The sequence below is a fragment of the Triturus cristatus genome, chromosome 7 (genome assembly GCF_964204655.1).
Source record: "Triturus cristatus chromosome 7, aTriCri1.1, whole genome shotgun sequence".
In the NCBI taxonomy this organism is placed as follows: Eukaryota; Metazoa; Chordata; class Amphibia; order Caudata; family Salamandridae; genus Triturus; species Triturus cristatus.
The window spans coordinates 507,924,667-507,996,755 of record NC_140590.1 but is presented as its reverse complement, the minus strand read 5'-3'; the positions used below and the strand labels follow the sequence as shown (position 1 = coordinate 507,996,755).

General features: G+C 44.7%; 1 long non-coding RNA gene across 1 annotated transcript; it reads left to right on the top strand.

Annotated features, from left to right (window-relative positions):
* Positions 1-32,265: 32,265 nt before the first annotated feature.
* LOC146809990 (uncharacterized) lies at positions 32,266-58,061 on the top strand. Its single transcript, XR_014965611.1, has 4 exons — positions 32,266-32,476; positions 34,127-34,210; positions 46,125-46,509; positions 57,515-58,061. It is a non-coding gene; the product is annotated as an uncharacterized LOC146809990 (long non-coding RNA).
* The last annotated feature ends 14,028 nt before the right edge of the window (positions 58,062-72,089 follow it).

The following is a 72,089-nucleotide window of genomic DNA, read 5'->3' as shown; positions in this document are numbered from 1 at the left end:
AGAAAGCAGTGGGTCGACACCCCCACATCCCAATGGAGGAGCCGCCACTGCCTGTAACTTCTTCTAACTATGGCATATATTTGAAATCCATATACTGTTACATCCACTGGCCCCTTCTCGTTGTGAGGGTATATAGTGCTTGTAGGTTTACCAGGAGCCCGAGGAACCCAGAGCCAGTAACTGATCAGCACCTTACAATGGTTTTTCATTGTGTACGGTGTACAGCAATTCATTTGATCAAATATTAAGAGTGAAAAGTAGGTATCGAGGAAAGCTATTTATTTCCAAAATGGAAACAAGACATGGTGTTAAGAAGTAGTGGTTATTCGCACATCTCTTAATTTGTGGATATCCATATTAGCATGTGAATTAGAGGGCATTTTTCAAAATGACTTCTTTTTTACAAACTGTCTTACATTTGGAAGGCAGAAATGCATAGAGAGACACTTGGTAATAACCCTTCTTCTACTATTCTGTGTTCTTGTAAGTCTCCCAATAAAAACGGTATCTCACCTGTGTGGGTACGCCTAGTGCCCACGAAAGGAAACAGCTCAAAACATAACATGGAACATCACATTTTTCCGCTGAAAACAGACCCTTTTTTTGCAATGTGCCTAGTTGTGGATTTTGGGTCCTTTGTCAGCTGGCAACTAGGGAAATCTTATAATTTGAAGCACAGGACACGGAGTAGATTCAAACATACAGGTTTATCGAGCACATAAATAACTCCAGTTGGTTGTCCGCCTCCATCCAGTAGACAACTGACCCAAGAAGGAATCCACCTCTGTCATAATCAGCATTACCCTAGAACATGAGTGATGCAACATTCTGTATTAAAGATACACATACTTCATGTTCTCCTGATTCACAAATACAACAAGAAACCTAGCAAACCTGTGCATTTTATAAAACTAGACACCCAGGGGAATCCAAGATGGTGTGACTAATATGGCTCTCATTAGGTTTTGTTAGCAAGTATCCCTTGCAAACCTCAAAATTTGTCTAAAAAACACATTTTCCTCAAATGTCTGTGATGGAAAGCTCTGAAATCTGAGTGGAACCAGAAACATCAACCCAGCATGCCTCTAAATCTCCCGATAAAAATGGTACCTCACTTGTGTGGCTAGGTTAAGGGCCAGCGGCAGGAAAACGACCAAAATGCAACATGGACACATCACATTTTTCCACTGAAATCTGATCTTTTTTTGCAATGTGACTAACTGTGAATTTTGGGCCCCAGCTCAACCCGCATCTAGGGAAGTGTTAGACCTGGAATCCTTGGCACTGTGTCCCCTGTCTATTTGCCTCTACATCCTGTATTTAGGGTGTGTGCTGGATTTCGTTTTTGCTGGTCTAGATTCTTTGAGCATCTTTCCACTGCTGATTAGTGCTAAAGTGCAAGTGCTTCCTATGTAAATTGTGGTTATGGATTAGTGTTTCCATGATTGGCTTCTTTGATTTCCCTTTACGTCCCTAGTACAGTGCACTGTGTGTGCCTAAGGCCTATAAATCAAATGCTGCTAGGGGATCTGCAGCACTGATTATGCCACCCACACAAGCAGCCTTTCAAAGGGTTCTCTGACCTGCCACTATATTGTCTGCACACAGTTTCTAACTGCCATGTCAACCTGGCAATTGCACCCACTTGCCAGGCCCTATCCTTCCAATTTCTTACATGTGAGGCACGCTTCAGGTAGGCCAAGGGTACCCCCACGGGCAGAGCACAGTGTATGTGAACAGTAGGACATCCAGGTAGTGAAATACAGTGTATTTCATGTTTCACTAATGAAAGGCTATCTGTCCTGTAGGATTGCATGGGAGATACTGTGTAACATCTTACAAGTATGATGGTTTTAAAATTGTGGGTTGGAAAATACCACTTTTTAAAGTGACAGGGGCTGGGGATATGCATTCACTGCAGATAGCCACTGGGGGCATTAAGGTGTGTCTTTTCTTTCCAGGATGACCCAGGGCTGGGATGAATATACCTGGGCCGCATTTAGAGTAGGGGTAGGAGTTTTGCTCGCACCTGAATAACCCTGATCTGTCTTACACAATGTTTCTCCACCTCCTAACAGGAAGCTGGACCAGAGAGGACAGAATTGGTTTGGACTGAGCTAAGAGACTCACTGCCTCAGGAGAACAAAGGAAAATTGTGGTATAAATATTGGGGCCCAGACCCCAGAACTTTAGATTACTTCTGGACTGAAGAGGAACCTCTACCAAGGAGAAAAGCTGGGAAAGGTAAAGGAGAAGTAATGCCTCTTTGCTATGTGCTGTGTGGGGTTGGCCAGTAGTGGCTATTTCTACCAAGGAGAGGGCAAACACTGAACTGTGCTATTTATCCTGCTTGAAGAAGATCTCCAAGGGATTGGTGTAGAGCTTGCCTTCTGTTCTGAAGTCTCAGGGACACAAATACTTATTTCCTTTGTCCTCCTGCACCTAGAACTGCTGTTTCAGCTGCCACAGAGGGAAAAAGCAACACTGACGCTGGCGAGTGACACCGCGACCTGCAACAAAGCCATGCACACCACTCGTGAAGTGCACGACACACCATACAAATTTGCACCAGAGCCTGATGCCTGCCGATGCCACACCATAATGACTCTGACACCGTCAACAAGGCCTCTGCCTGCATTGAAGCTGAGGGCTTGTGACATTCATGATGCTCCTCCCCAACGTGCACTTCAGCTCCGACCTCAATGATACCAGTTCTTCATTATCGCGGAGCCAATACCTGACGTGGCGGAACTCTCGAATCCATCGACCCCACATCGCCACCGTGACGTCACCTATCCGGCAACAGTATGAACCAACGCCTGACCTCCCCAGCATCGCAGTAAGGAACCAATGCCTCACCTCCTCTGTGGTCATAAGGAACCAACTCCGCTCGGCCCCAACGAATCATCACCTCCCCAACACCGTGCACCATCTTTGTTTTCATCGTTTGCCAAAGTACTGTTCTTTGGGGTCCATGTTACTCCGGCTCCCATGCTGGGCACCTGGTGGTTGGCCCCGTACTTTGGGATTTTTATCTGTCACGACGTAGTAATAGCTCCAGGTGGAGCTATCTCTTGTTACAAGCCTTATTTTTGTGAATAAGCTATTTTTGGTGCTATCTTGATATATGTATTGTGGATTTTTGTCATTTTGGTCTTCTGTTTAGATAAGATTTCTTATTTTTTCTAAACTGGTGTGGTGTTCATTTGTAGTGTTTTCACTGTATTACTCTATTTGTGCACAAATGCTTTACATGCTGCCTCTGAGAAAAGCCTGTTTGCTTGTGCCAAGCTATCAAGGGGCTAAGCAGTGGTTGTCTAAGGGCATAACAAAACCAGCATCAATTGAATCTCTGGATATTGATTTTGAAGAAGATTGGGTGGAGACTTAGGGCCGATTTACAGAACTAGCTTAAGACAAAATCCTAATCTTACTACCATTTTGGTATTCACAGAAGGCACTTACTCATTTCGGTATTCACAGAAGCTAGGAGTCCTAACTTTAGGACTCCTAAATGCCTTCTGTGAATACCGAAAGTCTTAAAGTTAGGATTTTTCTCAGTTTAGGAGTAGTAAAGTTAGGACTCCTAATGTTAGGACTCCTAAATGCCTTCTGTGAATACCGAAAGTCTTAAAGTTATGTTTTTTCTCACTTTAGGAGTAGTAAAGTTAGGACTCCTAACTTTACTACTCCTAAACTTAGAAAAATCCTAATTTTAAGACTTTCGATATTCACAGAAGGCATTTAGGAGTCCTAACATTAGGAGTCCTTACTTTACTACTCCTAAACTGAGAAAAATCCTAATTTTAAGACTTTCGGTATTCACAGAAGGCATTTAGGAGTCCTAAAGTTAGGACTCCTAGCTTCTGTGAATACCGAAATGAGTAAGTGCCTTCTGTGAATACCAAAATGAGTCAGTGCCTTCTGTGAATACCAAAATGGTAGTAAGTTTAGGATTTTGTCTTAAATTAGTTCTGTGAATCGGGCCCGAACACTGTGCCACAATTGAAACCAATCTGCAAAAAAGTTAAAATCTCAGTAAGAGGCCTCACCAGAAAGGAGGAATACCAAAAGGTGCTGAAGGCCTGGTAAGAATCAAGGAATGCCTGTGAGTATGCTAAGGATCCTATGGTGGAGGTAGAGGGTTTAGATGGGCAGCAGAATGAGCTATTGGTCCTGAATGGAGAGAGGGTACTCTGCAGGGAGGGGAGCAGTGTATCTTCGAAGGGTTTGTCTTCAGAAGAGCTGGAGGACAGACAAAGGATCAGAGTGCATGAATTGGAGTTTACCAAGCTCAGGCTGGGGAAAGAGAGTGACATGGGGGAAAAGAGATTGGAACTAGAGGGACGGAAACTTGCCATGGCGGAAAAGTAGATGCTCTTAGAGCATGAGAGAGGTTTGAGGAAGCTGGACATCAACGCCAAGAGAGGGGAGTGCAGCCCCAATGGTGGCAGCTTGTCTTCAGTTCATGGGGGAAGGAAGGGTACATAGTCCTAAAGAGGTTGCCACAGATTTTGTGATAGGTGATGACATTGGTCAGTGGTTCAAAGGGTATGAGGTAGCAATGATGTCCCACAAAATCCATGAGAGAGACTGGGGAGCGGGGTTGTAGAGCTGCTTCACTGCAGAAGGGAGGGACACCTTGCTAGCTTTACCTGAGGAGTATGAAGTGGTTTATACTCCTATGAAAGAGGCCTTGATCAGAAGGTATGGGTTGACTCCAGACCTGTATAGACAGAAGTTCAGGGCCTGTAAGAAACTTGAATCACACACTTGGGTTGAGTATGTTGATTCCATTTTGCAGAGCACTGTATGGTTGAGTGAAGGGCAGGCAGGTAACTGATTTTCAGGGGTTCTATGATTTGATGGCATGGGAGCACTTGTCTGCTAATAGTTTTCCAGAGCTAACCAGGCACTTGATTGACAGAAAGCTGACTGACCCCAGGAAGCTTGCTGTGGAGGCAGACCGCTGGGTCTGCACCAGGGTCCACAAGGGGTATGTGGGAGACTCAGCCAAGGGTGCGCAGGGTCCCCAGTAAAAGACTGGGAGAGACAAGGGTAAACAGAAGGAGTTCCAGAAAGGGCCCAAATCTAGTTCCACTGGAAAGGTTCCCAGCCCTCTGGTGGTAAGAAACCATGGTTCTCTTCAGGGAAACCTGCAAATGCTTTGCTTGTGAAGAAGTGGGTCACTTCATTGGAGAACCTAAATGTCCCAAGTCTACACCTGCACCCACTGGTGCACTGCTCCATGAGTTGACTAGTGTATTGCTGGGGGAGGAGTTGGACCCGCCTGCCTGCAAACCCTAAGAAATATGGGCAGTGAGTGACAATGGCCATAGGGTGGAGGATCTGATAAACACGGGAGCCAGTGTGACAGCTGTCCGTTGTTGACTGGTGTCTGAAGAACAGTTGATCCCCAAAGTACTTCACCCAGTTGTTGTAGCCTCTGTTAAGTCACAAAACACTACAAGAAGGGGGGACAGGGAGCGTTAAGGAAAAAGGTAGGTCCAGTACCATTGCTCCCAAGAACTAGCATGTACTCACTGACTGGTAACTGTTCCTAAACGAAAGGCAATAACCTACACGGTTATGTAGAAAGAGAAGATAAATAGTAGCATCTTTGTGTGGTTCCAACCTGATGAAGGTGGGGGAATTTCTCCTTTAGAAATTAGTGCCCTCACACACTTCAGCGAGTGTCATGCTTCATCATTGGGCGTTGTTCATCGTAGGGGTGGTGCTGCTGTCCTCCGCGGGCCCCGCAAGACTGCTCTTTGTCAGAGATCTATCAGGAGATGTCACAGTTGTGTATGTGGGTGTGCGGGCCTAAAAAGGATTTGTGCAAGTGTATTAAAATAACCCCACCGGTATCCTGAAGTCAATTTTTATTTGTAGGTCTGAGAGGTAAAAGTAAAATAATTATACAAGGGAGATGGAGCACCTCTAGTAACAAATATGGTAGAGGTAAAGGTGTTACTCTGCTGCTCTCAGTACCCGTGTTTGTTTGTGAATGTGAAATATGGTCAACATGTTTTGCGCTAGGAAAAAGGTCCCTAATGGATCCTGGTGTGCTTCTTCAGGACTGTGCAGTGTAAACTTATGAATGAAAATAGGAGCAGGAAAAAGGACACCCTATAGTCCTATGATATCTCTATTAAGGTGTGAGTGCATCATAGCGCTCATGGGAACATCTCAATCGTGTTCTTGTATTTACCTGTGGAAAAAAAAAAACATCAGTAAGAGACAAACATATAGAGAATAAAAATATCCACATTTAACTTAATTTCAGCAGCTGCGTATCGATTACAACATGCATCTTGTTGTGGCAAGTGTGGGAAAACGTGCCCCTGATATTGTCATTCTGCCACATGTAAATGTTTGACAGAATATACTGTCTTTATCTATGATTTGTAGGGAAGTCTCATGCGTTGGCCTCGTGTTGACTGTGCAGGTCATGCTTTGCCAATGTGAATCACTTAAACACACTCGTTTGAATCATGGTGGCCACCAGTTCTATTTCATACAAAGCGCAATGCATAGGTGTAGCGATAAAAGGCATAGCTGCCATGGTGAAAAAAGGCAGTCCATTACCGTTACTCGATAGTGCAAAACACTCTCTGTCCATTTAACGTTACGTGATACGTTGCATCTGTAAAGAAATGCATACTTTCACTCAGAGCATTCATACCAATTACCCCTTCAAAAGAATGGAGTGCCTCCTTGGCGATTCCCCGCGGTCTTGAGAGGAGATATCTGTAGGACAATAATTCAGTCGTGAGCCCAAAGCGTAATTGGATGTACCTTTGTTTGTAGTGAAGGCAGCAGAGAAATATTCACGAGTTAGCCCCTTCGTTATGGCCCAATAGCTGCCCTGCCGCTGGTTGGATGCCGGAGAAGTGATAGGAAGCGGCCAGCCGGTTAAGAGTGTGTTTGGGCGGAAATGACGTGACTCTGCCTGGGGTCGTGATTTCTTTGGCGAAAAAGCTACGGCAGTGAGCTGGCACGTCAAACGTGCTGAAGATGTCGGCCATATTGGAGTGTGAATGTGTATATCCATGTATATACATATCTGCCATCATTTTAGTTTGGAGGCATGTATAGTGCTATTATGGCAACTGTGGTATAGCTGAACATAAAAATAAAAATAAATATAAAAAAACAGAGAGAGCTCACAATGTCGTCTTGTCTGGTTGGAAATTGCTGACTTGTGGTGCAGACCCGGATTAATGAATGCCTTTATAAAATTAATCACATTATAACGGCTATGGATCTACACATGTAGCCTGTACTTAAAGGCACATAGTGCTGTGGGGTGGTCATGTACAGGGATGTGTGGTGAATATCACATCAACCTGTTACAAAGGTATGTGTGCCACCATCTAATCTGAAAAATCAGAATATAAATACACAATGCCATATAGGGATGGGAATGTAGTGTGATATGGTAGGGGTTCTAGGTGGTTTAGTACCCCTCACTGGCCAGTGCAGTGATGTTCACTCATTTCTGGTGGTTGATTAATAACTCTCTCTAGTGCCTCAGGTGACCAGTTCTGCCCATGGTGTATTACATTTCAATCGGAACACCCAACGTTGTTCCTGGCTAAACAAGGTACTGGGGGTCCAATTGGGATTGGATTCGATGATGGTCCATTTCAGACTGTTCAGGGCATCGTTCTTCTCAAGGAAGTGACTGTGTAGCTTTGTGCTAGTCATCTTGCATCGTATAGTGCTCTTTTGTTCCCCTATGCAAATGTTTACGGATCTTGTTGTCATCCCTACGTATTGCATGTCGCACGGGCATGTGATTAAATATATGCAATTTTTCGTATTGCAGTTTGTGTGTCTTTTTTGGACCCACGGTCTAGCCAGACCCAGGTCAATTTGTTTGGATACTCCTGTTAGGGGACAAAGCTAGCACAACTTGCATGGGTGGTGACCTTCGACAGATGGCAGTGCCAACAAGGTAGGTTGGGTGGTGATAGTTGTGGTCGTGTATGGACCAAGAGATCCTTGAAGTAATGTGTTTGTTTGAATGAAAAGAGTGGGGGTGGCCCAGGTTTGAATACTCCAGTCTCCAAAATACTCCAGTGTATTTTAATCAGTTTTTGGATTTTGTTGGAGTTGGGAGTAAATGTGGTTACACACGTAAGTGCATTTGTTTGGGGTTTCTCCTTCACTTCCAACAGTGCCTCCCTGTGATTATTCCTAGCTCGTTTTTGTGCTTCTCGTATTGTCCTCTTGGGGTAGTTGCGTGCCGACAGGTTGTTCTCCATTATAGTAGATTGTTTTTCAGATTCGCAGATGGTATTACAATTGCGGCGAAGGCATAAAAACTGCCCCACTGGGAGGTTATCCCGGAGTGCTTTGGGGTGGTGGCTCTCATACATCAGGAGACTATTGCGGTCTGTGGGTTTCTTGTAATTTGTGGCTAACAAGGTCCCTTCATCTAGGGTAATCCAGAGATCCAAAAAGGCAATGCTCTCTTTTGATATTGTCCCTGTGAATTTAAAAAAAGGGTTGAGGGTGTTCCGCTATTCACAGAATGTGGTGCATCGGTCTCTATCTCCTCTCCAGAAGAGCAAAATATAATCAATATAGCGTCGCCAAGTCCTTATGTTCTCCCTGTAGGGGTTAGTCTCACCCAGGATGGACTTGTCTTCAAAATTGGCCATGTACATAAAATCTAGACTTGGCGCGAACGTGTTTCCCATGCTGGTCCCTTCTATTTGGCGATATAGTTGTTTTTGAAAAGCAAAAACGTTTTCTTTGAGGGCCAAGGATGCACACTCACAGATGAAGGAGGCTGGTATTTCGTATGGCCACGGGTGACTACCCTGTAGCATGGTCTCCATAACCTCCAGAGTGGCATCCTGGGGGATATTGGTGTAGAGCGCTTCGATGTCGAAGGTGACTAGAAGAGTGATTGTTTGTGGTTCAGAGAAATGTTCGATGAGATTGAGGACCTGAGGACCTCTGTAGTGTCCCTTAGGTAAGTGGGGGTTTTCATGACTATGGGACATAGTAAAAAAAGGCACAGAACTCACTCAGTGGCTCGAGTAATGAAGCAATGCCTGACACTATCGGGCGTCCTGGGGGAGGTTTAGTCCCTTTGTGTATTTTGGGAAGTTTGTAGTAGTAAGGAATCCTGGGTTGTTCATTGATCAGGAAAGCTGCCTCCTGGGATGTGACCCAATCTTTGCTTTCAGCTTCTGTGACCAGACTTCTGATCCACGTGGTTAGTCTCGCTGTCGGGTCTTCCTCAATGGGGAGATAAGCTGACGGCGACATTTTGCATCATATGTGCCTATGTCCTGAATCACAATGGCAGCGCCTTTATCGGCTGGTTTCAGTATAATTGATGCGTCTTTCGTTATGCCTTCCAGAAGTGTCCTCTCTTCCTTACATTAGATGTCAAAAGTGTGTTGGTATATGAAGTTTGTGACATCCTTAATAACAGCTTTCTCGAAAGGGTCACTTCACTGGGAGTCATCACCGCTGTGGGTGTAAATTTTGATTTCTTCTTCAGCCCGGTGCCAGTTGAAGGGGTCTCTGGTTTATCTTAAAAAAAGGCCTTCAATCTCACCTTCCTGAAGAACTGGTGGAGTTCTTGATGAGTTCTGAATGAGTCATCACAAGGTGTCAGGACGAAACCCAGTCCCTTCTCCAAGAGGTTGGATTCTTCCCTAGACAGCTAACTGGAGGACAAGTTGATAACTATTGTTTATGTCCTGACGTCTTGCCCCTCAGAGTCATTTGCTCCGGTTCCTGCCAGTGCACGTTCTTTGATCCGTTTATCCGTCAGCCTCTTCCTCTGCCCCTTCTTCTGTTGTGAAAAGGGGGGTTTGGAAACTGCTGGAATTGTGGTATCTGGAGGGGGTATCCTGTTGGTGCACTCCACACTGGTTGGTGGCCCATCCATTGCCCCAAGTATGGTTGTTGCTGGAATGGGAAGTTTTTTTTTTTATAACTTTTTATTAAGAAATAAGACATGATCCAGTTATAGGCAGTAGTAAACAGATTGCCAGCATTGCTCCTTCAAATAGTAGGTCCACAAAGTTTACATATCATAAAACAGGGTTGATAACATTTGACATGTGCATTTAAATCCCTGCAGTGATATCGTCTCTGACTCTTGGGGGTATGCAAATTTACCCCGTGTAAACATTCCATGGTCCCCAAATTTGCATCCATTTTTTTGGGCACCCTCTGGATTCATAAATGGATTTTTCCATTACCATGCACCAGTCCATACCATTGGCCCAATCGACAATCTTCGGCGGGCTCCAAACCCTCCACAACCTTGCAATATTCCGTTTAGCAACCATGAGACCCAGTGTAACCCATTTTCTCTCCTTGGCGTTCAAGTCTGTAGGGTCCCAAATGTTCAACAATGCCAGTTTAATGTTACACTGAATCTGTTGCCCCAATGCCTCCTCCATCCTGAGGACCACCCTTTCCCAATATTTCTAAATCGCTGCGCACTCCCAGAGAACGTGGATAAAGGTACCCTCTTGCCCACATTGTCGCACACAGCCACTATCTTGGGTGCAAGCCATACGGACCAGCAAGGGCCCTGACAAGTATGTTCTATGGAGGATCTTTAGTTGGACCAGTCGGAGCCGGGAGTAAATTTCCACTTCACGAGGGGATGCCACCGCTGCCTGCCACTCCTGGTCATCTAAGCTTGCAACATCGTGGTCCCATTTACTTCTCAAGTGGATCAGGGGATCTATCATGTTATTAATAAGCTTTTTGTAGATAAGAGATATGTCTTTTTCGGGTAATTCGCCATCTAGAATCCTATCTTCGAGTGAGGAGGACTCATGGAGGGCGGTACCCCTGGGGAGAACTGCGAGCAGGGCATGCCTGATTTGAAGATATCGGAAATACTTGGACTTGGCCATTTCATAATCCTGCTGTAGACGAGAAAAAGGAATCACTTCGCCCGATTTCCATAGATCCCCACCCTGGAGATACCAATAGGGTCCCATTTATCAAAGCCCTTAGAGCAAAACAGTTCACAGTGCCAGAGTGGCGTGGCTTGTGTGAGCTTACCCTCCCAGCCCAGGCTCCTATTCGCCTCTTTCCACACCTGCACGGCATGCCCTGTAGGGCCGGACAAGGCAGGCTTTAAAGATCGTGTATATAACGCGCCCTCGAAACAACCCCCCGGGAGGAGCCACCTGTCAATCTGAAAGGCCGGGTCATCTTGTGGTCTATAACTGCATTGGTTGATCGCTGCGAGGGCCAGTAATACCTCTTAATGTCCAGCGGCCCGATGCCCCCGTCAAACCATCCTAATGTAAGTTTGTGTGTGGCGATGCGGGGGAAGTTTGCCGTCCCACAGCAGATCTTGAACAGTGTTGTCAAGTTCTCTGAAATACGAAGTGGTGACTGGAAGTGGGGTGTTCTGCAATGCATATGAAAGTCGGGAAAGGGACATCATCTTAAATAGGGTAGTGCGTACCAGGAGAGTCAACGGAAGCGACTTCCAGTGTTGGATATCAGATTTAAGACGCATCAACGGCGGTAGGAGATTATTGTCATGAAATCTAGATTAGTCTTTCGAAACCCAGATCCCCAGGTATTTGAAGCCTTCAACTGCCTCCGTCAACTGACAACCCAGAGGAAGCAATGGCCGCTGTCCATAGAGGACGTGGAGCACAGATTTAGACCAATTGATTGTGTAACCTACGCACCTTCCAAATACTTGAAATATGTCCAGGACCCACCCTGGGGGTGGTGTGCCTCCGTCGGAGTCCCGGGTGTCACTATCCACTCTCTCACCCCGGGTGTGGTTGTTGTCCCAGCCTGCCTTGCGCCATCCGTCAAGCCAGTCCCAGGCCTCCTCAGGGGTAGTGAAAAACCAGGCTCTTCCCCCCAATTCCACCCTCAGCTTGGTGGGGAAGAGCATGGCATACTTCAGTTCCCTGTCAGGAAGCTGCGCCGTTGTCGCTGTACCCTGCGGGTGAAGTCCAGGAAGAAGATGATACGGTGGTTTTGGTATACCACCGGTGGGACCGATCTGGCTCCGGATTTCATTCTGCCACCTGACACGCGGTGTGCCCGCTCAACTGAAAAAAAATTAGAGAGTCCCTTCGGTTTAAGGTAGGTGGTAATCAATTCTTCCACAAACAGGTCCGGCGATGGCCCCTCCGCCCATTTCGGTACCCCCAAGACTTGGACGTTGTTGCGTCTGGAGCTCCCCTCATAGTCATCCAACTGTGCCTCCAGGTTCACGGTGAGCCTCCATGTCATCCATCCTGCGCTGTAGTGTAGAGGTATCCTCGACCAGAGAGTTCACATTAATATCGACGTCCTTCAAGCGCGAGTTCATCGAGCACATATCCGCCCGGATAAATGACACTTCCAAGGATACTGAGTCAATGCGTGATTCCAACGATGTGCGCATGGTCGTGATGGCTTCAAGGATGTCCTGCAGTGTCGGTTCTTTCTTTTTATCTGCAGGCTGTGACTTTTCCAGCGTAACAGATCCCCCTTTCGGGCTTGTTCCAGGGCCCCCATCCCACGCGTATTTAGTTAGCTTGGCCTGGAGTGCCGCTTTGGAACTGCGGCCCCCTGTCATGATGTAGACGGCCCTGGCCGTGGGTGCTTGAGGCCAGGAAGGGCAATGAAGTCTGGCACAGATGAGAACTTGGTGACCACAGCACTTGGGTCACACCCACCAGGTCCCGATGCGGCGATGCAGTCTAGAAAGAGCTGTTAGCTGGGCACCAGGAGCAGGCAGCGTCTCTTTATGGGGCTAGGTACCAGTCACTTCTTGTGCCAGGCCAGGTCGAATGGTGTTCCTGGTTAACCGGGAGTCTACAGGTCCTCAGGGGCAACAGGGCCCGGCACCCTCCAGCAGCGCTGCACCACAAACTTCACTGGACACAATATGGCTGCCAAGTGCCCCGCGCCCCTCCCTCATTCCTCGATGAGATGAAGGAACGTTTCGCCCCCCACTTAGACCGTAGTTCTCTGGCCGTATATCTAACAGTCACCGAAGTGATCCGGGGCCGGTGGGCACAGCGCTTTGGAGTGCCTAGAGGCCGGGGAAATCAAAGGAGGGAGGCGCCACAAGCGTACCTTGCCCGCGTGCCAAAGATGGGCATCTCTAAAACCAAGTCCGCTCACTGTGGGCTGGCCAAAACCGCCAATCAGCCATAGGCCGCAGCGGGTGGTGTCCGGGCTCCATCACCAGAAGCGCAATGCAAAGCACGACCCCTTCCTACCAGCTGCGTTGTTTCACGCCAGGGCGGTCCAGCAGTTGGAACCTGTCAAGCGGCTTAGGGCAGCTCCAGGTCCCTCTGCCACAGAGCCTCCTCACTCACAGCCCCAGCAGGGATTGTTAACTTCAGGGCGGGCCCCCGGTCTCAGTCGTGGTGTGCGCCCAACGTTGTTTACGGGCTAGCAGAGTAGCCAAAGATGGGCCGGGCCATAGGCACAGGCCGCGACGTAGGGAGGCCCGGGCACCGAGGGGGCAGTCTCGCTCCCGGCAAAGTGCGTCAGCAGTCCGATCACCTTAACCGCTGGTCGGAGTCCGCTAAAACTTGGCTCTGACAATCCCCAGTAAGTTGCTGAATGCTCCGGTATATAATTATGCCATCTGCTGGATCGCAATGGGTGCGAATAGTTGCTTGGACAAGCGCGCTTGGACTGAGCCGCCTCAAGAAGCGGCCATTACTCTCGGCGGTTGGCCAAGCCCCCGGGGTGAGAAGTTTTGCAACAGTGGTGGTGGTGGTTGTCTCCAGGACCCTCTGGATGGTGCTGTATAATTTCTCCCCTCATAGCTGGAATCGCTACTCATCGACCCCCGGTCTCCTAGAGTTATTGCTACTCATCTCATCTGATGATGTGTCATGACTTTGAAAAACATAATCCTCTTTCGTGTAAGGGTACTCCTTCTCTTGGTCAAATCGTTTGACATCTTTTTGAAGTTTCGTTATCTTTTGCTTGGTCAAGAAGTCCCTTGTTCCGTCATTTCTTCAATGATCTCTGCCAGACGTGTCTTGAAAGCTGTAATTGAGAGGCCTGCTTTTAGGCCCATTTCTGCAAAGGTAATTTGAATCAGGAGTTCATCCGATAGACGTTTGGCCTTATTGATTATAAGTACAAGCCAATCTTTTCTGCATTTCCATGCTATTTTTGACCACTCTTTCCTGAATGTTAAATCCTCAAAAAAGATTCGAGGTATAAGTGTCACTACTAGGCCATTCGGTGCAATATTAGCCCTCAGATACTCAGTCATTATCGTGCCATGTAGGGCTGTCTTTATCTGTAATTTTCTCAGTGTCTGTAAGGCTTTCCAATCATCATTCTTGATGGTCGGTCTCTGACCCTTTATAAACAAGAGGCATGTGAACTGCATAGAAGCCCCGCCCCACACACTGGCAGTGTGCAACGTCTTCCCGCCCTTTCCCCACTATGATGGACAGCTTACTCGAGGGACCCCGGCGCCCATCGGCGTGGTGGCAAAGTTACAGACACACATGGTCGCTGGAGACAACTCTTCTGGCCCTTTACGCAGCTGTAGTGTAGGAAAAGCACTATACATTTACCCAAAAAGGTAGCACTTACTGATTAGACAGTAGAAAGTACTCCAGTTGAGTAGAGGTATTGCACAAAACGGTGGCATCTTGGAAAAATATGCGGGCCGGATTCATTCTGGCACGATGCTCCCGTTACAAAAATTAAACCTCAACAGGAAGCACTTATTCTGAATTTGACCTTCAACTCGGACACCTGCTTTATTTATATCTGTAAGTCTTACAGATATAAATAAAGCAGGTGCCCGAGTTGAAGGTCAAATTCAGAATCGCATTAATCATCACAAAATCTCCGTGATCATGCGAAATTTCGCGTGATCGCGGAGATTTTTTGCCGTTTCGTGATATTTCGCGAAAGGCACTTTCACAAATTCTGCCCACCCTTAGAGACAAACATAAGTCACAGTGAATACAAATATCCACATTTAACTTAAATTCAGTAGCTGCGTATCGATTACAACATGCCTCTTGTTGTGCTAAGTGTGGTAAAACGTGCTACTGACATTGTCATACTGCCACATGTACATGTTTGACAGAATATACTGTCTTTATCTATGGTTTGTAGGGAGGTCTCTTGCGTTGGCCTCGTGATGTCTGTTCATGTTATGCTTTGCCAATGTGAATCACTCAAACACACTCGTTTGAATAATGGTGGCCACCAGTTCTATTGCATACAAAGCGCAATGCGTTGGTGTAGCGAATAAAGGCATAGCTGCCATGTTGAAAAAAGGCAGTCCATTACCGTTACTCTATAGTGCAAAACACTCTCTGTCCATTTAACATTACGTGACTCGCTGCATCTGTAAAGAAACGCATACTTACACTCAGAGCATTCATACCAATTACCCCTTCAAAAGAATGGAGTGCCTCCTCTGCGATTCCCCGCGGTCTCGAGAGGGGATATCTGTAGGCCAATAATTCAGTTGTGAGCCCAAAGCGTAACTGGACGTACCTGTGTTTTTAGTGAGAGGCAGCAGAGATATACTCACGAGTTATCCACTTCGTTATGGCCCAATACCTTCCCTGCCGTTGGTCGGATGCTGGAGAAGTGATATGAAGCGGCCAGCCGGTTAAGACTGTGTTTGGGCGGAAATGACATGGCTCCGCCTGGGGGCATGGTTTATGTGATGAAAAAGCTACGGCAGTGAGCTGGCACATAAAACGTGCTCAAGATGTCGGCCATATTGGAGTTTAAATGTGTATATCCACGTATATCCAAATCTGCCATCGTTTAAGTTTGGGGGCATGTATACTGCTATTATGGCAACAGTGGTATAGCTGAACATAAAAATAAATATAAAAAATGGAGAGAGCTCACAAGGTCGTCTTGTCTGGTTGGAAATTGCTGACTTGTGGTGCAGACCCGACTTGTGGTGCAGACCCAGTTTAATGAGTCCCTTGATACACATTATAACGGCTATGGATGTACACTTGTAGCCTGTTCTGAAAGGCACATAGTGGTGTGGGGTGGTCATGTGCAGGGGTGTGTGGTGAATATCACATCAACCTGTTACAAAGGTATGTGTGCCAAAATCTAATCCCAAAAATCGGAATATAAATACACAATCTCATATAGGGATGGTAATGGAGTGTGATATGGTAGGGGTTTGTTCTAGGAGGGTTAGTACCCCTCACTGGCCGGTGTAGTGAAGTACACTTGTTTCTGGTTGGTGATTACTAACTCTCTCTAGTGCCTCAAGTGACAAGTGCACCCACAGAACACAACTCTCCCACCAGTTCAGAACCTCTCTCCAGCAACTGGTCTCCCAACCTGTGGTCTAAACCCTGAGGTTGCACCGGGGTCAGAGGCAAGGACTCCCTCCCTCTGCACCCCCTTGCAGAGTTCTACACCCTCCTACCTGGAGTGGTACCCCTGGAATCCAAACCGTTCAGGACACTCGTGACAGATGTCCTACCTCCAGGTCAGGCAGAACCTGAACCTGGCCTCCCAACATAGGGACTAAACCCTGCGGTTGAACACTTGCTTGGCACACCAGGACTTCTACCAGACTCACATAGTATCCCCCCGAGGGTAACACATGACTAATGTGTCATGTGACAGTCTGCCTGGTGCAGATCTCCCAACCCCTTTCCATCTCACAGTGCGCGAAGATCCCCCTGGACAGAAGTGGTGTCACCATGGTCACTCCTGGGAGACTCATCCCTTCTGGCTGGTCCCTGACCCACTGGATCTCCCACTGGGGAACACAGTGTTACAATTAAATGAAAGATACATAGTCCAGGTGATGTAGTTCAGGATCGTTGTTTTATTCTTCAGATAAGATCCATATTAAGCCTCATGCTAGGCCTTCTTCAATGCCATTCAATGCCCCACCAGGAGCAGCCTCCTTGCTGCTCAGCCCATCTCCAACTGATCTTTCCTTCCACTCAAACACACCCAACATTCCGATGACATCACACAGACTGAGCAGCAAGGCAAGGACAGAAACAGAGAGTAGATGCATTATAACTTCCTAGATTACAACACACATCCCCCTCTCACCCCTCAATCTGGACTTCTGCATACTCCAAACTAGAGCAGCACCGCCAGACACCAGAACCACTGGAGCTCTGTTTACAGATGCTCCAGGTTTTGCTGACACTAGGAGATCCCCTCAAATGGCCTACTAGTACAGTCTAGGCCCACAACCTGGGGTTCCCTTAGGGAACCCTCCAGGCCCTCAGACTGGGTTTCAGGCACCTTGGGACACACAGTCCCACACTCACTCCTTCTCCACTGAGAAAGGATGTGAGCCCCTACACCCCTCCCACTACACCGGGACCTAGCTGGGCTACTCTGAACCTCTTCCACCACACAGGACCAGAAGATACCTGAGCCACTTATTTTGGGATCACTCTTCAATACCTTTTCAGACCCTCCATCACACAGCCAGAGGTCTGCCTCCCGTGCAAGTTCCCTGGGATCAGAGAACTCACACTCCAACAGGTGTTGGCGTAACCGGGAATAACAATTACTGAACATGTGCTCTCTGACAACCAGATAGAACAGCCCTTCAAAATAGTTTGCCGTGCTACTCATCACCCAACCTTTCAGTGCATCACAACATTCATCAACAAACTCCCCCTAAGACTGGTGAGACAGTTTCCTACTGCCCCTTAAACTCAAGCTATACCCTTCAGATGTGACACCCTCTTCCTGGGAACTAGGTACCACGCTCTGGGATTTAGGAGTGGGACTTCCTGCACTGGACTCCATATTGCCTCCACCACTGGCCCCACCCTCATTGGTGAATCCAGACAAATAAAACTGCACTCAGGGGATAACTACCCTCCAGAGCTAGTTTCCCTCTGGAGAAGGCCCTTTCTGCCTCCGCCATCCTCTCCTGCACTAAGACCCTGTCAATCTCTAGCTTTTTGTCCTCAAGGGCAAACTCCTTGAGTCTCAACTCCTGGGCCAACAAGGCCTTTTTCTCCTCCAAACCTAGTTGCACTATCTCCGTGGCATATTCCGATTGGAGCGTGTCCAAAGCCAGCTGATGCTCCATTTCTTCCCTCCAATCTACCCACTCCTCTGGGGATAGGGAAAGGGATGGGGCACTGCCCCCGGCATTGGACCCTGCAAGGGACTTCCTATCTATGGGGTCCTCACTATCTACTGGCATCCCTGCCCTGTCATTTTCTTCCTCTTCTTCAGACTCTTCAGGGCTACTGTCAGAACCACCACCCTCTTTGTGTGCAGCTTGGGCTCTCTCCCACTCAGAGTCCTGCAGTCTCCATGTATCCTGTTGCCAGAGTAGCAGGGCTTTCCAAAGTAATAGCTGAGTGTCTTCCCCACTTACTGCTAAGCCTCTCTCATCACAGAACCCCCTTAGTTTCAACATACTGTATTCCAACAGATCATGTACATTAAACACAAGACTCCTAGGCGTAAGATCTGAAGCAAGAGTACACAATTTGAAAATGACACTTTCAGGAGAAAAAATAATCAGATAAAATAATCCCCAAATATGTGATTCTCTAAATGCAGAGTTTGTAGTGCAACCAGTTGTCGCTGTGGTATTAGACAAACGCAAGTCCTATCCTCACCGCTGACAACCAATGTTAGAAATTGGATTTCTGGTTGGCTAAGGCTTGCGTCTAAGCCAGGCAGAAACCACCACTCTAGTCAGGGCAAGGGAGTTACACGCTGAAGATAACCCCTGCTCACCCCCTTGGTAGCTTGGCACAAGCAGTCAGGCTTATCCCAGAGGCCATGTGTAAAGCGTTTGCGCAACACACACACACCTAGCAGTAACACACTAGGCAAACTACAAAAGAAACTCCACATAAGGTTATATCAAAAATAGCCTTTGTATTATCCAAAACACATTAGAATCATAATCACACAATGTACACAGTGCCAACTGGCATTAGGCAATATTCGCAGGGGATTATATACACATGACCGGGCCAATCAGGCCACTGTCAGAACCTTTGGTGAGCACTAGTAATACATATAAAATACAACCAGTGACTACTGCTAAGATACTGTACTTAGATCACCTGCAATATAAACACATTATGTCTGCATCACATTAGGCATAAGTCACATTAGGCATAACTCACATTACGCATACATCACATTACGCATTAGGCATAGAACACATTATGCATGAACATCATAAGCATAACATTAGGCATCATAAGCATAAATAGTGCAACACAGTAACACTGGAAAGGTGCACACAGCACCTTAGAGCCTTGTGCCCTGTCACCTTCACAGATAACATGCACACAGCACCTTTAGTGTAAACCATGACCCCAAGTCAACTGAACTTTCACTGGGGTTCAAAATGCCCTCTGTCCAGAATGTCAGGGCGCACTCCTGGGCCCTCCAATTAGCCCTCTGGCTGCCAATGCAGCAAGGACCACGATGTGCAATGTACTGAGGGCGAGGGAATGTGTCTAACTCCCTTCTCATCATTAAAAAAGAAAATGCCCCCTTGATGCAGCTGCCCTCAACCGGCGGGTCAGCTGGGCCAAATTAGCCCGGGCACCACCGTGCCCTTGAAGCCCCACCTCTGGACTCCTAAATCAAAGATTGCCTCCAACAAAAATTTAGCTCCAGGGAGCTCCGTTCATGGGGCTCCTCCCGTGGCACCTCTCTGTGCACCAACTGTGCCCTGGCAGCCCTAACTCAGCTGCCTCGCTCTGCGGTCTCAGCCTCACTCACTGGGGCTTCTCAGGACTCCTCCCGTCTTCTTCTCCAGCCGGGGATGACTCTGATGACCTGCACATGGAGCCCTCGAGGCTCCAGATGGATTCCTCCTCGACAACGGTCACCTGGGATGACTCTGGTTGAGCTTCCCTCCTCACCACCTCTCTCAGACATAACACGGTGGCTGTGAGCCATCCCAAGGAGCTGCCCTTGATCCGGCAGACTGGCCTGACTTCTGGCCTGTGCCTGGTGGCATCGGGAGCGATTTCTTGTGACAAATGCGCATGCGGGCGGGACGGTGGCGGGTGGCGGGTGGCAGGCAGCTATGCTTCGCCCTGGCATGTACGTAGCGCTGCCTGCTTCGCCTACTTCGAAAACTGCGAAGCAGGCAGCGCTATGTACACTACGTGGCCGAAGCGTAGTATAACGCCCAGGGTTACTCTAAATGCAGATGTCCCATTTAGCCTAGTGCTGACTCACCCTGCCCTTCCTGGAGCCACACACCTCACCAGCCCCTGCCACTCCAAAACCAGACATGCAATACACATCAGGCAGGCAGACACATAGCACACATAAATGCCAACTTCTAAAGGGGGATTTCTAAAATATTTATAATAAATCTGCGCACACCATTGCGTAGCATTTATTATCACTATTCCAAACATACCAAACTTGACCACGCTGCTCCTCTCATATCAGGAATTACCACTGAAACACTTATCAGGGAATCCCCAATGCATTCCTATAGAAGGGCAGCCTCACAGTAGTGAGATACCAAAATGGCTGTTTGTCACTACCAGGACATGTCGCACACTTAAGGTGCATGTCTTACCTTCCACGTACAATTCACCCTGCCCATATGGCTTGCTGGGGCCTACTTTAGGGGTGACTGACAAGCAGTCAAAGAGGGGTCAACAGACATGGCACACACTTTAGGTGCCACGTCACAGCGGAAATAACACTGCGTGCACAGGCCCTGCAATGGCAGAGGCCTGAGATAGGTTTGAAAGGCTACTTTGGCGGGTGGCGCAATCAGCACCAGTAGCATTTAATTCACCAGCCCCGGCTATATGAGATACCAATTTACAAGGGACTGACAGGTAAATTAAATAGGCCAAACAGGTGTAGACCAATCTTAACATGTTTCTCACAGAGAGCACACGCATTTTACACTGGACAACAGTGCTAAAGTGCCCAGTCCCAAAGCCACCAACACCATATCAGAAGAAAGGCAAACGCTTAGGGATGACCCTGCAATAAGGGCCAAGTCCAACAGTTCATGTAATGAACCACATCCTGACACGATGGGTCGAAATGGTGGATCATTTTTGGTAGCATGTGTATGTGTGGCCAATGTGGAAATTCGGAAAACAATTCTTTTTTTGTGGTGTCATTAATTCATCCCATCGCAACCTCTCTGTTCAGCAAAGTGGATAAGACCTGCATGAACTCTTTCGTCGGGTCAGACTCCAAACGAATACAAGTATCCTCGTTGAAACCATGGTCTTCTACCTTCCATTCATAATATTCTCTGTCCATTACAACTAGCGCTCCACCTTTGTCTGCAGGCTGAAAAACAAGACTATTGTTTTACTCAGATGCCTCAAAGTCCTTTGCTCCTTGAAAGTGAGATTCATTCGTCATGAAGGTTGGTACTTCATACGTTGTAAATCTTTTCTTACCAGCATTTCAAAGGTATCCTATAATTTGTGCGAATAAGGGGCCATGAATACACTCTTTGGTTTGAATCTTTCTAAAGTAATTTCAGTAGAAGCTTGCTCAGTGGAAGACATAGTGTGAAAGAACCAGCACAGTCTCAATCTTTGCATGAACTTAAAAAACACCACTTCAGTTTCCAAAGCATTAAACACATATGTTGGGACAAATGACATCCCTTTGTTTAATACTGCCAGCTCTTGATGACCCAATAACTTGTGTGAAATGTTCACAACCACGTTTTCTTGAGATTCCTCAGAGTCCTTTATGACTCTGAGATTCTTTTTGTCCCCTCCTGATTCTCTTTCTTTTGTCAACTCCCTTTCTCCAGGAGGGTGGTTGGAAGTTTGGCCCTGGGCTAAAAATGTCTCCTTCGTAACTGTGGTCGGTGCATCTGCTTCCACTGTTCTTTTCACGCTTCCACTTGTTGATGGTACAGGAGCCCTAGATAGTGTCATCTGATCAGTAACCACACACTCCTCAGAGGGCGATGTTCCGGGTTTACGAAATGCCTTCTTCTGGGCATAAGCCTCTGCTCATGCGTAGACTTTTTGTTTTTAGAGTGGTTAATGTTCTTGTTGGAAATATATTGTATAGGGATAATAGTGTGATTGTCATTATGCAGAGCGTGTGGAAGGGGATTCTGTATGTGCATTAAGATCTTCAAGAGGACACACACGAGTGCATATTTGTTTTCTCAGATAGCCTTATGCAAACACTATGGTCGGCATACTGAATTTCACAAAGAGTAGACTCTGTGACATAGTGCCAATATCGGCAACACTCCTCAGTTCTCATACAGCAACATACATAAATAAACCACAAGACACCTTGTTAGTGGACAAAATTGCTGCAGGTTTATTTGCATAACAAATATGCCAACATGTTGGGTTATCTCACGGGCGATCCAAGGACAGGCCAGCCCCTATGCTGCCTGCCCGTCTGATGAGCCAAATTACACCGTGGCTGTCGCCATTCGGTGGTTACCAATTTTGGGAGGGTCTATCCCTCTCATCAGTGGACCGCCAGTCCACACCCTTACTCACACCCCCCAAAAGGTAGGCAAAGTGTTCCAGGCAGCCCCCAACCACCTGTAGGACTAACAGGGTGCCGTCGTTCTTCCAGGGGACAATGCTAAGACATCCCTGGGTATCCTTGGCTTAGCACCCTTGTTGTGCTGCTGCATATAGTACCCTTCCGTACCTTGCAGACTCTGGATCGCCCTGTAACTCCTCCACAGCACTGGGGGTGGCCACTGTCACAACCAGGGCCCCCCGCCAAGGTAGGCATCTTTACCTACATCCTGCTGATTACCAGGCCTCTCCAGGTCCAGCCAAAACAAGTCCAAGCCCATACAGGAACGGAGGCCAGCATGCCCCTTCTGGACAGGCGCCCCATCCTTTCTAAACTCCCTGTGGACTTTAGACTGATAAAACCCCAAACCCCTCTGTTCAGGGATGGATGCATAACTTACACCAGGGGGAATTCAATTCTGGCAGCAGGACCCTCCTACCCTGGAAAGTCAAATCATTGCCTCCCAGCTGTCAGACCCCAGTGGTGAGAGGGGAGACACCCCCTTGCTGGGCCGCTCCTTCTACATAAGCTGTTCCAGTACCTGCACAATTACACCACCCCTGCCAGGGTGGCTTACGGCTGGCTGTCCCTTTAAATGCCTTGGGTTTCCCATCGCCCCACCTGTTAGCATGTCCTGTTGAGTCTGCAACTCGGAGGTGGACCCAGTATCCATGGTACCTGCCTCACCCAGACCTTCATGTATATGCGCTCAGGATAACCTAATACAACTGGTAAGGTGTTGGCTCACTGTTAACATTACCTGGCTGAAGAGCAATACCTTTGACAAGCCACTTCTGACAAGATGTGCCAATGCGGGTGGAAGTAAGAGTTATCAAGCCCACCTTACTTTCTCTCACCCAGTTATTTATGTATAGCACTTGTCGGAGTATGTCCATCACTTTCTGCCTGTCACCACCCCAGGTGACGCCGTGCCCTCCCAAATTTCTATTAGTATACCAGGGAGCAGACAGGACAGTGTGGACCGGCGGGGAACCAAATGTATAGATACCTGCCCTTTCTTGAGTACTGGGAATGCCAAGTGTCCTTCAATACTTTGTAGCCTATTTTGTGCTGAACCCAGGGGATTTCCCAAATTTTGGGCCATAGCACACTCGTTGGATAAAAATTTCCACAGCCTGCATGGCTGCCAGCCAAGGCTAAAGGGGCAGGAGAATTTGCCCATGTTATTGTTTCTCAACTCAATGCCAGCCCCAATCCCGGGCGAAATAGAAGGAAGCTTTACTGCTATCCCTGTGACCCGCTGCTGGTGCTAATGATGGTACCAATAGCCTGTTGAAACTAAATGTAATTCCCTTACTACTGTTGTGCATGAACCCCCAACCATTGGCTCTCCCTGGTTCAGTACCTTCCTGCTAATAATGGTTTCCTTGAAGAATGTTGACAATTCTTATGTTCTGCAATGAAGGGACTGCAAGATCCGATGAATTTCTTGTAAGGTACAACCTAGTTCAACACCCCCAATATTACAACTTTATCGCCGTGCTGCCTGAGTAACGGCAACCTGTCAATGTATCCAAACGCAACTAAGTATTCGAACCTTACCCTGAAGATTAACCATCACTGGCCCTAAAGCGAGGCAAACAATGCTAGGGCAACTCAGCAGCCTCTCTCCAACTTTCATGCTGGTTATAAGCTCAAAAGACTGGCAGCTAATAGCTCGGTCCCCCGTGTGATCTCTGCTTGCCATCCTTACAAGAGGGTGGGCCTTAAGGACCACTTAGCATGCACCATTTTCACCATTGCCTTAAAAGACCTTTGTCATGCTGCAGTCGCCTAATGGTCCTGGCCCTGAACTAGAGGCTCTCACTTCGGCCCCGGATCAAAACAATTCACCAGGAACATTACTTAGCAGAGTGTGCCACCAGATTCTGCCTCCTCAGTCATCCCATCCAGTTATGTAATCAACACGCATCATTCCACCTACAGCAAGAAGGACTATGGACTCAAAGAGTCACATCAGGAGTCACAGCCACTACGCTGGAAATGGACGTGCTCACCCCAACCTACTGATGCTCAAAATGCATTTTTTTTTTTTTTTTTACTTTATTTATTGAGTTTTGCTTATATACAGCCAGAGTAATTAGTACAAAACTGAATGAAACCAGTGCAGCATATTCAGAAGTGGTACACAGCATGTCAACACTCATTAACGAGGCACATAGCAGAGTACACATAATTCTTGCTCGTTCCCACATACACCATAGTCCACGTAAAAGTCCAAAGGCTGGTAGTCTGTACCACAGACACGGATCATTCATCGAGGCACACAAGCGCAGACAGTAATTAAATTCAGAAAAGAGTTTACGGAAAGCTACCTCCATCCCCGGCAACCCCCATCCAAACAGGGTACAAGAGCAACATTATCCTTAGATGATCATAGTCACATCCCCATATCATACTCCCAGACCATGAACGAGACCAGAGGGCTCTGATTCTAAAACCCAGCCATTATCATGCAACACGCAACCCTGCATTTTATGTGGAGGTCTCAGAGGTGTGTAGCAGGAGATATTGTTTAAGTGGTCCCCATACTTCCTTGGGTCTGGAGCTACGGGGCAACGTTTCTGCATATATGGAGCTCTGGTCCTGACTGTATATCATATCTGCCAGCCATTCCTTAAATTTGGGGGCGCGTCCCCTACCCCATCTGCACGCCACTCTCCGTTTCGCCAACAAGAGCGCAAGTGCAACATACCGACGACACGCCTGCGGTAGCTGCTCAGTGTATCCCAGAAGTGCGACAAGTGGACTACATTCCACGACACCAGACGTCATCTGCTTGAGAGCTTCAGAAATTCTGTGCCAATAGTCCAAGACTCTGGGGCAGTCCCATGCAAGGTGCATGAAACCAGCCTCCGGGCTACCACAGCGGTCGCAGCTGTCGCTGTCACATAGCTTGAGTCGATATAATTTTACGGGTGTACAATAAATGAGATGGATGTACCGAAAATGGATAATCCGCAATCTACAGCTGGCTGAAATGCGCGCAACTTGCCTACAACAATAACCCCATTGCTCCGGAGACAGGTCAAATCCCAGATCAATGGACCAATGGTGCAATGCGGCATGCGCAGGTTCTGGCTGAAGAGTACGGACCGTGTGATATAACATAGAGACAATATGCCTAGGGCTATCGGCAGATACTATACGATGGAGCGGCATCAATGAGTCCGGTTCCTTGGGAAAATCCGGGAGAACACTCCGCAACCCCTGTTGGAGCCGCAAATAGAAAAAGGTGTCTAACGGTGAGGGGGTCATCTGTCGGAAAAACTGATCCCTCGATCTAAATCTGCCCTGTATAAAAAGATCCCCCCCGAGTGTCAATCTGCAGACGCGCGCACAATCTATGAAACCCTCGTTCCTGCAGCGAAGGCATCTGTGGATGATAGGAAAGTGGCATCAGTGGGGAATATATCATTGCAGCATTAAGACGCTTCCCAATGGTGAGCCAGGCAGTGATTGTGCCCGTGACAGTGGTGGGAGGTGTGCTTCTGGCCGGCGAAGGCGCATGAACCGCTCCACTCAGTGGAACTGGGTCCGACAACCAATTCTCCGCCGCCACCTGCAGCAAAAAGCTCGAGGGGCGCATCCAATAATAAGCATGCTGCGCCTGCGTGCATGCATAATACAATTCAAAGTCTGGGAGGTCAAACCCACCTTGCGCATATGGACACATGAGCACAGTCCACTTCAAACGGGGCTGTTTACCTCCCCAAAACAGTCTCAGCAATTCTGTTCTAAGAGCAGTGAAGAAATTGCGTCCCGGGGGATAGGGAATGTTCAAGAAAAGGTATAAGAACTGTGGAAGCACTACCATTTTGATCAGGGAGGCACGGCCGGCCATAGATAAAGGCAAGGCTATCCATCTTGTGACATTGCAAGCCAGGCGTTCAATCGCTACTCCATAATTAGATGCTCAAACTGCTTGCTTAACGCTCACTTTATCTAATAAATGCAAAGTGCCAATGGTCTCTCCTCACAGTTCTATCTAGCACATACTCAAGCTGAAGGTATCGAGGCTCCTTCCTTGAGCACCCGTCACGTTATCCCATGACTTTCGCCTGGCTCTGAGCAACTGCCTCCGGACTGTTTTGCATATGCAGTGCCAGGTATGACCGCGTTTCAATCAAACTGACAACACAACAACAGGCCCTTCATGTGAACAAATGCAAAGCTGGTGGCCTAGACTGTAGGGTACAATTCACCGTAAAGTACCCATAAGTACCGCTACCAGTCTTTGTTGGAATCTTGCCTTGCATTCCTTCATGCCCAGATATACCAAGCGAAAATGGCAGTACTCGGTCAATGACCCACCCACACATCAAACCCACCGAGACAAGATGCGGCCTGTTAACCTGGCCCAAACTCTGTGGAAAGAACAAGCAGGATCTGACATAAATGAGGGGATCCCCAGTTGCAGCTGCTGCTGCTATTAGATGGAAATCCCCCTGTTGCCACTTGAGCTTAAAGCTGCAGGCTACTGGGCATGTTATAAGCGCTGCTGTACCTAACTTCATGTCTCTTCACTGTGCAGCCCCGCTGCTTTTCCCTCCCCGAGAAAGTCGTGCACATCCCCGCATCTGCTAATGTGTCCCCTGGAGCAAACAAGTGGGTGGGAGCAGGGGGGGAACAATCTGTACTGATAACTGCCTTATCTTGAATAATGGAAATGACAACTGTTCTCAATACATGGTAGACTTTAGTGCTTTAACCCATTCTTTCCCCAGGATTTGGGACAGCAGCCTGCTTGTGGATAACAGCTTCCCGCCCCGCGCTGCATGGCTCTCCGGGTGGGAAATGTTATGCGTAACTCCAACCCTGTAACATGCCCTCAATTCCAGAGCACATATCCTTGTGGAATTTTAATGAGGGGGGCCTCCGATGGCAATACTGAGGGAGTACTCTGTGTTGGTATATTATGCTAGACATTGCCTGTGTCACCCCTCAACTTGCGTGATTCCTGCATATACCCTCCTGAAAGGTAACTTGGTGCTGTATAGCATGTGTTTCCTGCTACCAACATATGGGCTCAACCCTCAGAAGACCTTAGGCTCGGTGTGCTATTAGGTGCCTAACCTATCCCTTCTCCTGGAAGCGCAACACCGCTGCGGTTTTGGGAACCCAACTAAGCACCACAATGGTTGACCTACCCCTCGAGTGGGAACAACCTCTCAGCCTCAAACTCGTAACGAGCTCAGCTGGCTGAAGTCGTGGCTAAACTTCATTACAAGTGTGTGTGCTCGGGCCTGTCGAAAGTAAATTTAATTGCATAGATATCGGAGTGAGATGTTACCTCCCATGCTATCCCCTTGGCCTTGAAAAGGTTTTGATATATTTACCCGGTGCAGTATTGAGAAGGTGGTAGTGCTAGAATGTACGACAGGTGCTTGAGAGTGTGCTGTGCCACCTTGGCGAGAAACAGAAAGGACACAGAGTTATCCACAATCAAGTAAAGTGCCTGAACGCCCCAAGCCAACCACATCCCTTTTGTAAGAATGGGCCTGTGACGGTGAACATTTAACATTGACCTATCGCGATATAGTGTTTACAGCTATTTTGAAAATGCACACTGGTTACCCTAATTAACGCTGTGCCCCTTTAACTGAGCTGCGGCGACGCTAGATCCAGCCAGTGGTAATGATATTCCTTGTTGAAGCGACCAGACTGCACTGGCCACCCTGAGATGCTGCCCGCACAGAAACACTCAGCGCGCAAAGAGGACTGCACAGTGCAATCCAGGCGCAAGCCACACCTGCCCGAAAGTTGTCCTTCCTGCGCTCCACCACCAGAGCCTTACACAAGCAATTAGGCCTCTTGCCATACGGCCTGTGGGGCCGTTGCAGCTGAACTGCAAAACAACTCACGGGCATTCTCTTGTTCGCCTCGGGCCTAGTACTCCCACAACAAGGTAGCACCCGACACGGACCTTTTAACACTTTGGCTTCAACACCTTCACCCCGTGGAGGCCCTGCAGATGGACCGCAAGACAAGAAATTTTAAGACAGAAAGTAGAGTCATACCTCCACTCGGTACTACTCAATTAGAAAGTGGCCCACTGGCCAACACCTGCCTAATTATTTTGGGTTTGAACTGTCCAAAACAGCCCTGCGTGCTTACAACTTCCGGGGGCTGCCTCACATGCATACTGGCTGCAAGACACCATTAAAACGCTGGTGGTGTGATGTCAAACATGACGTGATGTCAAAGGTCTCCCTAGCGTTGCATACAATTGGCTTCACACAGGTACTAGGGTGCAGCTTCTACACCCTCCTGTTGGCCAACCTCTGGTAATACCTTCACAACGTGGAGCACAGAAGCCTCCGGGCCAGCCCCATACAACTCTGCCTTCGGATGCTCCAAGTCAAAGAAATAACATGCAACTGACATTCCCGCGCAGTCACAAGTATAGGTAAGTCACGAAGCCCAGGGAGAAAGTTACTGAGGGCCAATGCCACCCAGTGGCCCCAACTTGGCTGTACTCCGATAAGTGTCCCCAAACCTGTAACTGATCAACTTTGGTGACGGGGGCTATGGACACAGTGTTGTACTAATTTGCAACATATACTCGTTCTCTCTCTCCCACTTGTATGAAACTCTGTGACCATAACTTACTCCTGCCGCTCCTGTCTTTACTGCGCACCCTAGCATCAGCAAAGAAGCATGTACACTCCACGCCAGGGGAAGTCATTATATGGACAGTTAAGTCTTGGGGACTAAATATCGTTAAAATCATATCAAATACTCCCAAATCCTAATAGCCCGCTTTCATCGTTTGAAAGACACGTGGAGCTATATAAATCTCAAAGCAATTAGGGGGGACCATCCTAAAGAGAGCATTCATGGCATATGTAACTTAAATTAATAACTTTGTCAATTTGTCTGTATTTCATCATTGGACTGAACCACCCCAGCACTGCTAATTTGGTGTCCAACTCATGTCATAAGCTCTCCCACCCCCTCAGGGAGTCCAGCCTCACCCAATCCCCCTGACTGCTTGTCCTGGCCAAACCAAGGCTGTTCTAGTCCAGTGCGCCACACTAGGCCCCTCACCTGCTCCGCTGATCGCAACTTGTAACTGTAATAAAATAATGATTAAAACCAGCATGTTCCTCCAATGTGCAGATCAACCCTATTTGGCTGGCAAGAGGTAGGCCTAGAGGAGTAAGTAGCCTGCACAACTCACATGTGCCAATAAAAGTCCTTTGTCATGCCGCCTAGTTGCCTAATGGTTCTGGCCCTCCCCTAGAAGGTCTAGCTCCGGCAATGGACTAAAACCATTGCTGTAAAATCTTTGCTTAGCATCATGAGCTTCTTGTTCTGCCTCCCCGGTTGTTGCATGCAGCTGTAAAACACGTCAAATTCCACCTAGAGCCAGGGCTGTTGACCTTGACAAAGGAAGATAGTTGTAACGGAAAATAAGCCACTGTTATGGCTTTGATGTAAACTTTTCGGAAGTGCTTGAAATCAGAAATGATGAGGCTGGCAAGATCTATAAAGACCCGGGACCCGGCTAAGAGCATTGAAGTTGGCAGCAGGGCCTCACCTGCCTGCAACTGTCGCTATCGTTTCCTAACCCTGGCCTCGAAAAGATGCTCTACTCAAATTAACGTACTTTCTTTCAGATAACTTGTGGGCCTCATGTTCACAACACATCGGTAACTAGACTACCTACCATAGCCAAATTGAGCAGGAGTAATTTCCCGTATTTTACGTACTGGGCTGCTGTACCTAGGCATTGGAAACTCCCCCTACAGTTTATAGTGAAGTTGATTAACACACTTTACCCATTGGACCGCTGCAACCTAAACGTGTTGCTTTACATTCCATGAAAACCCAAAGCATGCAACTACCCCAGCCCAGCAGGAAGGCAAATTAAATGTACGATGTCTAGCGTGGACTGTTCCCATCTTGATTTGGGTGAGGGATTAGCTAAACTGTTGCCGGGACTAGCAACTTTACCCCCCATTCCACGGCAAAGGTCCGGTTAGATTTTTTTTTTTTAATACATCACCGCCGTATCTACAAGGCAGCAACAATGCCCCTGCACAGTGACTCCCCGTCACTTCTAACGCCTAATTAGTGATGTCGCCCGACCACAAAAGCAGCTCTGCCCAGCCTGGATTAAATTTACGCAAGCACCACCTGGCATGAGGAAATGATTTTCTCCGAACACTGCAACCTGCTTCAGCCCTGGCTTGAGGTCAAGGTTTGTGGAGATGCCGGTTCTCTATGCCCTGGAGACAGTCAGCTCCGCAAGGCAAGCCCCCCACACTGTCCTGGGAGGTATCACAGTGGCGCCGAACAGAACCTGCAGCCTCTCCTGCTCCGCATGCAAGTTGGTGTCAGGCGGGGCAACGTCTTGCCCCACCTGGAGGGCCGGGGGTCAAAACTTATGCCACTGCTAGTCGCGCTGTCTGGCTCCCTCATCCGGTAGGTCGAAGCCACACAAACAAAACTACTGCCCGGCGGGACACAAACACCGCTGTGAGGCTGGAGAAAGCACACAACCCCGACGAGGTACGGCCCGGGGCCCCCGGGATTCCAGCAACCACCCGTTTTGGACCCCCTCCGTACTGATCCCAAGGCTACCCAGGCAAAACTGGCAGACTGAGAAGGATGCCACTGCCCCTGCGTCCGGACGAGGACAACCACTACATGTGCCCTCCCTGTCCACGATGTAACCCGGGGAGGAAAAGGCCGTCCCCGCAGCTGGGCTCCTGAATTGGACCCAGTACACTGTGCCCCTTTCCCAGCCCCCTCCAGGAGCCTCTATACGTCCTCACATACAATATAAGTTCAGCAACATTGCAACTGTGCGGCTGTCGTGAATCTATGGCAGTGTAAACCTGAAAGCCCCACCACACATAAAACAATTTTGTTGCCGGCCCTGTACCTGCTCTGAGCGGGCCTTTTGTCCGAGCCAGTTTGAGGCCTGCCCACAAACTTGCAACACACTAAACACAAGCCCCCCGCTCTGCTGCAGCTTTCCTGCCCCGCTGTCCACCACAATATTGTTATAGGGCTAGCCGAACAACCGGCCCAAACTCACCCCAACCAAACACTGACGCAACCGGACACTGCTTACAGTGGTGAGCGTGGGGACCGCTCACCCGCAGCATGAAGCAAACCCCTTCTCACTCACCTCGCGAACAAAAGAGGCCGACCAGCGATGCAACGTATCCGCACCCCTACCGACGGAGGATGTACGTGGATGCAACCACCACACCGCTGACGCCAGACCAGCACTGCATGCCCAGCGGAGGCCAAAACGGCGTGAAGAAACAGCGAGACGGGCAGCGGTCAAGAGGCTGCACAGTGGGCGGGGGAAAGCATTTGTACCCTTGTCCCCCCAAATGGCCAGAAGTGATGCAGCCAGCTTACCCCCTTGGTCCATAGACCAAGGAGCCTAGTCTGCTGACTCCTGTGCCTTCCTGTGGCACTAAGGTGGCCGCCCTGTTGGAGGGTCCCCTACGAGCCCCCCCGGGCAGCCTTGGCAATACATGTGGTTAGGTGTAACAGGTGCAAATGGGTACATTAGCTATAAGGTAATACCCTAGTATGTCGAAGTGTTGAGGCATGAAATTTTAACACACATCGCCTTTTTTTAAAACATCATGCAAGGGTGTTCTTTAAATGGAGGCAGCGCCATAAAGTTTTACGTATCGCTTTTTTTTTCCTATTTTCTATTGTGGGCGTGGCTTGGCAGATCAAAAACAGGCATCCGTCTGTTTTCTGTGTTGTGTACTTTGATGACGGCATGATGTTAACGTAGAGACACAGAGGTTCGGCGGGCAAATTCCCCCCTCGACGGAGATACGTGCATACACTTAAGAATTCCTTTTGTATTGTAGTAACAAAGGCTATTTGTGTTTCATTTAGCTGGACTGAGAGTGCAGGATTGTGCAAAGTGACACACTAGGAAGTATCCGCATACCTTTGCCTAAGTGTAGCAGTGCATTGGGTAAGACTTGTAACATTCATTAATGATGTGGAGCATTTGAAGCGGTTTTTGTACACGGTGGCAACCGTAGCTTGTTTGTTTTGGTTTAGATCAACTTTGAAAGGCAAATCAGAAGTGGGGACTAAGCTGCATAACAGCTTGTAACTCGTAAGTACTGTTGTGAGCAACTAACGGACATCGTCTCAATCTCATCATAGCTTCATGAATGATGACACCATCATTTCTGTGTCTTGTAGTTTTTTCATGGATATGAATCCACAGAGATCTTGAGTGAAGGTACGCCAGGGTTTTACTTAATTGAGCAAGGGCTTTGAATGATATTTTAGGTGTAATAGATTTTGGTGGAGACATTTGGACCATCTTACCACTTTACATTTGTTGCTTTGGATCTGCTACATTCGGTCATGGTTTGATATAAATGTTAGCATGCAATGGGAATTTCATCCCACACATTTTTGTAAATGCGTGTAATCCAATTTTGTGAATACCAGGGATACTGGTATTATAATCCTGTTTTGTGTATGTGTTCCGGCAGGTGGCCAATCAATATTTGACAGTCATCATGAACATGCACCCCTGAAGAAGGGTTCATAGACCCAAAATGCATTGGGGCCATCTAAAAAATATATACGTGTTATATTGTGTATTCATGGTTACTAATTATTCAGATGTGTATAAAAAGTGCAACTTCAAGTAAAGGAGTAATCACAGCAATACATGTTTATTTTCATGCAGTTGATAAGATATTGAATTGAAAAATATATTATATACAAAAAACATATTGTTCTTGTGTTGTATATTGAGAATTTTTGTTCCATTAATTATACATTTATTACAATTGTGTTGTACCCTTCTGGGCCATTGCATAGTGCGCTTCATAAAGTGTGCTGTTTTCTGCTCACAAAGCCTAGCAAGTATTTTTCCTAGGGATAGTGCCAGATCCCATACATGAAGCAGCACACATTGATTCTTTAAGAACAGTAGAGTACACATATAATAAGTTGAGAATCAGGGTGTGCAGGTTGAACTAATCATTTTGTAAACTCCTGGACCAGCCACCTCTTACCAGGGTTGCTCTGACCCTTGCAGCAACTTGTAGTACCATGAACAAATTATGGCATTACTGTCTCTGAAAAGTCTAGACTAGCCAGGCCATGTTGTAACTTGACTACATAAACACATCTTTTATCACAATTTAGAAATTAGATTTAAAATCTCCTTTTCTCAAAGGTTAAGAAAAACACAATATGACATACAAACATGATCACCCAAAAACAACACAATGACAGGCAGATCACTTTGTCTTTCTCTTAATGGTTGGCCTTGCTGCAACTTTCTAACTCTCTCTACTGGCCCTCTGTGGGATAACGCTCTCACTATGCCTGCGCCTGTGTGTTGACTCACACTGGCTGCCTTTTGACACTCTGCACGTGCAGAGACGCTTTGCTGCTGCTCTGTTCTGCTGGTGACGTTGTGGAGTAAGAGTAGGTGGAGACCTTGCGCCTTCTCTCATGGGTGTACACTGGGACAAACTCCCTGCGGGTTAAAAGCTGCCAAACTTTGCAACGCGCTAACTTTTTAAAACATGACAGTGTGCAGTCTCTACATTTGTGCATCACGCGTTCTCCATATTTCTTTTTGAAATTTTAGACTCATCGCATATTGGCACGCGCAGGATCTTCTGTTGCGGTAATGTTTGGAAGGCTGCAGCGTGGCATCCATGATGATGGCACGGTGAGTTACATAGAGGCATGGTATCCATGATGACTACTCTACTCTACTGATTATGGGGCATAATACATCCCCAACTTTGCATGTGTTTTCAGGTGATGGACTTAATTGCTATAGTCAAACCTTTTTTGAGTGCTGGTGGGCTTTACTTTCTTTAATGCTCAAACCATATTGAAGGGGCACATTTGCACCCAAATTGCATTTTTAAATGTGCATCTTGTTGCACAATACCTTCTTGTTGTTCTTGGTGATGGGACAATTAGTGGGCTCAAACCTATTAGTGAGGTTATGTTCCTTCCTCTTTGCTTGTACTAGTGTTGTGCACTTGCGTTCACTTTTGTAGTTTCTTTACATTTTACTGGGTGTATCTTTGGCACCCTGGTTCTGCACCTGCCTTTTCTGGACAATATGTGTTGCATCCTGTGTGAGCATATTTATCGCTGTTGGGTGTAAGGAGTGGTATGTGTGTGGGTCTGTGTGGGTGTATTTTCTCTCGCTTTATGTATTTATTCTGTTTCCCTTTCCATATGCTTCATTGTTTGTTATTGCCTTCTTAAGGGAGGAGGGTGTGTGGTATGTAGCAAGGGTTTGAGCATTTGCTCCTCCTTCAAGAATATAAACGATTCCAGTCATCAGGATGATTCCTTTACATAAGGAGAGATGATTGTCTCGTGTTGTTTCAGATGAAATTATTTTATTGACATCAACATCTTTCTAAACCCAGAGATCATGTTTTTAGCTCATCTGGAAGCGCAACAGCCGACACATGTTTTGCCTTATGTGGTCAATTAGACCAGGGTTTTCTCAAGGCTAGTAGAATAATTCACAAGTCTTTAGAAAAGTGACCTGAAATTACAATCCATCAGTCTTCAAATACAATATATAGACAGCTGAAATTATTTCCAGCAAGGAATCGTCCCGGGTTAATCCCGTTGGTCTAAAAATACGGCGTGGTAGCCAAGGTGTGTGGTATCCTGCTTTCATTGATGTTCAGTCCTTTCTTTGTATTTTGTAATCTGCTGCTCAGCCATTGTGTGAGTGATGTCATAGAGTGTTCCTGTGTGTGTGGTTAAGTGAAAAGTCAGTTGGTGTATCTGGGCTGAGCAGCTGGGATGCTGCTCTTGGTGGGGTTGATACTAATATAGCTATCTCATCTAATTTTCCTGTAACAATATGCTCTGGATTGAACTGAAGAATAAACTATACTTTTGATCCTCCACCAACTCCGTTTACCCGCCTTCTTGTAATATTACAACATGTCATTGCCATGACTGGGTACAAGCAGAGTGCCGTCCTGTGCCCTCTCATATGGCGATGTCTGTCCAGAGCAGCACTGGTGGCACGTCACATGTTGGTTTTCTGGCACCTGCATGTCATCCTCGTGGGGCCTGCCCACTGGCAGCGATGCCTTCCTGAGGGCCGGCAGGAGGATTTTGTAAAAAACATTTTGGTGCTGGTCTATCAATGTGCCACAACTCCAGCACACAAGGTAGTACAAGCACAGCACTGCCAAATGAGGCCGGGGGTCTGTAGCGCTGAGTGGACTGAGAGGTGCCAGCCGCCTCATTCACTCTATGCCTACGGGGGTGCACACAGCATGCCGCAACACAAAAACATAGTTTTGCCCGCCAGTTGCCGGGTTACTGGACAATCATCGTCCAATCACTGACTTCTTTGTGGGCTTGAGTTAACTGTCACTGATGGTGCCATGCAGGTGACACTAGTTTAGAAAAGTAGTTGCTGTTGTGAGAGGTGCTCAGTGCAAGATAAGGAGAAAAAAAAAGAACTTGAGGTTTATGGGATGTATCTACTCGGGTAACATAGGTAGTGGACTTTATTAATTCTTTTCCTCCCCAGCAGGTGTACACTCAGGTACCAGGTTTGAGTACCGGTGTTACTATCTCCTGTTTTACTCAGCATTGGTGATTAATTGAAATAATGATCTTTGTTGCATTTGCATATAAGAATGTTTTGAACATATAATATTTTCACAAGTGTCTAAGCTTGCCAACCTGAATTTAATTTGTGCATTTATGTATTCTTGTGGGGACATGATGTGCATGCATTCATTTAATTTCTGGTTCTTTTTTTACTTGTTTGGTTACACATTCTTCTTTTCTGTTTACTGCTGCTGATGTTCTCATGTGCTGTTGGTAGTGAACTGCATTAATTGGTTCTGCAGGTGATTTACATGAAGTTATCAGTCATGTACTTTATGCTTGTGTCTTTAAGATTATTTTGGAAGACTGTTTTATAAACATGCTATATGTCTTTTCTTGTGCTGGGTTTGTGCGTTTTGCTTCCCATACTATATTTGCTGTTGCTGGGTTTGTGGTGAATGCATGTTGCTCAATCCTCTCTTACGTTGTGTGCCAGTGGTGTTGGGATATTGTTATCCAAATTTTATTTACTGGCATTTGATGGTGTCAGGATATGTTGACTCATTTTAGATGTTAAATATTTCTGGGGATAGGCAAAAACTGTGCTCAAATTGTTTTGCATTTATGTTTTCTAGTGCTAGGATTGATGATGTTTAGCATCCTAAACTATTATTCCTTTTATTTTGTCACCATGTCTTACTTCAATTTAGTTTTTAAGCACGTTGTTGTGCTGAAACGTTTCTTGAATTGGATGAGCATGATATTTGAGCTCATACTACTGATTATGGGGGCATAAGACATCCCCAACTTTGCATGTGTTTTCAGGTGATGGACTTAATTGCTACATTCAAACTTTTTTGAGTGCTGGTGGGCTTTACTTTCTTTAATGCTCAAATCATATTGAAGGGGCACATTTGCACCCAAATTGCATTTTTAAATGTGCATCTTGTTGCACAATACCTCCTTGTTGTTCTTGGTGATGGGACACTTTGTGGGATCAAACCTATTAGTGAGGTTATGTTCCTTCCTCTTTGCTTGTACTAGTGTTGTGCACTTGCGCCCACTTTTGTAGTTTGTGTACATTTTACTGGGTGTATCTTTGGCACCCTGGTTCTGCACCTTCCTTTTCTGGACAATGTGTGCTGCATCCTGTGTGAGCATATTTATCTCCGTTGTGTGTAAGGAGTGGTGTGTGTGTGGGTCTGTGTGGGTGTATTTTCTCTCGCTTTATGTATTTGTTCTCTTTCCCTTCCCATATGCTTCATTGTTTGTTATTGCCTTCTTAAGGGAGGAAGGTGTGTGGTATGTAGTAAGGGTTTGAACATTTGCTCCTCCTTCAAGAATATAAACGATTCCAGTCATCAGGATGATTCCTTTACATAAGGAGAGGCAATTGTTGCGTATTGTTTCAGATCAAATTATTTTATTGACATCAACATCTTTGTAAATCCAGAGATCAAGTGTTCAGCTCATCTGTAAGCGCAACAGCCGACACGTGTTTCGCCCTTTGTGGTCAATTAGACCAGGGCTTTGTCAAGCTAGTAGAATAATTCACGAGTCATTAGAAAAGTGACCTGAAATAACAATCCACCGGTCTTCAAATACAATGTACAGACAGCTGAAATTATTTCCAGCAAGGAATCGTCCCGGGTTAATCCCGTTGGTCTAACAATACGGCGTGGTAGCCAAGGTGTATGGTATCCTGCTCTCATTGATGTTCAGTCCTTTCTTTGTATTTTGTAATCTGCTGCTCAGCCATTGTGTGAGTGATGTCATAGTGTTTTCCTGTGTGTGTGGTTGAGTCAAAAGTCAGTTGGTGTATCTTGGCTGAGCAGCTTGGATGCTGCTCCCGGTGGGGTTGATACTACTATAGCTATCTCATCTAATTTTTCTGTAACAATATGCTCTGGATTGAACTGAAGAATAAAGTAGACTTTTGATCCTCCACCAACTCCGTTTACCCTCCTCTTGTAATATTACAACATGTCATTGCCATGACTGGGCACAAGCAGAATGCCGTCCTGTGCCCTCTCATATGTGGATGTCTGTCCAGAGCAGCACTGGTGGCATGTCACATGTGGATTTCTGGCACCTGCAGGTCATCCTCTTGGGGCCTGTACACTGGCAGCGATGGCTTCCTGAGGGCCGGCAGGAGGATTTTGTTAAAAACATTCTGGTGCCGGTCTGTCAATGTGCCACAACTCCAGCACACAGGGTAGTACAAGCACAGCACTGCCAAATGAGGCTGGGGGTCTGTGGCGCTGAGTGGACTGAGAGGTGCTGGCAGCCCCATTCACTTTATGCCTGCGTGGCTGCAGATGGCATGCCGCAACACAAAAGCCTAGTTTTGGTCGCCAGTTGCCGGGTTACTGGACAATCATCATCCAATCACTGACGTCTTTGTGGGCTTGAGTTAACTGTCACTGATGGTGCCGTGCAGGTGACACTAGTTTAGAAAAACAACAGGGGAGGTTGCCACTACCTGGATGGATCATCGCTCTCAGCCTGGGCAAGAAGCTGTGCACTGCTGGATGGTCTCTGGGTGACTATCTCTCTCCAGAGAGAATATAATTGCCATAGTCTGTTTGACATCCGGAGCCATGGCATGTGATGTAGTTGAGTACCTGAGACCCGGCTTTATCGTGCACTGCAGCCAGAGCCTGAAGCAGACACTGCGGCGTGTAATGACAATTTGTCTTCATTATTGTGAGTGAAGAAACTCAACCTTGAGGGCAGCATCATATAATGCAGGATCATTGGCTGCACAGTATGCACAGCCGTGCCAGCAGGCAGCCTGCGGCTTGCACTTTTGCAATGTCCTGCTCCTCCTTGCAGTTTCTTGTGCCTCGCAATTCTGCCATGTTAGGAGGCACTATAAATGCATGACTACGCATTTTTGTGCAGTGATGAGGACTTCCACACTAAACTGCATTAGTCTACCACTGATGCATGGTACTTGGCAGAGCTGTGCCTCCAGCCTGAAAAAAAGTACTTTTATTCCCACCCCTTCCATTGTCCATGTTGCACCCCCTACACCCATCCCTTCCCTCCCCTCCCACCTTGTGTCTCTGCTTTTCCACATACCCCGCAGCAATAAAGAAAAGGGCTAAGATCCTATCATATCTCCTTTTTTTTACTTTCATTCATGCTGCACTCCAGCCATGATGCTAAACAACATTACTTAAAAACATAGACGAATGATATATTGGCTTTGCCAATGCTCATTTTAATTGGAACAGGCACATACATTAATTCAGGCTGGTGATTTGCCAGTCAGATGGCAGCCTTTTAGTGTATGCATATAATGAAATAATCACTGTTGTTGCACTTACAGTGCCAGTCTGAAAACAGATTTGTTTTATTTCTCCATTTTCCTCTCCTGCTTTTTCACATTGCCTTTTTTCTATCTGTCACACTTTAATATTTCTCCTCTATAGATGTGTTTTACCTTTTTAGGTTTTTCCACCTTGCCATTGTTTCCCTTCTCTGTCATTGTCTCCCCTCCCTGTTTTATTGTACAATCTGATTCCCTCTTTTCGAAAATGTATTCCATTCTTTCACTCAGACTCCGTGCGTGCATTTTATTTTCATTTATTTCACGTTTCCTTCTTTGTTTTACCCGCACTTTGTTTCCTGTCTATTCTTGTGCAGCAGTTGAAGCAGTATTAGAGAAACGTCAGATAATTTATAGCCTGAGCTCAGTTTGGTACCCCGTGAAATCGTGTATCCCCTCACGCAGCCCGAGTAGAGATCGACTGCTTCTGTCTGATCCTGCCCAGGCGGAGTTTATTCTCCTAAAACAGGCGAAGCGCAGGGGATACATGACCCCAAGGGGATACCAGATATTACACAATGCCTGCTCCATATACTAAGATCTAAGGCGTTTGGATCAAGTTGTCTTCGGTTCATTCCTTTAACAGCCTACATGACTGTCCAAGGAAAAAAACAAATGCAAGCTGACAGATTGGATTCAGTTGATGGATGTTTATTTATCTATGTTGCATTTACAGAGCAAACTATTAGACTGCACATAACTTCATAAGAATGTACAGATGAAACGCAGTCACTTCAAGTTTACCTTTACCCACGATGATAGGCATTCCGCTACTGGCCTTTCACAGCCCACATTTCATCGCTCCACATGAGTCACTATAATGAGGTCATGCTATTGCACCTTAAATTGCTTAGGAACGAAGGGAGATAAGGGATGGCTTTCCTGGTAACTTGTTCTGTTATATAAAATATTATACGGATCAACCATGTCATTTAGTTCTCTAGTGGCACCAATTTCTGTGAAATAGCTATCATTTGCAGCATTAAAAGAGCAAGAACTGATGGATCTCAATACTTGTTATTGAGGGAATCATTGCGAACTGAAATAAGAGGAGACCATATTATCCCCTATCCTATTCTGAAAAAATGCTACACAATTACTGATGAATTTGAGGCCTAGTTTCATAAATAAACCGAAGCGGACACCATATGTCCCCCACTGAAGAACATGTGTTGATTACTATCTGTTAAACCAGTTTATTATTACTGATTTTATTTCCCTTAGATTCAACATTATGGCAATACTAATCGATTACATTAAGGACTTCTCAACCAAGCAGTGCCTCAGTGCCTAAACACCAGGGATGAGGATGTGCAAAATCACAAACCATATGTTAAATTATGTAAAAGTTTACAAAATTCACTTGTGTAAAAATTGAATGGGGGGGCATAACTTCAATTCCAAAATCATGCAAGATATTGGCTGGATACTGTTTCAGTCGCATGTCGTCATTACTATGATGAATGTCTGACCACAATATCTAATGACCATCACTTTACATATCAACCTGTGTATGTACATAACAAACTACACTGTAAATATAAATGTTATATAACCATCCATAATGTGCAAACAAAACAATAGTAGCATTAGTAGGTAAGCAACAATAGCTATGAAAAAGTAATGCCCGGACTAATGTGGTCAAATATTACCAAAATATTTATTTTCAAAACAAGAGAAGAACTTAGGGCCATATTATCAAGAAGCGGCGATAAGGGGTTTGATAATATGTCCTAGAGAATTCCAATAGAAGCCCAGGTTCTGGTGTGAAGGACCACAAACCTGGGCTTCTATTGGAATTCTCTAGGGCATATTATCAAGCCCCTTATCGCCGCTTTAGTGGCAGTTTCCTGCCGCTAAAGCAGCGATAATGTTATCGCCTTTCTTGATAATATGGCCCTTAGTGCATAACTCAAGGCCAATAGCTAGTCCAAACCTCAACAGTGCAGCTGTGCACATTGCTGTACTATCAATCTTGCCTCAAAAGACAGTGCCAGTGGAACCTCCTCAGGGCCATTCATTAGGCAGGGCAAAATTGTATGCTTGCAAAATCCTGGATCATCTTTGGAAGGGGTGGTTGGAGGTTTTTGAGGGGTGAAGGCAAGGTAAAAGGTAGGATCTTCAATGGGGAACTGTGGTAGGCTGTTTGGGAAGGAGTGGGGTCTTGGAGGTAGAGGGAGTGACAGTGTGTGATGTCCCTGTGTCTGTTAAGGGTGTAGTCGCTTGTGGGTTTGATGTATGCTCCGCAAGTATGAGTGTGTCTTGTGTGCCTTGTGTCTCATGCGTCTGCCGGGTGCATGTTTCTGTTTCTTGGGTGTATACTGTGGGATTGGTGTGTCTGTAGAGGGAGTTGCTGGGGGTGTGGTGTTGTCTGTGCTGGGTGTGGATGTGCTGAGGGTGGTGGGCATGTGGGTGCGGTGGTGACTGGTGTCTATCTGTTTGGATGTGTGTAAGTATTTCTTGTGTGGTTTGTGTTTATGTGTAGTTGTGCTGCTTGTATCTGTATGAGTGGGTGCCTGCAAATGTGTGCTTGTTGATGAGGCATGTTTGGGAATAGAGTATTAGGATGGGGAAGGGGCATGGGGCACAACATTAATAGAGATGGGAGGCTGCAGTGAGGGAGGAGGCCAGAGCCTGAAAAGATCTCTGTAGGACAGCCATTGCACTGTGAATGCCTTCCAGCTAGGCCATACATTGCAGTTGGCTGCCTTGCCCCTGGATGGCATTCAGTAGTGTGATCTGACCTATGGAGGAGGTCAATAACCTCCTCACTCAGTGCAGCGAGGGTGGCAGGGGCAGGGGGTGGGAATACATTTGCACACTGTTGACACAAGTCCTTGAAATTAGCAATGTGTAATTTCTCTCTCTAATAGATCCAGAAGCAGAAATCAGGCCGCCAGCAAATGGACATTTCACAATGATGTCATTTTTTGTAAACACCTCCTCATATGTCCACTCTCAAAATAGGCCAATGAAAGATGTACTGAAGTAGCTTTGCTATGTATCCCATTTAGCATAGATAACCGGCCTGCAGATATTGAGGGACAACGTTCTGGGAGATATGTCAGAACATTCCTACAGCATATTTGAAAACATAGTCCTACAAATGTTATCAATACACCTCAGCACTGGTCAGAACACCCTTGTTACACAGCATTCCTAAAACCCAATACAATATTGAAGGTTTTTGTGACTAAGGGAATATCTGTGACACAAACAGATGGATTGACTTTTGTCCCAGTGGAATGGCACATCACAGTGCCGTTTTTTCCTCTAAATCCAAATGTCATTTAATACTGAGTGGAATCACTCGCATATGATTCCTAAATTTCTATATCACTCCTTGATACATGTCAACAGTCAGGTAATGATTCTGGAAATTTCAAGATGTCAAGTTCACATTAGTCAATACTCCCACATAAATGAGATGGAACTTTCAATATTGACAAATCACTGTAAGTCTGCCATTCATGTCCTTCATTGCTTCCTCATTTGAACACGACCAAGAACACTGAGTAAGGCCTTAGGGTATGTGTCACACACACACCAATGGGCATACAGTCCTATCTGTGTTTACACAATAACTGTATACCTATTATATTATTTGTGAAAAAAAGATTGCCCTACACACACATATTTGTGAAGGAGTCGGACATCAACCTATAATGCTTCTTCAATCAGTTATGAAACAGTATTGCAGATGAAACAACAATAGACAAATCTTTACATACCAAAATGTAGGCACTAATACTGATGGAAACAGTAATGGATGCACACTTATTTTTGTGTAGAATCCCAACTGACCAATGTGAAGTGCTGTCCAGTCACTGCTTCAAAGGTGCAATGTATACTAAGTCACATGTAATAGGGCTACCATTACATGAGACACAGCAGTGAAGGAGCATCAGACTGGACACAATAACAACAGCCCATTACGCTCAGGATAGGCCATCACATGTATGCTGGCCATTAGAGGGTCAGGGCACGCACACCGTACACGTAGAGAGAATTTCCACAGCTAGACCTCAGTGATCTTCCTGGTCCAGCTCCTTAGGTCCTCCTACCTTTTCCGGTAATGTACGCTGTGCTGCCTGTAGACCCCCAAGGTCTTTCTGGTGATGGTCTTCTATATATTCCGCTTCTGATGGGTGTTGACCTGTATGGATACAAAAGAGGCAAGAAACAGATTGATACAATCACTTTTTGTATATCTGTATTGATGTCAAACAATTTAACTAAATATAGTACAATCATAACTCATAAGTTTCAAACAACATGTGTAGAATTCACATGCTGAACACTACAAATACATTACTTTTATTGTGAGCTGCTGACTATCCCCATCCCTTGTCACTTCCTAAGCTCACTAAGCCAGCCTAGTAACATCATCTAGCCAAGGGTCTCCTACATTTTATTATATTTGAGCTATAATGAAACAGGGCAAATGATTGAGCCCTACTGAATCCTAAACAACTTGTGTATTTTTACCAGACACCTTCACTGCATTCCTCATTAACTTTATACCTACGGTCCATAGAGCCAGGTACCATAGTATAGACTACATCCTATGACTAAGGGCACTATGAAAAGTCTGCTGTGTGTGTCAGTTAGACATGCTCTCTGGAGATGTGAGGACATGTGTACGTATAAATGGGTAATCATTCCACAGCTGACTGAGTCTGTGTAGTACGTACTTGCAGCACAGGACACATCTTTTGCCGTACGTGGCACTGTTACATGGTTGACATTAACATACCATTTTATGTCCTTTTGGATTTGGGGCGTATAAAAAACTGCAGAGGAATCTCCTATTCAGCACCACATACAGTGCAAACATGACTTATAGAACAGTGAAAACTGACCTGTGGGAGTAAAGGGCCTGTTTTTAGCAAAGCACACACTTTCAAAATGTAGGTAAATCAAATGAAGTGTTAAGTCAAGAGGTTACCTTACTCACCATTACAAATGTAGTCCATGTGAAAGCAATCGGGGTAGTATTTTTGGTCACAACAAGCATTGCAAGTTCAATAGGGATGTAACTCAGTGCATCAGCTGTATTGCCACAAATACTCAGCCACAGCCTGGACCATGGTCTCAACAGGGCACACCTCATTATCAGGCCTTGCTATCTGCAGGCTGAGTATAATGATGTTTCATGAACAGGCACCTTTTAACCTGTTAAAATTTAGAATATTAAACGTGTTCCCATCCAATAAGTACCTTATGGCTGTGTGCCACTCTGAAAGGGTCTACGAGCTACTGATAGCTCCCAGACAACTGTTTGGAGAGCCCTGATCTAGGCTGAGTGAACGTGGGAGTATACACATAGCTAACATCCTCATCATTAGCATTTGTAAGAGTACATACACAGTTCATACTAGAAAGGGTATAGATTTGTATTTACAGTTACCATTATGTGAGTTGTGTAAATAGCACAAGTACCATCAAATGTATACATGCATCGATATCTACATACACACGAATCACAAACTAGGGATTTATGCACATTACACATCCCACTGATGATGTTAATTAGACAATGTATGGTACTCAACAATTCCTAACATGAATGTCCTATCTAAAGACCACATAATGTGACAATAATTAGTACACCTCACTCTGGAACTCAGAGGCACATTGTAGCCTGTGGAAATGGACATAACACAGTTAGACAGACAACCTTATGTATGCAAGAAATGTCCCTGTTCCTCTGGAGAGCCATACAGGGAAAGGACCTTAGTAGCCAGCAGCTCTAGCTCCTCTGTGGATTAGGAAGTGTCCCCCTCAACTGCTTGGCCTGGCATGATTGGTCCCAGAGGTGGCAAATAGCAGAAAAAGTAGAGGAGGTCTTGATAGCGGCATTGTCTGGAGGCAAGTGAGCTATTTTTTAAACTGCTGCATACGTGTACACAATGTATGCGATCCTTAGCGTTAATGGACACAGCCATTGACCTTTTACCATTTCAATCACCAGCGTTAGCCTATGGCTGTGTATATCGTGGAGTTTACCACCCACCGCGCGGTTGACTTCCACCATCTTAATCAAAATCTCCTTATACCACCATTTTAGAGGTTCCACATACTGTGTTAGTGACTGTTAAGTGCGTCTCTAAATGGGGGCTAGTTTGTTGATATTTTCAACCATCCATGGACTGTTGTTATTTGTAACTAAACATTTATGTGTATAGCATTACTGTACTGAAACGCAAAATGTGCGCCGTGTTGTGCATACCTCTGTAGACGGAACATTGTTTGATGAAAGATTTGGAAATAAAAAAGAATGTGTACATTGCACACTTGTGACTTAATATTTACACATTTGTATTAACACCGGTATCAAGCCCATCACTGTCTTTAGTCGTGGATTAAGGACATAAGGCTAGTTCTTAAAACATATTCAGTTAAGCAGAAGTGCCTGACTTTTGTGTTACACTTCACATATGTTGCTGTGCATACTCCAGGGAACAAGTTTACCGGAATAGGAAGAACTTCCATTCTATCAATGTGCAAGTGGCCTGCTTACCAGATTTGTATATCTCGAATGCCTGTGCCGGGTTCCCTGGATTAGCCCATGGTTCATTTGTACTACAGAACAGCACCAGACCCCTGCTGATGTCACAACTTCTATATGTTGGTATGTACTAAGTGTGTATGTATAATGTGAAGTCGCCTGTTGTGGAACTTATGTTTGTCTTCCATCTAGGCGACTCAACTAATCCCAACCGACCATGGTTGTTGGCACCGCTGAGAAATCCAGCAACACCAGGGTTAAGACGCTTCAATGAGACCCAGGAAAGAACACAGTGGCAAAAGAAGTGGGATTTCGGGCTCTTGAAGGGCAGATTTAGATGTCTGGCCAAAGCTGGTGAAGCCCTCCTCTACTCACCTGAGAAGGTGTGTCAGACCACCGTGGCCTGCTGCATACTCCACAACATCGCTCTGCGAAAGAACATCCCCTACATTACGGAGGAAGGAGAGAATGAAGATCCACCGGGTGAGAGTCCAGAAATGCCAAGTGAAGATAATAGTGGTGAAGACGAAGGAGTTGACTTGTGTCAAGATGTTAGTGACAACTTCTTCACATGAGTGTGAGTATATCAGCGGTGGGTCCTCCACTATAATGGAGGAGCTTTGCTCCCCTGCCAGCAGCAGCTGCAAAACTTGAAAAAATAAGATGATAATTATCAAGTTTATTATCATTTTATTTTTCTCCCACTATGGCATCTTGGTGCGGGGCCAGGGGATGACAGGCACTGAGAGGGAGTGGTGGGCACTGCTGTCAGTGCGCATGACGGTTTGGCCAGCCATCGTAGGCTGGTCAAACTAGCATGCGCACTGAAACTGTCTCCAACCTGAGCTGCGTTTCCAGGTTGGAGACAGCAGGTACAGGTGTAGTGTAGTTCCTATTTCCCTTATAGGCTCTGCGCATTGGAATAATATACACTATAGTTGTGCCATAGGACTGAGGTCAGAATGCCTCTGAGTACATTAAACTTAATTACGTTGTGTGCCAGCTAAGTTAGGGGCCACCAGAAACTCCTTGAATAAACAAGAAGGGAGTAGTTTCTGGCAGCTGCATGAACATGACAACTTTGTTTCCCTTAGAATCGGAACATGTCTCAGAATCGTGGAAACAACAGATAACAGTTTCACTCAGTCAATCGTGCATGCTTAGTTTCTTCAGAGTTACACAGAAATAGGTAGACGGGTGTTTCAATGAAAGGATTTATTGAACAGTCTTGTTTCTCATGTAAGAGATATGAGCTGTTACAATCGCAAGACAGTATGCGAGATATAACATGTACAGTGTAAGCAGTAAGAAGAAATAATACTGCAACAGCATTGTCTTCTAGCTATGACTTATATTCATATATACATACATAAATAACATAGGCTAAAAGGGGATGCTCGTTTGATGCTTCTAAATAGTTCTACCCCAGTGTACCTAACCTAAGTGTAGTGCAAGGTAAGAAGTAGGTGTCGTATTCTATAGTATGGTATGCTATAGTTTTGCATATGCCAAGAGTCCCTCTAGGTCGTAGTCAGCTCCATACCTTAGAATGAGAGAGGTGGGAATCTCTTTCCGGGTCTCAAACTCTAACACCCCGTGAAGGGAGTCAGAACACTGGAAGCTGGGTTCTCTGCGAACAGGGATGACAGCATCTGGTCAGTGCGTCAGGCAGGAACTCGAATTCTTCCGAACTTGCCGTGGCGAGCCGTATCGAGCTGTGCAGCCGAGCCGTGATTTCCCATGGTAAGGGAAGGTATATTTATACCTGGAAGGTGCTTAGGAATGTTAGCATTGATGTAAAGTCGGGCAGAGAAAGACGTCATGAATGAACCCCTATGGAATAGTAATTCATGCATAATAGATGAGTTCTTGGAGAAATAATGATACGGAGAACGAATGAGACACTGATGCTAATTGGATACGGGTTCAAGGTACTAAGGTGAGTTTTTTGGTACCCCACAATTCACTGAGGTCCTGGTTTCCTGCGCATAGTTCTGTGCACAAGCAGAATCCCCGCAACACTTTGGCTGAGGTTAAAGGCACAGTTTGTTGTAAAAGAATGAGTTTCATTCTGCTTAAAGTATCAATTTGTATAGAAGAGATGTTCAGTGAAGGCCATAAAGGCGACTCCCTGACTGTGTCTATTTGGGGGAACAAAACTTGCATACAGCAAGTGACCCTGGAGCCAACCGTTACTAGATATGGGATATCTGGCAACGTGCCACAACAGCTCTGATCATTCAACATGAGGTAACTCCCATATGAAAGTTGGCCAAACATTGGATTAATCACAGTGGCTGGTGAACCTTGCTTGGGGCAGGATAAATTTGCAGTAGAACCGCTACAGGCCCCGTGTAAACTAATATCCTGACATATGAGTGGACCGCTCAGTGCATTTTCACAGTGTGTGCTGCTAAGAAACAATTCACGCACTCCAACATTTGTGTGTGTAAGGTAAATCCCAGGATGTCATGATGTATTCTTTACCCAACCTTTCATATTTGCCTGCTTGCATTTGTTTGAGGCAATTTTGAGTTATTTTGCCATGAATGATCCATTCTGTAGCTGTTTTTTCTGCTACTGTAAATGGCAATTTTTCCAGTTTTTCAATGCTCAGCACTGTATACTTTGCTCCCCTTTGTGCCAGTTTGATCTTTTTATCAGTGAGATTGTATTTTAAAAACAGAGACGTGTTGATAAAACGCCAAGGCACATAGCCTGCACGCAAGTTTTGTAGCGTCCAGCCTAATAACAGAATAGAACGTAATTGAGACTGGCCTTGTCGCAGCAGGACCAAATCTAGTTCCACAATGTCTATAGCAGAGGATACAATGTTGCCCAGTGAATATATCTTGGATGACAGAGTCGTTAACCCATTGTCGACCACAGCAAGAGATTTCTCTAAATTAATACGATCAATTTCTCTTATTCTTTCTGCGGCGTCTGTTTGGGAAACCTTCTATATTTCATTGTAAGCAGCATAGATGCCAGCATATATGAAACGTTTTTGACGCAGTTTTCTTGGACCTAGCAAGAAATCCCTAAGGTCTGCGCCTTCTTTAAATAAAGATAAGTGTTGTTTCACATCGTTTAGTGTAGATTTCTGTAGCCAATCAAGGCATAATTTTCCTACACTGTATGTTGTTACTATCCTTGGATGCTGTCTTTGATAATAACGTGGGTCTGGCCTATTGACTGTCTGTGGGCCAGAGCAACCATTTTTCCCATTCAGGATCTGATCTGTTGTTTTGTAAAATTGTATAGCTGTCGACCTCTCCCTATGTAGTGTTATTACTTGCAGGTGCAGGTATGGACGGTATGTTCATGTCTTTGATCTTGGCTAACCCAAGGCAAGACGTTTGTTGGACAGTGTCATTCAAAAACATTATTTGCTGTGGGATGATGCAGGCTCTAAACAAAGCTTCTATCCCCTGCACTTGCCAATCTTTTGTACCCCAGACAGATTTTGTGTCAATTGTCAATTGTATCTTTCCAAAAGTCAAAACCCTGTCTAGACAGTTGGGTAATAAAGGCTGCAGATTAAATCTGTTTTGTATTGGTTAACATATTAAAGTAAAACGTTTCCGGATTGGATGTATTGTACCCTGAAAAATATGGAAACTTCATTGCAAACGATTTTGAGCTACCCCATGGTGGTGTAGGACAATGTTCCCATTGGTTATACATAAATACATTTCTGGGTGTTTCAGATCTATGCAAGAAATGATAGTGGTTGTAACAATAAAGCTGTTCATAGTCTGTTGAACCCTCTAAGTATTCATGGTTAGAGAATGCGGCAGACCTTTCTAGATCAGACGTCATGTTATTGACACTCTCAAAGTCCCAATCATCATAATAGGTACTGGAGGTAATAAAGTCACTAATGAAATCTTAAATAAGTGTGGAATCTTCAAAAGTTCCGACGGGCCGAATATATCATAATCCGTTTTTTTCCAAACTATACCATCTTGTATATGAACGGCTGTGATGTTCACTACTGACAAGTCTCTTGCTTCACAATTGGATGAATTGTGTGGTTTCAAAAATAAGTTCACATTTTTACTTTCTGTGTCCAAGTTAATATATCTTTCATTTATCAGCATGCTCAGAGTCATTACTAAAGCTAGTCAAAGCAGAAAGAAGAGTATTCCATAAACAATCCATAGTTCAATCCATGGTGAAACCAGATAAGTCTTTTCAAGAGATGAAAAAAGTCTTGTGGTCATTCTTTGAAAGTTCTTTTGCCTGGTGCTGTTTCCTGTTCACTTGGATCCTCAGAAAACTTATCAAAGTTAATAAAATAGCCAGAGGCAGTTCTGTCAATGGTTGAAATTGCATAAGGATTCGTTGAAATCGCTGAAACCAGTTGATCACATGTTACATTGGTGTAGACAGGTGTATCAGGACAAACTGTTATTTGGGTTTCAAGAGGAATGAGTTCCAAAGCATTGTTGCTTAGTCCTTCATTTCTTACTGCTGACTCCTCGATGGTGATGAGTCTTTCAGTTTGAACCTCTTGAATGGTAGCTAGAGGAGTGTGTCTGCTACTTGCTCGGAGTCCACAAGGCCTACTGCTTAGTATTGGCCACATAGTGTGGTTTGATTAGGTCGATTGACACAAATCTTTTCTCCATTTTTCCAGCAAGGGGCAGCAAAAGTACTGTTCTTGTTCCGTAGATGGCTAGGACAGGTACTGGTTGTCTATAAGAAGGCCCAAATTCCTTCTTGTCCACGATCTTCTCTCTGACTAGATCCCCAAGCTTTGAGATCCAGACAGGCTTTGCTGGGACAGCTGGAATTTACCCAGTGGTGGTTGGCTTCAGGAACCCGTTGCTTTGTTTCGATCTTAGTTCATTTAAGTTCTGTAAAACAGCCAAACGATCTTTGATATCAAATGGTTTATTTTCCACCACTGTGCCTTAACATTCGAGATCTGGAACCCACATTCTTGTCCCAAATAGGACCTCATATGGAGTGACCCCCCCAGAGAACTTCTTGGCAAATTGTTTAATGAGTGTTGGAACCCATAAAGATTTTTGACACACTCATCACCCAAACCTAATACACTAGCTGTTATAGACTACTTTATGTCCCGGTTTTTCCTTTCCACAACAGAATTTCCCTGAGGATGAAATGGAGAGGAGTACAGCAATGCTACGCCCAAACTGGCCATGGCTTCTTTGTAAGCTCGAGAGCTAAACGCAGTGCCCTGGTCAGAATGTAGTGTGCCAATTGCGTATGTGCCGATAAAGACTCACAAACCTTTTATAACAGTTCGAGCGTCAGCCGAGCACTGAGGCCACATCCATAGGAACCTTGAACACGAATCCACTGCAACCATGATATATTTATAGTTACCATCCCTTTGCAAGGGACCGCAGTGATCCAGGTAAACACAAGCTAATGGTTTATCTGAAATTAACAGGGGTGTCTGCGCAGGACGTTTCACCTTAGAGACTTTCATCTGTTACCATATTTCACATTCCAAAGCATAGGTTTTGGTCTGTTTCCTAATGCCGGGCCACCAATATCTCTGTTTTAATAACGATACTGTGGCAGAAACACCTGCATGGGCAGAGGCTATCCCTTCATGTGCTGCTAGAATTAGTCCTAATCTACGTTCCATGTTTGGAATTACCCTATCCCCACTCCAGGGATTTGAGCAAACGGAACGTTGTTCGCATCAATTATATCCGAGTATTTGAGTGGAAATGTTTTAGGTAACGCTGCACCACTGCCTTTGCTTGAAGCATTGACAGCCAATAATATCTCACTGTCTATTCTCATTTTTGAACGAGTGATCGCAGCTACGGATGCCGTTTGCACAGCCCCCTTTGCGGCTTCGTCAGCCAATGAATTCCCTGCAACGTGAATGACATCACGTTGATGACTCAGCGTGTGTATCATGTGAGTGTTTTGTAGTCCAACTTGCAACTGAACTACTTGTTCCCAACGCGTTTATGCTTGATTGTGCCACCTTTTGCATCTTTGAAACCATTTTGAAGCCAATTCTGTAAATATTCATTATATGATTGAGCACAGTAAATGGAATCGCACACTATAAGAGTAGGGAATTCGCGATCTGTATTTTCAAGTGCCAATTTGGATGCTTGGAGTTCAGCTCGCTGAGCTGTACAATCTCCTAGAGATTGTGTTTCGGTGGCCATTGGTTGGAATTTACCATCGCGCATGCGACCTTTAATGATTGCGCATGCTGCACTGTAAACTTGCTTACTTCCGTAGGGGTTGTGCTGATCAAGAGGGAGAATCTCAATAGGCAGAGGACATTCATGTTCATATTGCAGTAATGCTTGTGTTTTTAAATAAGGAAAAAAAACATATTCAACATCTGTTGCAGCATGAGAATCAACCCATTGTATCCATCTTGGATGTAAACGTTATGCATTTGGAATGCTCGCTTTTGTAACTGCCTCTAAGGCTGGTACCGGAGTCACGACAATAATGTGTTTCCCCTGAGCTAGAGCTCTTTCTTTTTCTACAGCGGTTTGAACTGCTGTCAGAATTTTTTCTGTTGAAGTGAAGCGCATTTCCGCTTGTGTATACAAATGTGATTGTATGCAATTGGTATTTTTTCACCTTCATTAAAAGTTAAGTAGGTCAATACGAATTGACCCGAAATTATTCGGATCACTAAATTGCGTGTATTTACGCGTGTTTGTAAGTGATTTGTTGCTAACATATCAGCTTGAAATGAACACAGGATATCTGTGTGTTCCTGTGTCCAATTTTTGATTTTGAAATCAGGTTTGATTAATTCGTAGAGAGGTTTAACCCTTTCTGCGTAATTTAGTATGTAAGTTCTTCCAAAATTCAGGAAACCTAGAATTGACTGTAAGTTTTTCCGCATTTTTGGAGGCTGGAGCAGCACACACTTTTCCAAAAAGCTAGCTGCCAGGCTTTTGCCTTCACTTGAAAACTCATATCCTAGGAAAAGGACATTGAGATGGGCAATTTTGGATTTTTTAAGGCGAAGCCCAATATAATGGTATTCACCCTTTTCAAGTGCTTATCCAGGTCATCGTCTGTCAGATAGATATCATCGACATATGACAATGCCTCTTCATCATAAATTTGTAGTAACTCTGTTACTCTTGCTGAGAATAAACCCGGGCTGTTCTTGAACCCTTGAGGGAGTCGACAAAAGTGATGCTGGGTCCCCATTATTGAGAAAGCTGTCAAGTACCTACTTTCAGGTGCAATGTTTTGACAAAAGAAACCATTTGAAATGTTTAATGTGGTTTTATATTTTGTATGCACAATGTTATTCATTAATGCTGTACTGTGTGCATTTTGCACTGCAAATATCTTAGAACAAGTGTTCAGGTGTCAGTAATCCAAAACTAGACGATATATATTGTCTGGTTTAGAGACAGGAAACAAAGGATTGTTCATTGATGAGGTGCATGTTTTAATCACTCCTTGGTATTCAAGTTGATCTAGGATCTCCCTGACCTGTTTTTTAGCCTCTTGCTTAATTGGGTACTGCCTTTGTGCAGTAGGTTGATTTTTTAACTGCATCTTGTGGTGAGGTGAGTCCTCATCCCATCCTACATGATTTTTGTATAATGCTGGGGCCTGGACTCCTGCCCATTTCCTGGCATGTGTATATTTTAGGTGTATTGGAACACGGTTAGAGAAGGCTGGCATAATGATGTCTTCACCATGTGGGCACTCCCTGACAAATTCTGGTGGTCAGTCCTGTTCTGCTAGAAGTATATCATAACCCCTTGAAAGTTTCTCCCAAAAGAGTCCTTTCACTTTTCTTGGTATGTCTCCCTCCATACGGAGTGTTATTTCATATAACCTTTGTAGAGTGCTAACCCTGGTGTCTACAGTCTCAACTGTGATGTACTCATTCAAGTCCACTATCTCCAGATGTTCCTTCAGGTTCTGGTGAGCTATTGTTACTTCTGCTGCACTGTCCAGCATTGTCTGAGCCCATTCTCCGTTCTTGAGTTGTGTTCTCAGAATTCTCGGCATGTCTGATCTTCAGACCTGCTACCTTCTTCTCAGTGAATTGAGGTTTTGGTTTGTTTTTCTGAACGTGCTGTTCGTTTTTGGACTTTATGCGTTCTTCTTTGCAATCTTACCGTCCTCTTCTTTCGGATGTCTGTGATGATATCTGAAAGGTACCAGAAGAACGTGTATCAGTATCTTGATACCTGTCAGGTTTTCTCAAACAATCCCTATTCCTGAGGTTATACCTCCTTTCAGAGGGCTCCTTTTAAGGAGACCTACCTCAGGATTGAGAACGTTTCTCTTTTGAATGTTGTTTGTTATTTTCCCACTTCTTTTTAGAAGATGTAGGATTGGGTTTAATAGAGTCCTCAGGAACTTCAGACAGTTGTGGTTTAACTGGTTTCCCACCCAAACTACCTCAGCCTAATTCTTCATAGGATTTTTCTATTATTCTGGGTAGTTCTTGTTGATGTTCTGTTACATCAAATTCCCTTAAGCGTTAGCATATCGCCACTGATGCTGCCTCCCCTTTAACCCCTTGAGTGCCCATGACGAGATGGTCTCGTCATGGGCCGCGGTTGCGCTGTGCCCATGACGAGACTATCTCGTCATGAGCCCCGCCCGCTAATGAAACGCCCGGCACAGGGCGTGGAAAGGGCGGGGCACACAAGGGGTTAATGTTAGATAATATTATTGTTGAGACCTGGTCGAAGTTTTTTTGTCATTTCATATCTAAATTCAGAGCAGGCTCTGCCCCGTATTCATTTTGAATTTGTTTCAGGACATCGGGTATTACCGCAATAGATGGAACGCCATTTGTTTTAGTATAGATGGCAGCAAAGACTGTGCCCCAAGTGATGCAGTCTTCCAGATGTGGTGTGATCCCCATTGGAAAACAGAGTGTTAGGATTCTGTGTTTCTCATAAGGGCTAGTACTAGGAAATACTGCCTAAATTTGAGTAATTGTTTGAGCTATCCAGAATGGAATTTGTACACGTTTTGTGGGCATTTTACCCATGACTGCGTGCAAAGTCTGTGGAGTAATTTTTAGTGCATTCCCCTGGTGAGGGGTTTGATTTGGAATGGTTAATGGTGGTTGGACTGTGAAAGTCCGCATGACATATTGTACTAACTGTCTGTAAATTTGTATTAACTCTTTAAGTTGAGTGAGTAACTCATCGTCTGACATCTCTTCGATGTCAGGATGAGCTGTGTAGCCGGCTAAAATCCGCCATGTTGCTCATGGTCTACCTAGTGGACCGAGCCTGGTAATGTGATTGTAATGTTTTAGGGCGCCATTAAACCAGAGACAATGTTCCTGGTATGTGAGTGGAATTTCAACATCCTCGAAAGGAATATATTCCTCAGGTGGTTCATCTTCTTCATAGAAGTGAAACCATTTTGTTACTGGATTTGATTCTGGGAGTACTATCCATGAATAGAATACCTCTGTCTGAAAAGATTCAAGTGCCTCTATCACGAAAACTGCTCTACCACCTCTTGGTGTTAGGCCATGTTTTATAAGTTTTAGAGTGATGGCTCTCTTTAAATTTGGATGGATGTTTATAACACCCTCATCGGTTTCATTTAAACCTGTAAGATTAAAAGCTGTTACGACTTGGTCAGTCGCAGCCTCACCGGTCACAGTATTATTATCCCCGTTTTGGGACATTGTTTTTGAAAAATGTAGAACAAGTTTCAAGGAAACAAAGATAAGGTGCACAATATTTTGGAACACTGTATCCTTCAACGTTAAACAAACCAAACAGCTAATACAGAGGATTTTCGTCCTACTCAGCTATGGCGGATATTAACCGTACCCACTCCAGACGTCTTATGGAGTATTATGAGTAGGGGTCTCTGAGAAAAGCACGACTGAGTTACTTCAGTATCTAGCGTTAAATTAGTGCCTTACCAAACACGTTGGGCGCCATGTAGTGTAGTTCCTATTTCCCTTATAGGCTCTGCGCATTGGAATAATATCACTATAGTTGTGGCATAGGACTGAGGTCAGTAGGCCTCTATCAAGTACATTAAACTTGATTGCTTTGTGTGCCAGCTAACTCAGAGGCCACAATAAACTCCTTGAATAAACAAGAAGGGAGTAGTTTTTGGCAACCGCATAAACATGACAACTTTGTTTCCCTTAGAATCAGGACATGTCTCGGAATCGTGGAAACAACAGATAATAGTTTCACTCAGTCAATCGTGTATGCTTAGTTTCTTCAGAGTTACACAGAAATAGATAGACAGGCGTTTCAATAAAAGGAATTATTGAACAGTCTTGTTTCTCGTATAAGAGATATGAGCTATTACAATCGCAAGACAGTATGCGAGATATAGTACGTACAGTGTAAGCAGTAAGAAGAAATAATAGTGCAACAGCATTGTTTTCTAACTATGACATATATTCATATACACATACATAAATAACATAGGCTAAAAAGTGGATACTCGTTTGATGCTTCTAAATAGTTCTACCCCACTGTACCTAACCTAAATGTAGTACAAGGTAAGAAGTAGGTGCTGCGTTCTATAGTATTCTATAGTATGCTATAGTTTTGCATATGCCAAGAGCCCCTCTAGGTTCTAGTCAGCTCCATACCTTAGAATGAGAGAGGTGGGAATCTCTTTCCGGGTCTCAAACTCTAACACCCAGCGAAGGGAGTCAGAACACTGGAAGCTGGATTCTCTGCGAGCAGGGATGACAGCGTCTGGTCAGTGCGTCAGACGGGCACTCAAATTCTTCCAAACTTGCCGTGGCAAGTTGTATTGAGCTGTGCAGCCGAGTCATGGTAAGGGAAGGTATATTTATACCTGGAAGGTGCTTAGAATTGTTGGCATTGACGTAAATTCGGGCAGAGGAAGACGTCATGAATGAACCCCTAAGGAATAGTAGTTCATGCATAATAGATGAGTTCTTGGAGAAATCAATAATCCTAGCTAGGGAAAGTCCCAATGGCTTAAGGGTCTGGTTTCTAAGAACTCGTTGTGGCGTGCGGGATGGACGGATGTAGGTGACCATGCCTGTATGTGGATAGCATGGCTTATGCCTAAATAAGGACTGGGATTCTATGCCTAAATAACGCCAATGCCAATTGTGCCTATATAAGTACATGATTTAGGAAAACCTATGTACGGACATCTAAATCAAAACACAACACAAGCACCCAGTCTCCCTGGAAGTGCAAATCGAGGGTGCTCAGGCCAATCCTGATGCTGCTCTCATGCTGTGAGAGCAGTTTCAGGATTGGCTGCAGGGCAGTCTGGGAGTCTGTGCCTGCAATCAAGCCAGAAGAGCGGCAATGTGGCGGGATTCAGTTTTTTGTTTTATGCCCCCAACCCACGCCTACCATTTTGCCCGTCTACCAGCTGCCACTGGAGTGACAGTCTGTGCAAGAAAGTTTTCAGAATCGGCAAGTTAAGCAAAATACAGTGAAAAGTTTTTGTTAATCAAAGCTTTGACACATTGAGTACTATGTTCATTTACACAGTTTTTCTTTCATGTGTCTTGGAAAATGAGTCCTCAAAATGTTACATTTTTTATATGAAAATTTTGTAATGTAATCATCTAATTGCTTTTGTTTTTGATTCTGTTTTAGGTTCCTTCACAATGTCCTTTTTCATTTGGACATTTCACAGTTGTGACATTTGCAGTTATGTGCTGCTGTTGCAAAGTACAAAGGGAACATGAGTTGATCCTGTGAAAGATACGCACAGACTTTGCGTGCACATATCTTGTACAGAGACAACTTGCATAGTGATTGAACTGAAGCTTTCAAGGTTGCGTTAGACTTTTTTCTGTTGAATGTTGGCACCAAGCTAATACGTGCTGCTTAAATTGCTCTGACCACATGTGGTAATCAACGCCAAGCATATTAATCTCCCTTCACATTTGGAAAAACCTCATTTTGTGTTAAGTGTCTGAGGCTGTTGATGTGTGTTATCATAATAGAAAAAACTTCTTGTAGCACAACATTTCAAGTTGTTTGTGAGATTGCACCAGATACTGCAACACTTTAGTATAATGACCCTTTGGTCACTAAATGGAGTACTGCCATGATTTAAGGCCTGATTTAGATCTCGGCAGACCGGTTACTCTGTCACAACGGTGACGTATATCCTGTCCATCGCAATATAAATACCATAGGATATAATGGGATTTATATTTTGGTGGATGGGTTGTCAGTCAATGTTGTGACGGAGTAACCCGTCTGCTGAGATCTAAATCAGGTCCCTAGACTATTGTTATCATGGAAGTGGGATTCCTATTGTGGGCCAGGAAATCTGGCTCCAGCTGATGACATAAAAAAATTATAGTTAGCCTATGTAATCTGATGTAGTTAATTATATTCCATCCTTCATTGCTCGCAAGGTTGGGAAGTGTAAATTAGAAAAAGGCATATATTTGGCAAGTATTGGGTTAAGCATAGGTTGTAATGTTTAAAGATAAATGTCAAAAATGTATTTCTTCCAATTCAATAAACCACTGGTTATTGTTCTGGGGTTGTTGTTATTTTCGCTACTTTTTTTACAAATGTGGGACACATTACAAGCATGGAATTTATATATGACTAAATAATCATTTTAATGTTGACATTTTAAAATGTATGATGTAAAGGGAAAAAAATGAGAGATGAAATTTAACAACAGTCTATGACTTTGCAAGTTTTGTTTTATAAGCAAAACAAATTGAAACACAGGATAAAATAAAAAAAACAAACAAAAAATTTAAACAGTGAATGAAACTATTTTTGCAGAGCCAAAATTGTTTGAAATCCAATGTCCAGGATACAATTGCCACCACAAAGGTATATGTGTTCGGAAAATAGTCCACAGAGTGAATGGTAGTCACACACTGGACGAAAGTAGGTTCTCCATCTCTTGCTGGTGGTAGAGGTCTTGCCATCCTCTTCTGGTTGTCCATTTGAACCTCCCCTCCTGAAGGGGGGTGGATCCACAGTGCAGGGTATGAGGTGGGTGCAGCTGATTCCTATTGTGGCAGGGCCTCACTTTCTGTGGTAGAGGCAGATGTAGTTGGCCCAGATGTAGTTGGACCACAGAAAGGAGAAGATGTTCCTGGAAAAGCTGCTCCATCTTCTGGAGCTCTGTCAGGTCTTGGCGTGTGGCAATTGAAGAAGACAGTCTAAAGTGAGTGATAAAGACATATTACTTGAGAGTAGAAAGCAAAGGCCAGTATGTCTCCAGGCAAAAGTATAAACCAACCATTCATGCTGTGCAAATCTAGGCTGTGTGCTACAAGTGAGTGGTGACATGAAGGAAAGTTAAAAACTAGCTAAAGTTGAGGGGGGGAGAATCATAGTGTCATATTTCCAGTAAATTGTAACCCTAATAGTGAGTATTGGATGAATCCGGCGGGTGAAGGGTGGGAAAGAGAAAGAGGATTTAAGTCAAACAAAGCAAAACCAAGGTCCTAGTAAGCCATCTGGGGGTCTGATGAGACGGCCCGCAGATGATCTCACCAGGCTCAAGTTCACATCTCACCTCATTAGGCGAGTATCTGTAAAGGATGTAAGTTGATACACAGGGTTGCGTTCCACACGGGTCTGGTGAGCACAGTGTAGATTGTAAGGAAGCCAGGTTTGGCTTAATAAAAGGTCTGAAATAAGTGAAAGAGGTAAAGCGGTGAGGGATTAATATCTATGATTAGATGCACAAAGAGACGTATAAACACAGGAAAGGCGTTTGAACCTCACCTATAATAGAATAAGATAATGCAAGCGATGGGTGAGGTAAATGTTCCAGGCAATTACACTGGAAACAAACAGGATGTCCCTAGGCCAGAGTCCGCCTAAACGCACTGCAACAGTTTATTGAGCCGCGGTAAAACAAGGTAAACCAATGGTTGGGTTATAAGTGAGTAAACCCGCTGACTAGCGCGACCCTAGAATGTGGTGGAACGTATCCCCCATTGCCTCATGGTGGTTGGGGGGCCTCGTCAGTCAGAACCATAACTAAATTGTGCTTAACCCTCCAAGTGTAGAACAGGGGCAAGAATTCAATTAAATAAAACGTGTAACCAAATGAAGGAACAAACAGAACTCAAATAAAGAGTTAAGTTGAATAGACAGAAGGGTAGCCAAATAAGATTAAGGCCCTGGCAGCATCACCAGGAGTAGGTAAATGGAACTGGACAGGTGGAAGTAAAGGTTAGCGTGATCTATTCAATTGCAAAGTTGAAAAAAGGGGGGATCTCTCTCCCAGGGTAGGTATGTCCTCGCACCTTGGGGTCATGGTGACAGAAAGATGCGACCACCCAAAACCTCCCTTTACCTTAAAGTCGACCATGACAGGTCCAAGTTGGTAATCAAGTGTTTGTGTAACTCGTGTAAGGGAAGAACAGGGATATATCCGGAAGGCGGGTGGTCGCAGCGACGTGGCATGCATGGCCGTGACGGAGCACACGTATGCCAGAAAATTGCATAGAATACTGACTGGGGTAATTGGAATTGAAGTCAGGTGAGTATGGTTGAAGTTGAAGTTACAGACCCGTAAAAATGGCTGTGTCAGTGTTAATCTAAGAAAAAAAGGTACAAAAGAAATGAGAAAACAAAATAAAAACTGATGTCATGAGGATGGAATCTGAAGAACGGTGGAAAGAACCAAAAAAAAAAAAAAACAACAACGCTCCTAATGTGAGGTCATGCCCGGTTGTAAAAGTATGAGAGCCAAAAATCGGGCTGAAAGAAAAATTATAAATTGAATAAATATTGTACTAACACATCATAAGAAAGAGGTGAGGGGCAAGATAGAAAAACTGACTGGTGATCAAAGTTACCAGAACGGTCGTCCAAAACCCGCTATGAGTGGGAAATGGGAGGGAACAGAAATTAATATCCTACAGACCAGCGGTAGGTCTAGGTTAAGTAATGAGTAATGCGAAAATGGAAACCTTGTGATAAGTCCAAATAATGGCCTGAGGGGATAAAAAGGAACCGGAACTGCGTGTTAGGATCCAACTGAGAAGGTAGATAAGATTGAGAATGATCAAAGAGAAAGATAACCGCGTGGTCTGAGGTACCGGAAGAGAAAAGGGTGTGAGCCCTTGCCTGACATGTGGGGTCGCTCTCCATAAACTTATGACTAAAAAGTGTAAGTACAAGTGAGAAACAGTCATAGTATTACATTTAGAGCGATTACTACAATCTTCATTTAGATTACGGTTTCTAATATAGCACACGAAAGATGTGTAACATGTTATTGTCTAAAAATTGACAATGCCATCAGTATTCATTGTTTCAAGTCCTTAGTGTTATATTGAAACAGAAAATGTTGGAACGTCAAAAATAATTGTAAGGAGCACATGGGATAAAACCTGTCCTTCAAGCTTTTTGTAGGGTGGGATTACAACAGTATGATTAGTTGTACATACAGATAGAATTGAAAAACCAATGACATCAATGAGGCTAACAGATGGAATTAACATGAAGCTATCACATAGGTTAAGCCAGACCAACTATCGATTGTCATCAAGAAAGAAGTACATTTCATTGTCAGTGTTGTGCCCAAGTGTGACAGTGCGAAGTCTGCATATCCACTTGCGCTCAAGGTGGTGTTCCCTATCGCCACCCCTATTTCCTGATTCCACATGGTCGATGCCATAGAATGAGAACGTGCTATCTCCAGAATGGGTTCTTGCAAAGTGTTCTGCTAAGGGGTATTTGATATCGCCATTTAGGATGGTCCTCCGATGTTCCTGAATACGGAGTTTGAGGTTTCTCTTTGTACTGCCAACGTAGATCAAGTTACATGAACACCCAATTATGTATATTACAAATGTGGAGTTACAGTTAATAAAATGTTTGATCGTGTGTGGACAAGATCCGTTATGACTAAGGATCTTGGTTTTGTTGACTCCGAATTTGCAGATATTACAGGAGCTGCAGGTGTAAAACCCGCTGGGCCTTCCTGGCAGCCAGCTGCCTATCTTTTTAGTACTTGTAACATAACTGGGGCACAGTCTGTTTTGACGGATGGGTCCTTGTCAATACTATCCTTGAGGCTAGGGATATCTTGTAACAGATGCCAGTTGCGTTTGAATAACCTGACAATCTCCTCACTATGGGTTGTGTACTGTGTTATGAAGCGTACCCTCGTGTTATCCCCAACCTCTCTCTTGTTTAACATCTGTTCGGATTAGGTGGAATCTCGTTTGTTGGTGTAAGCCCTTTTCTCTGCCGTGGAAAGTGTCTTAACAGTGTAGCCTCTTGCCCCAAATCTTTTCTTTTACCTCAATGATGTTCATAGTGAAGGTCTCTTCCTCACTAAAGTTATGTCTGATTCTGGCCATCTCACCATAGGGTATATTGCGAATCACCGAGCTGGCATGGGCACTGCTTGCATGTAGTACACTGTTACAGGCCGTGTCTTTGCGATAGAGTGAACTGCGTATCACCCTTTCTGTGATATAAAAGTGTAAATCAAAGTAGTTCATTTTATCAGGGTGGAATTCCATGGTAAGGCTAACATTGTAAGGGTTGCTGTTAAGGTATGTGAGATAACATACGATCACCAATTGAGTACTTCAAAAAATTACTCCGGTATTACAATTATAACCTGTGTACTGTTGTTGGAAGGTTAAGCACATTTTTTGGAGTAGGAACACGCAATTCTGTACACTTTTAAACTATCAATAAAACTTGGATTAGTGAGACACTACCATAAACAATCCCATCTATCTCATATTTAAACGTACCACCGACAATCCCTGCAAATATTATGTAAATATGAAGAAATCAGTCGCGTTCTGAAGATGAATAAATCATGGGTGACATATCTTCCGTGGAGCAGCACGCATCTGTCATCTCCCGTGGCAAAGCACGCATCTGTCTACTTCCGTGACTATTATGTCATCTTCCTTCCGTGGTTAATGTATCATATTCATATACCTTCCGTGGCTATTGTGGCTATGGCTATTATATAAATATGAATAAATCATGCGTTCTAAATATGCCTAAATCATGCGTTGTAATTTCATCGATGTCATCTGTCATCTTCCGTGGCTAATATTTCATAATTGATATAATTAAATTACCTTCATACTGGCTTAATGTCACCTTCCGTGGCTATTGTGGCTATGGCTATTATGTAAATAAATATGAATATTTCATCAATGTCACCTTCCGCATCTGTCATCTTCCATGCGTTCTAATCTTGCGTTGTAATCATGGGTGACATGATGTAAATGTCAATGGGTGACATGCGTTCTAATTGCTAGCCATGTAAATGTCAATGCGCAGTTCTAGCATGAGTTGTAAATGCATGCGATGCAAAGACTCCTTCGATGTCAAAGTTGCGTTGCGATGGCACCACGTGAAATTACCATCGTTGTAATGGGTGTTTCCCATGTGAGATAGTCCCGCAGAGAGGCCTCTGATCCAGAACACAGACAGATAATATGAATTTATGTCTAGGAAATGACTAGTGTGTTTTTCTCCTTTTACAGCCTGAGGAAGTCCTGGATAAAGATGAAAAATGTGATGGCTGTGTTTGAATTAAAACATATTGTTAAAGCTACGCTCAGAGTGAAACACATTTTGTTAACATCTGTATTCATTCAATGCAGAATGCATTAGACATTTCTTTGATTATACTTATTAGCCAATACTTGCTTTATATTTATATATATATATATATGCATGTTATAATTTCTTGGTGTCAAAGAAATCACTGCTTTGATTACAATTTCTGGGTATAGAAAGTGATATTTTTTAAACTACTTTTTATGTTGTGCACCAGACATGTTATATGCAGTGTATGGCATTGCACTTGACAGTGTCAGTGATTGCACTTCTTTGCAGCAGTACTGTATTTTGTAACATATGATAAGCTAATTTACCAACTGCTATTAGTGGAGTGTTTCAGTTCAGATTTCCTTTGCTCCACTGCTGCTGTTTGTAATAACCATTGGTATTCCTACATATAGGAAACAGAGAAATATACAATCACGATATATTGAAAGTCTGGTTTTTCATTCATATGCACTGCACTATATGGATGGATCTATATATCTTTAATGTAATATAATTAATAAATATTTATTTTATTATTTTGAGAATGAAGAATAAAATGAATGTAAATTAACTATAAACTTTCAAAGTTTTGTTTGAAAACTAATCGTAATTCAAATTCATTCACCTCATATATTTTAAAAACATTTAAATAAAAATAAAAATGTTACTTTAGGTAGGCAGTTTTAAAATTATACTCTCATTCTATAAGAATTATTTATAATTTAAACAATTTATAATTTAAACAAATATATAAACAATTTGATACACATTGCATCTAGGGTCAGATAATATTCATGAGGCAGGTCGCAATTTGTGTGACCCATTGAGAATGGCCAGCATACAACTGTTCCCAATTCTTCCAAAACCCTTATTTCCTTTGTTCTGCAAAATGTCTTGTACTTTTCAAATACATGATACCTTGGGCACATTTAAACAAACTATAAGTCTCCCTACCTTCCTTTCTTGCAATGTTTTGGGCATGCTTGATAACTAGTCTTCTCAATATTACCGGTTGAGATATTGTTGTTTTTTAAACCTACACCAGCTGTGGTACACACAGAGTAAAATATACAAGGCTGCAAGATCTAGCATAAAACAAACGCAGTGATAAATATGGTTTTGTCAATGGGTGCCACATCACCTGCAAGCGGTGAACAAAACCTAAAATGCATCAAAATTCCTGTGCATCAGCATCCCAGGTGTAGAAATTAATGACGCAGTGGTTCAGGTAGAGAAAGACGTATTACACAAATCAATTTGTCAAGCCCAACTACGCCAGGAGGTGGTCATACTGAAGCTGTGAGTCGTCAGGAGACCACCACCACCATTGTCATTATGTAGGCAGCGAAGGAGAAGGGAGCATGTGTTTTGGCAGTCCATCTCCTTCATTGACCTCAGGGAGAATGAGGTCATCAAATTTTACAGACTCAGGAGGGACTCCATCATTCAATTGTTACATATGTTGGGCAAAGCCTCCATCCACCAACTGCCAGGCCCAATAACATCCCTCCACACATAAAGCTGATGGCAGTCCTCCAAGTGCTGGCATCTGGTCCCTTCTAGATCACAACATTGACAGTGGCAGGAATTTCACAGCCAGTATTTTCTGCCTTCCTACCCTCTGTCCTGTATGACATCATCAGGCTCAGACCCCAGGACCTCTTCTTCCTCAACACCCAACAACAGCAGCTGGTGACCAAGCAATGCTTCTATGCCTTCCTCTCCAAATATACTCAGGGAGTTTGCATCCCTCCCTTCACTCCAGAGCAAAAGAACAAAATCTGTGGCATTCAGCAAGGCTCAGCTCTCACCCCCACCCTGTTCAAAGCCTACATGACTCCATTAGCCGGCATCGTCCACAAACATGGACTCAAGATCTTCAGATGGATCCATAGCACCAGAAAAAATATGGTTCAAGCCTCGTCACCAGCTGACTATATTATGGAAACGCCCTCTAAGCAGGGACTACCACCCAACTTCTCAAGACACTATAGACCATATAGAACACCAAAGCCAGACTAATCCTCAAACTCCCCAAAAAGACTAGTATCACTCCCACCTCAGAAGAGTACACTGGCTCCCCATCCAGAAGAGATGCCAGTTCAAACTTCTCACCAATGCCTACAGAGCCTTCCACAACATTGGACCAGCTTACATCAACCACTGCATTATTTTCCACCAACCCCCCCTGAAATCTGCACTCCATCTCCCTCGCCCTCACACAGGTTCCCTCCATCCACCAAAGCCACAGTGGAGGTCGCTCCTTCTCCTACCTCACCGCCAAGTCCTGGAACTGTTTCCCCCTACACCTCTGAACCACACCATCGCTCTCGAACTTCAGGAAGGGACTGATAGGCCATGCTGTATAAATACTGATTGATTGATTGATTGGTTGGTTGGTTGATTGATTGATTGATTGATGGCACTGTGGGATTTCCCTGTGTCTTAAGTGCCATTGACTGCATACATGTGCAGTTGGTTCTCCCAGCAGGAACATCACACCTGTACAGAACCAGAAGCACACTTACTCAATCAACTTCCACGCCATCATGGATCATCTGGGGATGCTCACCAATGTGCTGGCAAAATAACCTGGAAGTGTGCATGATGCCTACATCTTCAGCATTACCAACAAGTGCTTCCAAAATTGATGTTATGGGACTGGCCTTCTTGTTGGCCTTCTTGTTGGCAAGTAAATCAGACATATACAACAGACAAACAAAAATTCTGAAATTTATAACATAATTGTCATCTCTGTGTCTGTCGGCTGGGCTAGGGGCATATGTATGAGAGGTATGCCTCATACGTGCACCATGCATCATGGTATATGTGTAATGGAAATCCCTAAGTCAGATATGTGAAGACATGCAAAGTTACTTAGTGTGGCTATGAATGATCTAACAATTTGGAGTAATGCAATGCTACGTAAAATGCTATGCTGCAAGGAGGTGTCTCATGAGCGTTGTGTAGGAGTTTTCATGCAACTTCCATGGTTTATGAATCGATACATGTCATGTATACCAAACCAGTTCAACCTGAGAATGTGTTAAATGAGTAGGCCTCCCCAGTTGATGTGTTACAAGGATTAATAACTTAAGTCATTGAAGTCACTCCTACTTCCTATGTGTGCTGCTTTCTGTAGCACACATACAGAGAGGAATATGCCTGAAAGGGTACTTTATATATATAAGGTGCACCTTCCAGCACAAAGGCAATCCTGAATGCAATTTAGCCACACTTGCACCATGATTCAAGGATTACTGTGTTTGTGTTAGGCAGCTCAATGTGTGCCTGTGCAGGGTATAAGGAAAGCAATGTGCCGTATGGCCTGAATACTGTGCACTACAGCCCATTCCTAGTGATGCAGAGCAGTGCAGCTAGGTGACTTGCGGAACTGCACTATGCCACTTTCCCAAGTATCTGGCCCCTAGGGCCATGTGCACATAGTGAGAACAATGTACTGCAAAGTCTAGATGAAGCTTTACCATTCTGTCTTTCCCTCGCTAATCCAGCAATGGCAGTAGCTACAGAACATCAAAGTAGTAATGATGTGTGAATGGACAGAACCATATCTTCTGCACTAGCCAACAAATCACAAGAAATACCATGTGTTATGCCAGAAAAGTCAATAGGAGTACAAAGGCTTGACAATAGATAAGTGTGAGATGATTTTCTACTCGATGACGTATCTAGATTTAGTATCCCTTAAAGGTACACAAATTAAATTGGTGAGAACAAATCCTGTGTAAATGAGTAAGTGTGTCACACACAGCAGTACACTTGTACATTGACTGAAATTTCAGGAACAACACTGGACAAGTAGTTGCAAAGCCTATGTGTGGCATGCTATGTAAGTGTAGGGCCCAGCTTTATAAATGTCTGTATTGGGTAACAATGTGATATCAACCATAGAAAACACACATTTGTCCCAAAGATTCTGACAGTCTAGGTGCACACATACACATAGCTCCCAAGCCACATTGACATATTTGACCAATGTGATACTTTACCAGTTTTGTTGTGTAAGTTGGACAAATTAAAATCATATAAATTCAAACATGTCATGCAACAGTCATGAACATAAAATGAAATGCAACCAGGACAAGGTACCACAGTGTACTCAGGATGGCAATCTCAGCTTTCACTGGCGAAAGCTATGATGACAGAATCAAGACAGAGGTACTGAATTCCACACATGTTACAATCATACAAGTACATGTGAAAACCCAAAGTATTCTGTTCAGCGTTGTACTCAAAAGCTACTTGTATCAACATCAGTGTGTAGTGCATTTCAACCATGTAACACGTATACTTGTACTATTTCTTTGTCATCCTTCAGCTACTGCTTTTTGTCAGACAAGTTGTCATGGTACACTTGGCTTGACACATAGGTCTTGCAAAGTGGTCTATCTTAATGAACTATACACTGATGTTGATACAAACAGCTTTTGAGTACATGTACGCAGCCAAATCACATAAGTGAACAATTAAATAAGTGAATAAATAGAGTGAACTAATCAAAGGCTGTGTCAATGTCATGTAGGCCAGCAAAAACATTGGAGGCTACACAGGGACATATGTATGAGAGAGTGTCAAACATGTTGGAAGTGTCACAACATACCTAGGCATGAACAAATGGTAATAAATTAGATCCTTCATTTGTCACTTTGCACCTGTAGTGAGTGCATATAACATAAACTGCTCAAGAATCTTTCAAAATACTGAAGAAAGTGGCCCTTAGGGGCCACCCGGGTTATCTACAACCTCCTACTCGCCTTCTACCAATATGAAGAGTTGGTCAGACAGTAGAGAATACAAACAGTTGTTTATTAGCAACTGCAGAGGAGTCCAATCTGACCTACACCCTAAGATGTCTGTCGAGGGAATAGCCCCCCAACAGTCTGCAACGCATAACCATTCCTCCCAAAAACCTCCAACCACAACCACAGTGGAAAGTTACCGGCTTAGGCCGAACATGAACAAAGTAGGCACAGAAGGATGGGCTACCAACAGCTAGATGGGTACAGACTATCACAGTCTCAAGGTTGCCGTGCTGAGTCTCAGCGTCTCCTAACGTGGGAGCAGAGCTACATACACAGATAGGTATGCGAAGGCATAATGGCTAATTCATGAGTAAGTCAGAAGGCAGCCTTGAACAGAAAAGAAAATAATAACTAAATACAGTGTTCAGCTGAGGCAAGCAAGACGAATAACAGGGCCTAGTTCAGACACAGCTTAATAGGGATTGCGAAATACAAAAAGTCACACTCGCTAACTGAAGCTTGCACATTGCAGGGATAACTCAGTGGGTTGTATAACGTGGATACAAATGGTGTCTAATTTAGCCCTACACTGCTAACCTAATGTAGCACGGAACAGGTGTATAACGAGAATGGGGTTTTCAAACCTACCAGACCCTCCTTTTAGCAGTGGAGGCTAAATGCTTTATTGGCGCTATCCGGTAGGGTCTTTACAATTCTAAGCAGGGTAGAAAATAAATGTATCACTGGAATTGCAAAAGAAACTAAAGCAGCACATGTATAACAAAATATCTTTAGTATTAAAAAATACCCTCATCTATCAGCATCATATCCTGTATGTCTTGCATCATCATAGTGGAGACTTTATTATCTCGTCCAGGCAATTTAGGGGTAGGTGTGAGCATGCTCACACATTAGGTACAGCATGCTAGGAGGCAGTTGACACATAGGCAACAAGTGAAGATGACACCTGCGATAATTACTAGAAAAAGAAGTATCTTCCAACCCCAGGAGGATATCAAACCCCAGAACCACCCTGTCAAGGACCATGAACCATTGTCCTGATGAAAATCAGATGCAAGCCTATGTAGTTTCTGGATAGCAGAATATACATTAGGGGCGTGGTCTGGGATGTAAACACAGCAACTGCTACAGGTGATGCGACACGCTCCACCCCTATCTACAAGGATGACGTCTAAAACCATCAGATTTTGAAGAGCAACGAGTCTGGTAGCCTGAGCTCAGCTGTAATGTTAGTGAGTATGCCTGCTGTAGTGTTGATAATCCCTTCTACAACTCTGGTGAGGCGACGGCTGCTAACACTATTATACATAGGTCCCGAGAAAGGCATAATACCCTTCATGCCATCAGTGAATTGCTGTAGGATAGTATCAGTTTGATCGATAGCTGCTGTATCAATGACCCTCCTCACCCGGGACAGATATACTCCTCTCCGCTGCAGCCTATGGTCTTTGTGATAGTTGGATGGTGCAATATAAACGGAAGATAAAAGGAAAGAGACATAACACTGGCCAGACCATTCCCCGGGAAGCCATGTATAAGCTTACTCCCCACAAACAAAGTATACGTTTAGAGGTGTGAGTAAAGGTGGGCTACTAGTAGTGTTCAATTGGTAAGTGTAGTTGCAACTGCTCTGTCCCACTGGAATGTTCTCAGAACCGTTAACACAGAAACTTGCTGCTGTATGAATTACAGGGACGGGCATAGCTTTATCTTCGGTAATATTTCGTTCATGGAAACATTTAAAGTATTCGGTAACATTGAATCCCTGAAAATCCAGCATTTCATTTTGTAGCCATGTGGCATTCTGATTATCTTCGTAAACATTCATGCATGCTCCTGGATGTAGGGTACCTTCCTTTCCTCCTGTCCCTGGTGTGTAACCCTGGTGTACTACTATATATTCCAACACTGCTTCATAATCAGACTTCATCATATTCATAGCGTCTGCATGATAATGAATATATACCATGGAAAGCAACTGGAATTTGCCTCACAGCTACTTAAGTACGACAGGGGCAGACACCAGTAAATCATTATTTTGCGCAACTGAGGGAAGTAACCCTCACACCCAGCAATGCGTGGCATTAGTGGTATTGTGTACTTGATGAAGCATTTGCAGGAAGGCATTTTCAACATATGTCTGTCTATGTCTCTCTTTATGCGGAGCCAACATAATGAACAGGTGCTCAGGTGTAGCTGGGGTAGTCCCTATCAAAGTGTGTACGGGATGCTGTTCTTCTAAATACCATACTACCCCAAACAGTATTATCATTACTATGAGAAGGAATATTACTACTACTATCTTACTCCTAGTAGACCAGCTAGAGCACACAGGACCACCTTGCCCTGGTGGGGGTGCCGGTAGGGGCTGTTGATCCCCCATGGCAGCTCGGCCAAATGGGTACATGTGAAATGATTTTTGAAATGGAGCCACAAGAATACAACCGACCGGAGGGGCATAAGTCACCCAGTGTCAGTCTAGAGTCTCGCTGGTAGGTTCCTATTGTTCATCAATGGTGGTGCTATGTAGCACTCTTTCGAGGGTACCGTGCGATCGCAGCCCTTGCTGGAGATTAATCCTTTCTCTGTCAGGATAGGGCACCCTCCTTCCTGGGCAAGTACCCTCTTGATCCTGTCCAGTGTCTAGGGCAGTGCACCAGTGTAGCTAATTCTAATCCAACGCAGGCACTTTAGACATAGCACCTATACCCTAATCTTAAGTCCTTCCCTAACTCTTGGACTGTCCCTCTGGCGCACTGTTCTTCTGTCGGGGGCGCAAGTTATACCTGGCAACCCCAGGCACTTCTTCATCAACAAAAAGGGGAAGAAATTCAGGCTCAGAAGGGCATTGAGAATCGGGTGCCTGTGGATCAGATGGGGAAGACACTGAGCCTACCCTTATCTCTGGAGGGACCGCCTCAAGTAAGGCAGCATCACTCTCTGCTTCTGTCTGCGCCCACCTCAACCGAGCATCAGAGAAGGAAATAAAGCGGGCCACCCTTTCCCTCTCTTGGTCAGCAATGCCGCAGAGCACCTACTTGTCATAGAGAAGTGGGAGAGGGACCTTCTTGCAGGGAGTACCATGCACCCAGTTCTTCCGGCCATCGACTTTCATCGCTGTTCTAGTAGCAAAAAAGACCAACAGCGGTCCCTTCCAACGAGGCTTCAGGCAGCTCCTCCTCTGGAAGATCTTGACAAGCACGTAATCTCCGGACTGTAGCTGATGCCCGGGCCCCTTTGGTACCGGTCGCAGTATCTCCTGAATCTGTTGACGAATAGAACGAAGATCTTTAGTTAGCTCATACAAGTAATCCACAAGCAAAGGGTACTCTATCTCGGAGAAGCACTTAGGTCTTGGAAAGCCCTAGGTATTGGCCAGGTGTCCAAAAACCACTTCATACAGTGACAACCCTGTTCTAGAGTGCGCAGTTGCCCTAGTAGATAATAAAACCAAAGGCAACACATCTGGCCATTGCAATCCTGTGCTTTCTTCTATCTTTGCTAACTTCAGTTTGAGAGTACCATTGTACTCCTTAACCAGGCCTGCTGACGGGGGGTGGTTTGCTGCATGAAACTTCTGCTTAACCCCTTCGCTGCTAGGCCTTTTCCCCCCTGTGCTAAGCCTTTTTTTGGCTATTTGGAGTAGTGCACGCTTAGACCCCTGTAACTTTTTGACCACATAAGGTATCCACACCAAATTTGCGTCCTTTTCTTACAACATCATGGGGATTGTAAAGGTACCCAGGGTTTGTGGATTCCCCTGGAGGGGTCCCTGAAATTAGCCAACATACTGCTACATTTTGTTTTTTGGGGGAAACATGGGAAAAAAGGGCTGCAAATGAAAGCGTCTGGGTTTTTCC